General features: G+C 40.6%; 1 protein-coding gene across 1 annotated transcript; it reads right to left on the reverse strand.

Moving 5' to 3' along the window:
• Window positions 1–44137: 44137 nt before the first annotated feature.
• ARRDC4 (arrestin domain containing 4) lies at window positions 44138–57437 on the reverse strand (the record flags this gene model as incomplete). The annotated part of the gene is made up of 8 exons (XM_082648602.1): window positions 44138–46842; window positions 47196–47350; window positions 47961–48123; window positions 48646–48902; window positions 49905–50007; window positions 52467–52614; window positions 52863–52929; window positions 57149–57437. The coding sequence occupies 8 exons, from the start codon at window positions 57435–57437 to the stop codon at window positions 46786–46788; spliced, it is 1239 nt and encodes a 412-aa protein (XP_082504728.1). The 3' UTR covers window positions 44138–46785.
• Between the last annotated feature and the right edge of the window lie 14652 nt (window positions 57438–72089).

The following is a 72089-nucleotide window of genomic DNA, read 5'->3' on the forward strand; positions in this document are numbered from 1 at the left end:
CGTTCAACTTGGATGATTCTTGTATGCATATTGTTGAGTGAAAAGAGTTTCAGAAGAATATATTGTGAACAATGTCATTGATGCACCGTTTAAGTAATGTGTAATTGTGTAAAATGATACTCAGTATTGCTTAGTTGTACAGGATTTTGGTAAAAGTATAAGACATGCCCAGGTATGATGGACATCCCCAAGAGTGAATGGGATGGGGAACTCAGACTGATTCAAGTATGTTTGCACAGTTCTATTTTTTAAGCTAGGAGATGGATACGCTTGCATTTATTGTATTATTTTCTCCATAGTTTTATATGTCAGAAATATTTCACAATATATTTCTCAAAGATCAAAAGAAAGAGGCAGCTCTCTAGTGACCATAAAGGAACACTGGCAAGTTGATGAACACCCTTTCTGACATGTGTGTCATCTAGAAACTCATAGGAAATGTCTTCCCATGACCTGAGAAGAAAGTACCACTCTAACGTCCTGTGCTATATGGAGCATCTCTCACAGATCCAAAAGAAGGCTGATCTCAACATTCAAAAATTAATTTGAACGACGTGCTTTGGAGCACATTTTTTAAAATTGCAAGTTAGTTAAATGCTTCTGCAAAAATTAGAAACGCTTTCTGAGAAAAATGGTTCTCTCCATGAATCATGAGTTACTCAGTTCTGCCTGAATTATTAGGAAATGCAGGCCAAAGCCCCGCTCAAAGGTTTTTGTCAATTGTTACCCAGTAAGTGTGGTTCCTCGCTTTATTTCTCAAGTCTTCTGGATCATCTGATCTTATTTGATTGTGGAACATGAATTTTCTTGTTTTAACCTCAACTAGTTCTGCAATCCAACTCAAAGTAGTAGACTTGGAAAATGAGGCTTTTAGCTGGGGAGAACCAAGGGCTGCCCTTGGGAGGTCAGATGCTCCAATGCAGTTTTCTCAACCTCTTGATGCTATTTGCAGTTGGCTGTGAAAGGATGGCTTTGGAATTGGCCTGGGGGGTCAATGAGAGCTAAACCAATCCTTCCTGAGAAGGGCTGCTCAGCCAGACTTGTGGGGGAGGACAGCCCCCAGACCGTGGGCTTAGAGACCGACCCTGACGTGTGCTATCTGTGAGATCTAGGCTGATTCACTTAACCTCCTTGAGCCTCTGATTCTTCATCTGAAAAAGTGTGTTTTGAAAATTAAATTAAGCAGTATCTGATAAATCAGCGCACATGAAAGATGTTCATTGAGATCACTAGCCTGATGAAAACTCCCAGGCCCACTGAAACGGATCTGACTCTCTTCTGAGAATGCAAAAATGATCCTTTTGAATTCAGTCCTTAAGGCATTAGTATAAATGAACTTGTAGGTTGGCTTAAACATCTCTGGAAAAAAGAGGGCAATCTATGAATGAGAGACTTCAATTACAGCACTCTATCCCTAAGTGTGGTATGTTCTTGGTTCATGAGAAAGTTTTCAGTGGTGCAATTTTATATGCTGAATTTAATGACATTTGGTTTTCCTTGGACTCATCTTTATAGTTGCCTTCTGGTGCAGAATGAATGGGAAACATTCAGCCTGGCACACAGTAGGTCATCAGTAGGTGGAGGTACTGTTATTACTGCTCTTTTCTCTAATCAACACTGCTCCTTGTGGGAGCGTTGCCACATTAAAAACACTAGAGTTCTGCACTGGCAACTGGGGAATCCATGCCATTGGGTTGTAGGAGGAAGGGGAAGACTGCAGGCAATGAGACTCAATCCATCACTTGTTCCCACCAATTTCCTAAGAGCTGAGAAAAATAAGACCAATCACTTTCTCTTGAAAAAGTATATGAGGTGAAGTAATAAATTCTGGATTGCATGATGGGAGATCCAAGGTGGAGATGGATTTCCCATGCAGTAGTCCAGGCAAGCTGGTAGGATTCCTGTCTTTGGCTGTCTTAGGGGGATCTGTGAGGTCTCTAAGGTCTATTGCTGAGTCTTCAGAGCTTACCTGTATGTCCCAAACAGCCTCAGCCCCCTCCATCATGCTTTCTTGTATTGTGTCATGTTAGTATGATTATCAGTTGCTTTCACCTTATCAACAGATTCACAGCCTCCTGATGGATGATGCAATCACCATGCACTGTACATTTTCAGCACAGAATGATGCTGTTCTCTTTTATCTTCTGTATCCAGCAGGGGATGACTCAGTCAGAAAGAAATTTCACTTTACACATCGTTAGACTATGCTTCAGGCTTTCCCCAGCAGAGAACAATGGAATCTTGGCTCCCAAGCGTTGTCATTCACCTGCATCTTTCCCTATAAAGTGGGGCTGGGCCCTGTGAAATGGGTGGTCTGGTGTTGTAACAGTGGTAGGACCAGCTTCTCGGCTGTGAGTCTACATAGTGCCTGGTAGTTAGAGCAAGGGAACCTGATTTAAATAACTAGTGCAGCAAACTTTTAATTCTAATTATTCTTCTCTGGCGGCAAATTCTGAAATCCAGAAACACCCTGTGTATGTACTTTCTTTTTTGACAAAAGTAAAAGCTTGCATTTATGTAAAAAAGAGTAGATGATATCTCCCCTCTCTTTTTATATTTATATTTCAAAATTTATATTCTGCTATACAACAATGTATATTGGGGGAAGTGAGGTCAAGATTCTTTATTATATTTTAGGAAGAACTTCTAAGATGACTGAACTTTCTTCAGTCTTTCTTAATGAGGGGTCAGCAATCTTTTTCAAGGGAGGGTCTATTTTTTTAAGATGTCTGTTGACTAGAGAGAGAGCCATACAGGAGGAAATAGGGGGGATAGGGATGCATTAAGTGTTTTCTGGCTGCTGGGCAGACCCAGTTGCTGTACGATGCTGACTAATGGAGGAGTCTGAAGCCAAAATTTCAAGCCTTCATCTGTGGTCCAGCTGCTTAAGAATGAGGACCAAAATTTTGTATGTGACCAATTTCTTCTCTCAAGACTGTCTGGTTTTCATTTTGTCTCTAATAGTTCTGCTGGAAGAAAATCCCTTAAATATCTTAACTGAAACAATGCTTATTGGAAGGGAAATCCTTCCTGGGTCAGCAAAGTTGGAGTCCTGATTGTGGAGGCTTTGTGGGCTCTCAAGAACTCCCCAGCCCATTCCTCTCTGCTTCCTTCACAGCTACCTCTGTCTGAGCCCTGCCCTGGAGGGTAGCTGGGACAGGGTACTCAGCTCTGGGGGTGAGATCACATGTCAGTCTAGAACACTTGACCCCAGAGACCTCTGTCATTTCTTTCTCTGGGTAAGTTTCTGAGTTTCTGTAGAGCTAGAAGGCTGCCATTTGTAATGACCCTGAGGGCTATATCGGTCTCCTATATAAGAATGTTATGAAGCAATGAAGGAGGTTGGAGTCCGCTGCTGGCTGCTATTGAGGCAACAGGAAAAGTCAGTACATGGCCTCTATCACTGAAAGCTCGAGTTTGGTATCACATGTGATGGGGAGAGAAAAGAAAACCATCAGTGGAACAGAGTATCTTTATCATTTTAACTTTTAATAAGGCCTCTGATGTACTTACAATATCAGATGGACTTTTCATCATCACAAACATTTAGTATGGCAGATTGCAACCTCTAAGGGTGTGAGTGTCTGTGTGTGTGTGTGTTAAACATTGTCCTGATTTCCCACGCTTTTATTTCATGAGTAATTTCCTGTTAAACATTTATGATGGGGAAAACAGTTTTTCAGAAAGTTAAACATAGAATTACCATATGACCCAGCAATTCACTATTTGGAAATACCCAGAAAAATTGAAATCAGGGTTTTGAACTGTTATTTGTACACCCTCGAAAAGGTATTGTACACAGTAATGCTACTATTATTCATAGTAACATTATTCACAATAGCCGAAAGGTGGAAACAACCCAAATGCACATCAACAGATGAATAGATACACAAAATGTGTTTATCTACAATGGAATATTGAGCCATAAAGTGGAATGAAGTACTGATACATGCTACAAAAGAATGAACCTGAAAAACATTATGATAGGTGAAAGATTTTAGACATAAAGGGTCACATATTATATGATTCCATTTATATGAAGTATCCAGAATAGGAAACTCTATAGAGACAGGAAGTATATTAATAATTGCCAGAGGCTGGGTAAAGGGGGAAATGGGGAATGAGTATTTTTTTTTAAGTCTATGAATATCAGAGATTTACTACTTTTTTACATATATATAAATTCTTTTTTTATATTCTTTTCCATTATGGTGTATCTCAGGATAGTGAATAGAGCTCCCTCTGCTATACAGTAGGACCTTGTTGTTTATCAATCCTATGTGTAATAGTTTGCATTTACTAACCCCAACCTCCCACTCCATCCCTCCCCCATCCCCCTCCCCCTTGGCAACCACAAGTCTGTTCTCTATGTCTGTGACTCTGTTTCCTTTTCATAGATAAGTTCAGTTATGTCATATTTTAGATTCCAAATATAAGTGATATCATATGGTATTTGTCTTTCTCTTTCTGACTTACTTCACTTAGTATGCTAATAAATATATGGAATGCTTTGCAAATTTGCATGTCATCCTTGCACAGGGGTCATGCTAATCTTCTCTGTATAGTTCCAATTTTAGTATAAGTGCTGCCGAAGTAAGCATGGGAATGACTACTTAATGGGCATAGGGTTTCCCTTTGGGGTGATACAAATGTTTTGAAACTAGATAGAGGTCATTTTTGCACAACATTGGGAGTATCCTAAATGCCACTGAATTGTATACTTTAAAAGAGTTAATTTTATGTTATCTGAATTTGACCTCAGTTTAAAAAATCTATGGTGTGATTTCAAGAATCCAAGAGCAAAGCTTTAAAAACAGGTGAGAAGAATACATTTCTTTTTTTTTTTTCTTTTTCTTTTGCAGTATGTGGGCCTCTCACTGTTGTGGCCTCTCCCATCGTGGAGCACAGGCTCCGGATGCGCAGGTTTAGCGGCCATGGCTCATGCGCCCAGCCGCTCCGCGGCATGTGGGATCTTCCCGGACCAGGGCACGAACCTGTGTCCACTGTATCGGCAGGCGGACTCTCAACCACTGCGCCACCAGGGAAGCCCAACATTTCTTAAATGCTATACACGCACATAGAGACACATACAGATGTAGATACAGAAGTCCCAATGCGGGGACTATTATATATTGGCCAGGTATGATGGTTAATTTTTTGTATCAACTTGATTGGGCCAGGGGATGCTCAGTATTTGGTTAAACATTAATCTGGGTATTTCTGTGAAAGTGTTTTCCATGAAATGAACGTTTAAATCAGTAGATTACTTAAAGCAGATTTCCTCCCTGATGTGGGTGGGCCTCAACCAATCAGTCGAAGGTCTGAATAGAACAAAAGGGCTGATTGTCCTGAGTAAGAGACAATTTCTTCTGCCTGACTGCATTCAAGCTGGGACCTTGACCTTCGCTTGCCCCCAGACTAGAAATACTTAATCTACTCTCCTGAGTCACCATCTTGCTGACTGACTCTATAGATCTTGGGACTTGTCAGTCTCCATAATTGTATGAACCAATTCCATATAATACATCTCTTTATATTTGTACCTCTGTCTATCTATCTATCATCTACCTTCTTATCTATCTCTCCTATTGGTTCTCTGGAACCAATACAGAGAACCCTAATATACCAATTTACCAAGTTTCTGACACAATTATTCCTCTTTTCATTTTCTTTCTGATCTTTCTTTCTGTTAACCTTTTTATCCTTTCTATATAATGCTTTCTTTCTGTTAACCTTTTTATCCTTTCTATATAATGCCCTATTGTCTACATGACTTTACTTCAAGTAGTCTCACACTTAATGGCAAACAAAATTGCTTATCCAACCTGAGACTAAAATTTTATCAGAAAATAAAGCTAACAATTCCACTGTTCTTTTGACCGAAAGTTAATTTTAGCAAGTGTGAAAACGTCACCAAATTATGTTTCTGTGTCTTTTTCTTCATAAGAGAAAAGGTGTTGTTTAGTTGTGTCTTTTCCGATATGCTAGCTTTATAACGAAATGTCCAGGTTCCCCTCCAATCACACAGCCCATTGGTATGTTATGAAAGAGTTTATGACTCTCATTAACTTTGATGGTTATAATTAAATGAAGCTGTGGAATAATCCAGGGCCAGCCCTTTGGAGTGCTCCTAATTCAGTTTCCATAGACACTCACGAGATGATGAGTGTAGCTAAGCCAGAGTCCATGATACTGTGATTTAAATATCTATTGTCTGAAAATAAAAATCTTTCCCTAAAGAAAAAATAAAAGGCCAGACATAGATAAAATTCAATATGGAGAGATCATTGTGTATTAGCACAGTGACACAGTGGACAAAGCTTCAGAGAAGAGGTGGCGCTTCATCTGGGTGTTGACCTAATTTAGTGGGGAAGGAAAGGTAAGAGGCAACTATTGAGCCCTTACAATGAGCTCTCATTAACTCTTACAAAAGCCTTGTAAAGAACATAGCATTACCCCGTTGTAGAGATGAGTAAACCCATGGTTTTGTCCCTGTAAACTTTGTGGCAGAAAGCAGATGTCTCAGCTATGAGAACTGAAGCTGTGCATATATGAGTGTCCTAGACATGTTTGGATGATGAGAGGTGTAGAACGAACAGGCGTTGTCTGCTGGACAGTGGACAAGAATTACAGGAGTGTCTCATTGCATCCATCCCTCCAAGAGTCTTGCACTGGCGTCCCATCATCTTATGCCTGATTCAAGGAAGACAGTGCTGCAAAAAGAAGTGAGAAAAAACAGAAAGGGCCAAGTCACTGAGCCCTCCAGAAGACATTCAGTGAGTAAGGAAGTATTCTTAGAAGGGGCAACAATGTGGCACCCAGGGGTGAAGGTAAGAGATGGAGGAGTGGGTGCAGTGTGTTAGCTTCATAGAAACAGCATCAGGCATTCCCTAGGGATGTTGAAGCAGGAGTGGAAAGTGTAAGTTGTTAGACAAAGAAGTCTCTCTGGAGCAGAGGGGAGGTATTTTCCAGAGATGCTGAGAATTCTGAGCAAAGGGGTCAGGAAAAGTGCAAGTTTAGGGCCTGCCTTAGTGAGTGGGGGCTGAGTCTGATACCTGGTGCTACCACCATCATGACCCTGAGTTTACCTCTGCCTGTAGTGGCCTGGAAAATACACAATGGTAGGTATACCATTCTTTGTGTGAGGTTCTCAACTTCGTGAAATGGAAGCACAATTGGATTCTAATAAATATACTCAAAAAGAATGGACAAGTTGATCAATGCTGCAGAATACAATTCAGAAGGCAATCAGCGAATATTTACAGCTTTAGTATATGATAAAGGTAGACTTTCAAACCAGTGTGTAATGAATGGTGTTGAAATAATTTGTTATCCAAATCAAAGTAATCAAATTAACTTGGGAAAAAGTAAAGTTAGTTCACTTTCTTACACCATGAAAACAAAATTCTAGACAAACCAAATTCCTAAACAATTAAAACATCACAAAAGCATTAGAAGAAAAGTAGAATATATTTCTAACCTTGAGAGTAGGAAAGGATTTTATAAGAAACAAAATGCAAAAGCAATACAGAAAACAGACAGCTACATCAAATGATGTCAGGGACACATATCCAACTCTCAATGGTTACAATGAAGCCCTTTTTCTTGGTTTGAGGTGAACAAAGACATGTCAACTCTCCCTGTCTCCATGGGTGTGGGGTCCAACAGCTTTCACCCAAAACCCTTACTCACCATGTAATGTCCTTCTCAAAATCTTTTTATGCCCTAAACATGGTCCATGGATGAAAACCATTGATGTCCTCCATACTGATCTTGTATCTTACGTTGGAATAGAGCTTCTATTATCTTGGAGCCTCAGCCAAAGCTAAGGTTAAATAGCTTCATTTTAACATCTCTCTCTGTGTGTGTGTGTGTGTGTGTGTGTGTGTGTGTGTGTGTGTGTGTGTGGTGGGGGGGTTGTGCACATGTGTGCACGCACAGGCATGTGTCTGATGACACTTCAAACTGATAGCACTAGTAATCCCAGAGAGGGGAATTGAGTAGAGTGGTGAGTTGTCAAGTGGGACTTCAACTTTATCTGTAATTGTTTCAATTTTTATAGTGACAATATATTCATGGATTACTTGGGTAATTAAAAATAAATGAAATTAACTGTAGTCTGTGCTTGTTGAGTTTCTGCAACTTAATTTCTATCTGCCAATGAAATAAATCTGAAACCTTTCATTTGGGTTAATCGCCCAACTAAATGTGTTGCTCTGTTGGAAGAAAACCAAATTGTGAGGCACTATTCAGGGCTCTGTGCTGTGGATTGCTCATATGGTCTCAGCATTGGTCTTTTGCTGTTCCCTCTTTCTAGATATGTACTCAGTATGTACTCTGATACTTTGACTTCCTGGCCCCTGGCTGACCTAAAGGGATAAACAACAAATCCAGTAACTTTCTCTCTTGCAAACATGAGAGAGTACATAGCTACCTGGTTCATTTCCAGCTGGAAGCAAAGCACAGTAGGTAGGGTATTTACTCCTACCATGAAATGAAAATGGATCTCTATTTGGCTTCCCAAAATAAGCTGAAAAAATCACTTTTCCGGTGTTCAGAGCATCCTGGGGATATTTTGGTAAAGTGGCAGGCATAAAATGAACAAGGAGATTAGTCTTAGCACGTAATGTAACTTTGGCTGGAAGCACACATAGCAAGGCATGGCAGTAAAGGCACAACCCCCAACCTTCTCCAGGTGTGTTTCCTCCAGGCAATTTCTCACACTGCATTAATAATACCTTAATGATACCCATTTGGTGTTTTATAAATATTTTAAAGTATTTCTACATTTCCATTGGCCCATTTTACATCTATCATGTGCCCACAATTGTTGGTTGTGGGGTTTGGAACAGAAAGAGCCATTTTTTTCTCCCACAGGAAGCTCAGAGTGTAGTTCAGGGATGCAGACACTTAAGCCAACATTAAGTGTCAAGTTTCCTTTCCATTAAGCAAGGAAAATGCCATGAGAGAAAGAAACACAGGAGCTGTGGGAGAACAGAGCAGAGCATTGGGAGAGGTGTAAGAGAGCAGGGCCACTTTAGGAAGAGGAAATGGCATGTGCAAATGCACCGAGGCATAGAATTGTACCTTGGGTTTTGAGGAACATAAGTTATTGAGGGCAGGACATGAGCATAGTGAAAGCTATGACCAAATGGAGGGTCTCTGGTACTTATCTATGGAAACTGAACCTGATCTGGAGGCAAGAACATTCAATGGATTCTAAGCAAAGAGGGGACTTGAACATATTTGCACTGCAGGATAAAGAATCAATTGGAATGAGGCAACAGTGGAGGTTGGGAGACTACTTAAGAAGCTATCTGAGCAATCTGCAGGAGTGAGGCTGCGCTAAGACAAAGGTCCTAGGAAAAGGGAGAGGCAAATGCAATTGAGAGAAGTTAAGGAAGTAGTTTCTAGAGAATTTGATGAATTGCTGGGTGTTGGAGAGATGTGTGGACGGGAGTCTAGGTTGCTGGCTTTGGTGTCTGGATGAGTAGGGGCACCATTCACAAGGCAGTGAAAACAGTAAGGGGATTAGGGTCAGGAAAGGATTGATAAGAATGCTCTTAGAATATTTATTTTCCCATACTTTCTAATGAAATTCTAGTGGGCTAGATATGATAGAATGATGAAGTGTATCTTCTGGCAAGGAATCTTAGACACTCAAGATAAACGGACTGATCTAATGCTCCACCTGCTTGGGACCAAGTAGGGACCAGTACTGAGTTTTATTTGCTCTGGCCCAGAGCTCCTTTAACTGAACTATGAAAGTGATGTCCCTTTGACTCTGAATCTACTTGCTTTTCCATACAAGGCAGAACATATAACAGAAGCACTTTAGGTGGAATAGAAACTCTCTTCTAAATTCATTCCTTCACTTATTCTCATACATTTATGGGCACCTCTTCTGTGCCAGGCATTCTCCTAGGTGTTCAGCTGTGAAAGTCTTCCTCTCACTGAGGTTACATGTAAGGGGTGGAGCTGGTTATTACAGACACAAGGAATTATACAGAGGGAGGTAGATGCTACAGAGAGAAGTGCAGCAGGGAGGGGGTGGGGGTGTTGGGGATAGAAGACTGCTCCTTCCTAGAGGGTTGTCAGGGAAGGCATTTTGGGTTACGAGATGTTGAGCAGAAATCAAAGGCAAGTCAGGGGGATCCCTGGGGAGAGTAGTCCAGGATAAGAAAATTGCAAGTGCAAAGGTGCTGCTCTGGGGAGGTGTTTGACATAGTCAAGGAGCACTGGGAAAGACCCATGTGGTTGAAGCAGAGGGAGCAGGGAGAGAATGCTGGAGGTGAGATCAGAGAAGAAGTGGGTGATCAGGTCGCAGAGCCTTAAAGACCAAAGCAAGGTCTTGGCTCCTGCCCTGAGTCAGGTGGGAGCCACTGTGGGGAAGCCACTCCCAGAGAAAAGACATGATGTGACTTGCCTCTTCCAAGGACCATACTCTGGCTGCAGGGAAAGGGCAGAAGCAAGGGGACCAGTTCAGAGGCTATCACAATAATGAAGATGAAGAAGGCTGGTGCCGGGCTTCCCTGGTGGCGCAGTGGTTGAGCGTCCACCTGCCGATGTAGGGGACGCGGGTTCGTGACCCGGTCCGGGGAGATCCCACATGCCGCGGAGCGGCTGGGCCCGTGAGCCATGGCCGTTGAGCCTGCGCAGTGAGAGGCCCGCGTACCGCAAAAAAAAAAAAAAAAAAAAAAAAGAAGGCTGGTGCCTCAGACTGGAGTCTCTGCTGGGGAGTGGGGAGAAGTTGTCAGGTTCTGGATAGATTCTGAGTGTAGAGACAGCAGGTTTGCTGGTTGATTGGCAATCAGATGTGAGACAAAGACAAAAGCCAAAAATGGCTCCAAGGCTTCTTCGTGAAGAACTGCAAGCGTGAAATTATCATCTATTTTAGGGGGGAGGGGTGGCTGAGGAGAATGAAACAAGCAGGCTTGGTAGCTGGAGGGAGATATTTGATTTTGAACATGTTAATTTGAGACGTTCATTAGACAACAAAGTGGAAATATTGAACAGGTGATTATCCATGAATCTGGTGTTGAGCATTGAGGTCTGTGATGGACATAAAACCTTGAGAGTCATTAGCATTTAAATATTACTTAAAACCATGAAGCTTGATGAGATTATGCTGCTGATTTATAGGCCAAGTAATGTAGGGACTGAGACCTGGCCACTGGAGACCATTAGCCCATGGAGGTGACCGTGACATCGACAAGTGTGTTTTGATGGAGTGGTGGGGACAGAGCATAGAGTGAGCGGAGGGAAATTGAAGACTGCAAGCACAGACAAATATTTCAAGAAGTCATGTTGTAAAGGTGAGTGGACAATGGGAGAGGTATCTGGGGTGGGGGGAGGTAGAGTTAATGTTTCCTTCTTTTTAATGGACAATATTACTGCATGTTTAATGCTGATAGGATCTAGCATAGACTGGAGAAAAGGACAAATTTATGCTGCAGGAGTGATAACACTAGATTGTGCATACATCAAGCTAACTAGCAGGTACTACATTTATTGAAAAGAGGAGGTGAGGTTGTCTAAGAACTATTAAATGGGCAGAATCTAGTCTCCAGGATGAGGAAGGAGCTGACTAGAATGACTTACATTATAAAATAAATGTGTTGGGACAACTAGGTGTCCCACTGAGGATGAAAAAAATATTGGATTCACACTTTGTACTTTAAAACAGATTCCAGATGTATTAAAATTTTAAAAGCCAAAGAATGCAATTATAAAAGTATTAAAAGAAACTACAGAAGAAATTTTAAATGTAACCTTGTGGTATGGAAGGCCTTTTGTGAGTATGCCTCAAAAATAAGAACCCCAAAATGAAAATGTTGATAAATTTAATCTTATACAAATATAAATATTTCATGTAGCTAAAAATAGCCAAAATATTAAAAAATACAGGGGAAAATATTTGTAATTCATAGGACCAATAAAGAGCTAATTTCCAAAATGTATGGACTATTTACAAATCAGTAAAATAAAGACAAATGGGGGAAATGAGGAAAGGTCATTTGTTATATATTGGTATAACTTGTATGTAAGGTGGCCTGGCAATAGCTTTCAAAAGTAAAAAAACGCCTATCCTCTTTGTCCTGGAAATTCCATTATAGACATTTTTTCCTGCAAATAAACTTTTATGTGTGTGAAATATTGACCAGGGATATTTGCAGCAGGATTCTTTGTAACAGCAAAATATTGGAGGAAACCTAGAGGTGGTCTATCAGTCGGAGAGTAGTGTTATATATTATGAAACAGTTATATACAGGACTACTATGTAGCCATTAAAAAGAACAAGGCAACTCTTTTGCCCTTTATATCTCTAAGATACATTGTTAGATCAAAAAACCATGATGTATAGAACAGTTACAGTGGGGGAAGAGGAGAGTGGGATGAATTGGGAGATTAGGTTTGACATAAATATACTACCTTGTGTAAAATAGATAGCTAGTGGGAACCTGTGGTATAGCACAGGGAGCTCAGCTCGGTGCCCTGTGATGACCTAGATGGGTGGGATGCCGGGGGTGGGGTGGGAGGGAGGTCCAAGAGGGAGAGGATATATGTATACGTATAGCTGATTCACTTCATTGTACAGCAGAAACTAACACACCATTGTAAAGCAACTATACTCTAATAAAAAAACAAACAAACCATGATGTATAGAACAGTTATATCATGTCCCATAGAAAAAAGACAAATATTAAAAAGCAGTAATTTTGTTAAACCTCATTGGTAACCCAGAAAATGTAAAATAAGGCACTAGTATTTTTTGAAAATTACAGATTAAATATATCCACTGTTGTTAAAGGTGTGGGTAAATTTTTTAAGCCTCATCGTAACCGAGAAAATGTAAAATAAGGCACTAGCATTTTTTAAAAAATTACAGATTAAATATATCCACCATTGGTAAAAGTGTGTGTAAATGGCTCTTTTATAAATTATTAGTAGCAGTATAAAATGGTAGGAACATCTTAGAAAGAAAATTTGAAGCATCCAAGTGTGTTCAAAATGCCTATGCTGGTTAACCAAGTAATTCTATTTCTAGAAAATTAAACTATATGCACATTCACACATGTTCTGCAAAGTATATACAAGATATTAATTGTTTTATTACTTGAATAACAAAGAATAGAAACAAATTAAATGTCCATTAATAGAGAATGATTAAGTAAATTATATTTCATGTACACCATGGACAAGTCCAAAGTGCATGCTCTTAACATACACTGCCTCTCATTCTATACTGCTTCACATATTCCCAATAACTTCTTCTGAAATAGTACTCAATCAAGTAATTAATGAATTCATCCATTCATTTATCCTTTCTTGCCTTACTTTACAATCACTCACTTGGGGCATCTAGGAACCATGCATTCTGCTATGCTCTAAGGGATATTTAGATTTTGAAAAAATGTGGTCCTTGCCCTCAAAATAGCTTCAGGTGCATGTTTTAAGAGCTTAATGTCATATCATTTATCACGTGGAGGATGCTCCTGTTTCACAATGCTAGTTATAAACAAGTTTCCGCTGGAAATATCTTTCCTAGACAATTGGTGTGAAGTGGCTGAATCTAAATCCTATTTTTGACCCAGATTAGCAGTGTAACCTTGCACCAGTTGCTAAAACTTGCTAAGCCTCAGGGTCTTCACTGTATAATAAAGCGATGATACCAACTTTGCAAAATTTGGGGGAGGATTAAGGGAGAGATGAAGATGGCATGTAAAAGAGGCTAAATAAATGTTTGTTTGAGGGAATTCCCAGGTGGTCCAATGGTTGGGACTTGTGCTTTCACTGCTGAGGGCCCAAGTTAAATCCCTGAATCCCTGTTCGGGGAACTAAGATCCCACAAGCCGCATGGTGTGGCCAAAAAAAAAACAAGTTTGCTTGAAGTGCTATCATTGAGGAACTCGTATTCTAGACAGTGAGAAGACAAGTGAATAGGTAACTTCAGAAATGTTTAAGAAAAACATCATGAAAGAGATAAGCACAGGTAGGATTGTTTATAAACATTGAACATGTTTAGCCTGTGGTTCGGCTTGGGTACCAACTAATGGTGCACATCCATCAGTGACCAGCAATGCTGCTACAGGGGCCTGGAAGCCCAGTGATGTCCAGACATCACCTCTTTCACAGTTGGATCAGGGGGAGATGAGATGGGGAGCATCCAAGGGGAGAGGCCAGGGTAGCCAGAGCTATGGGAAGGATTCTGGGGGTTGCTTAAGTGAGGTTAGTACAGTGGCTATTTTCAGCAGGTACAAAAGTATTTTAATATTTTAAGCATTAGATTAAAATATTACTAGTTAGTGCCAGCTCTGTGGGAACACAGAGGAGAGACATTTATGCTGAGTACAGTCAGAGGACACTTCCTGGAGGAGGAAATTCACCAGAAAATAAAATGCGTGGAAGTAGTGAATGGATTGAAACTGCATCTCCAAATTTTCCTGCCCCAAGTCTAATAAAAGGAACAACAAAAAAAGTAATAAAAAAAATTACAAAGTTTTTACCAACAGTAACCAAATAAAGAAAGGACTTGAGCTAGAACTTCAACATCCAAAGCCTGATGGCCAAGGCAAGAAAGGGAAGACCCAGAGAGAGCAGAGAGTCCTGAAAATTCCCACTGTGTACCCAGATCCTTAAAGAAGAGGGTCTCTTTAAATTTTCTTTATCTGAGAGAGACATAGAAATAGCTGCTGGAAAAAAAGAGGTGAAATGGGAAATGTGGGACATGACAGTTACACAAGGAATTCGGGTTACTCTCAATGGAAGTGGGACCACCTCCCTATTCCCACCCCACCCAGACGACATGAGCTCCAGCAAAGAATATTCCACAAATATTTAGAGGGAGAGCAGAGCATGGGCATTTTTTAAAAAAGAAGAAAGAAAGGAAAAGGAAAGAGCAGCATCTGTTGAGCATTCCCCGCACCTCTTTTTAACTAGTTTTCAGGGTGGAGAAAAGTGGGTAGAACAGGAGATACGCATTCATCTGTAAATTATAGCTCAGTGGGAAAACAGCAACCCACACATTGTTATCCGAGCAAACAAAAGTCTGATCAGAACTGGACAAACCTGAGTCATTTGGAAAACACATTATGGCAACCGAGTCAACCTACTTCTGGTTTTTCAGGTGAAAAAATACTTTGTGTGGGGTTGGGGGTGGGCAAGGAGAACATGATATGGAAATAAGAGGATGCCAAACTAGTAGAAAATACAGAAGGCAATTCTTAGCAACTGCTTTGTACAGAACAACTTAGTAAAAATAAAAATTTGGGTTAGGTCAAAAGGAACTGATAAAACAGTTAAATAAAAAAGGTAACTTACAGATCTAAGGACATAAGACCACAAAGTCATTCCTGAACTCAAATATAAATTAGATTTAAAAAGTGAAAAAATAAGCTACAGACTGGGAGGAAATAGTTGCAAGTCACTTATCTGTTAAAGAACTTTTACACAGAATATGTAAAGGATATTCAAAAGTCAATGGTAAGAAAACAAACAATTCAAGTTTAAAATGGGCTAAAGATTTACCCAAGTAAGATGAAAACCTATGCTCACATAAAAATCTACACGTGAATGTTTATAGCAGATTTATTTATAGTGGCCAGAAATTGGAAAGCCACAGATGTCCCTCAACAGGAGAATAGATAAACTATGACACATCCATAAAATGCAATAATGCTCAGCAATAAAAATGAACTAGCAAAATTGATGTGAATCTCACATGTATTATGCTAAATGAAAGTAACCAAAGTCTATGCACTGTATAATTCTATTTATATAACATTCTGGAAAAGGCAAAACTATATAGATGAAAAGTGGATTAGTAGTTGCCAAGGCCTGTGGGTGAGGGGTAAGCTAACTACTAAGGAGCATGGGCACATTTCTGGGATGACGGGATGTTCTTTATCTTGATTGTGGTCATGGTTACATTACTGTTTGTTAACTTGCAGAACTCTACACTAGAAAGAGTGAATTTATGGTATATACATTGTACTTTTATAAGAAAATAGAAAGAAACTTAAAAAGTAAATAAATTAGAGACACTAAAGAACAGAGTATGAAGATGAAATCAGTGATCTAAAGAAAAGACCTAACATAATCGCAGAGAATGCAGATCAGAGAGGCACAAAGATTTAAGTTTTAGGAGAGACTTCCAGTTTCCAGTTCCATACGCAAGGAGCTTGGAAGTCTCCACGCAGCCCTAACTACAAGTAAAAAAGCTAAGCAAACAGAAAAATCAATAACTCTTCTAAACTTTGTATGAGAAGTGAGGTCGCAGGGCAAATTGCTGCCCCCTAAATTGGGGACACCAACAGGTGAGAATCACAACTTATCAGAGCAAAAAATCATGAGCTGAAGCTTCTGGGGAACCAGGGCTGGGGTAGGAAAACCTGAACCGGTATTGATGAATTGTCAGAGGCGCAGTGTAGATGACTCTGACAGTTAAAATCTCCAGGGGATTCCCAGTCACAGGGCAGCCTCCACCCTCTGTAAGCTTTACCTCCAGGAGCTCAGCTTGGTTCTTACAGTGAATACTGATGAAAAATCCCCTTGTGTTTCTGGTGGCAGGGGGTGGGGTGGTGTGGGGCAAAGGAACCATTTAAAATCTGTCAGAGCACTCTGTTCTTAATAATGCCTGCCCTTGAGAGAAACTTTATAACCAGACCCTTACATGCTGGGTTTTTTTTCAGAGCCTAACTGACATCAGGAAAGAGAAATATCCAACTCCAGCCTTCTCTAGTCATCCTGTGTCAACTAAGGGAGGGGGAAGTTCACAGTGCAGAGACATAGGCTCGCTAGAAGACTGAGACCTAAGCCTAGGATTACAGAACACCTCCCCCTCAACCCACATTACTAAAGGCCTATTTACAGAAGTTTCTTTTACCCAGTACACCATGTCTGGCTATCAAGAAAAAATTACAAGGCATACTAATAGGCAAACAAACAAACACAGTTTGAAGAGACAGAGCAAATGTCAGAACCACACGTGGCAGGGGTATTGGAATTATCAGACAGAGAATTTAAAACAGCTATGATCAATATGTTAAGAGCTTAAATGGATAAAGTAGACCACATGTAGGAACAATGTAGGGCAATGTAAGCAGAAAGATGAAAATTCTTAGAAAGAACAAAAGAGATATGCTAGAAAAAAAAAAACTCATTGTAACAGAAACAAAGAATTCCTTTGATGAGCTTATTAACAGACTGGCTGAATAAAGAATCACTAAACTTGAGGATATATCAATAGAAACCCCCAAAACTGAAAAGCAAAGAGAACAAAGACAGAAAAACAAAAAGAACAGATTATGCAAGGGCTACAGCAACTGCAAAAGGTATAAATTATGTAATGAGAATACCAAAAGGAGATGAAAAAAAACAAGGACCAGGAGAAATATTTGAAACAATCAAGACTGAGAATTTCCCCCAAATTAATATGAGACCCCAAGTGCAGATCCAGAAACCTCAGAGAACACCAAAAATAATAAATGTCAAAAATAAAACCACCCCACTACACCTAGGCATATTATAATCAAACTAAAGAAAATCTAAGATAAAGAAAAAAATCCAGAAAAAATCCAGAGAGAAAACACACCTTACCTATAAAGGAACAAAGACAAAAATTACATCTGACTTCTCAGAAACTGTGCAAGCGAGAAGAGTGTGAAGTGAAATATGTAATATGTTGAAAGAAAAAACCCCTTCAACCCACAATTCTGTGCCTTGCAAAATTATTCTTCAAGAATGAAAGAGAAATAAAAACTTTGTCAGAGAGAAATTGAGGGAATTTGTTGCCAGTAGACATGCTTTGAAAGAAATGTTAAAATAAGTTCTTTAGAGAGAAGGAAAATAATGCAGGCCAGAGATTCAGATCTATTTATGTAAAGTAAGAAAAAGCACTGAAGAAGAAATAAGTGAATATAAAATTTTAAATTATCCTTATGTATGCATATACCAGTGAAATGAATGATAACTATGATACAAGGAAGGAGTTAGGATTATTTTATTATAAGGTACTCACTCATACTACCCATGAAATGGTATGGTGCTATTTGAAAGCAAACTTGGATTAGTTGTAAATGTATATTGCAAACTCTAGAACAGCTACTTAAAAAGTTTAAAAAAAGTATAACTGTTATGCTAAGAAAGGAGAGAAAATAGAATCATATAAAATGATGGTATCCAACTAAGAGGTTAAAAAAAAAAGGAAAGAAATCAGAATGCATAAAATAAAATGACTTTGCAGCAAGCACTAAATTCATTTAAATATAAAACTCATTATTAATAATTACAAGAATCATGGATACAGATGATATTGCCAACATCACTGACTTGAAAATCATTTGAAAATTCTAAAATAAGAAAAATTTCTAAGTGGCAGGGAGGATCTTGGCAGAAGTGCTAAATAGCCCCAGTCTAAAACTGAAGCATAAGACTTTTTAAAAATGACTTTTACTCTTATTTTTTCCACTTACTCTCCACTTTTGACTTCAGAGAGATCTTTTAAAAAATTACACTACTTCTGATAAAGAAGCAGTTATTTCAAAGTGAAGTGTCCCTTCAGTTAGTCCTTTCATTTTCAAATTCAATTCAAATCAAATATAATGAAACATAATAATTTTGATATAGAATCTATAGAATGGTCCAATGCTTATTACAGCATTTCTGAGCAGCTAGCTATTTTCCAGCTCTGCATATGCATAAAAAAATAATAATAACAATAATAATAAGAGCAATAATATTTAATATTTAGTGTATGTCAAGCAAAGTTCTAGGTGTCTTACGTGGCTTAGCACAACACTCTAGTGAAGGTTTTATCATCATCATCTCCATTTACAGATGAGGAGACTGAAGCACAGTTTTGTCCTGCCCATGGTCACACGTGCGTGGACCAGGAGGCATCTGAAAGCACCAAGCTGAGAAGCCTCCCTAGTATTAATGGTGGCTAATTCTAGAAGAAATTATTTTCTACCTTTATCTTTGTATACAGTTTTTCCAATATTATTTGAATTTTTTCAGTGCTGTGTATTAGGTTAAGCAAAAAAAAAATAACTTTTCTTTAAAACTTTTGTAAAGAGTTTCATATAAGAAAAGATGTAAACTGGGTGGTAGAAATGTTTTGCTTCTTTAAATCGCCTATATTTGAACTTTTTTTGTTTTTTTAAATATTGAAGAAAAATCGGTGTTTAAATTCAAAGAGAGATTGACTCCCTTTTAGGCAGAGAAGCCAAACAGCTATTTTTCTATGGGTTCAACTTACCTTTTAATTTTTATGTTGTTGGTATTTGATCCCTTGCCCATTAATTTCTCCCAAAGTCATTGCTTGGAAATACATGGATTCCTGCTTTTTCTTAAAGTGCTCTGGGATTGATCAACAATGGGAGTGCTATGTTTAAAGAGTGGAGTACCGATAATTACAGTGAAATAGAATTGGAAGGAAAATATGCCTGTGGGGGAAAAGATATTATTTTAAAATAACTGTATTTGGAAGAACTAATGTTTATAAACTTCACTATGGGATTTTTATAAAGGGCTCTGTCACCAGCTCTCTGTTCTTCTCCACTAATCCTACTGAGAAAATTTACATGGTACTCAGACTAAAAATAATGGCCCAAAACACAAATTCTTGATTTTTTTTTAAGTACTAGTCTATGATTTTTCTGGTTTGGGGGCTCTTATTTAGCATTATCTTATATCTTCAGATTGTGAATGCAATGCATTACTTTCAAACCTGTTATATTTTGGGTATGGTCCCTCGGTATCCCACAGGGGATTGTTTCCAAGACCACCCACAGGTATCAAACTTGGAGGATTCTCAAGTCCCTTATATAAATGTCACAGTATTTGCACATAACCTATACACATCCTCCCATATACTTTCAATCATCTCTAGGTTAGTAATAATACTTAATACAACATAAATGCTATGTAAATAGTTACCAGACGTGACAAATTCAGGTTTTCCTTCATGGAACTTTCTGGATTTTTTCTTTCTTGAATATTTTCCAGTGGTTGGTTGAATTCTCAGAGTGGAACCCTTGGTTATGGAGGGCTGACTCTGCTGACTCTATACAAAGGCGTATATAAGCTCTTCAATTAGCTAAATATTAAATGGGAGGCAGAAGAATGCAGCAACCAAGAGCTTAGGCCCTGGAGCCAGACTGCATCGTCAGTGCAAGATACAGCCACCCCACTAATAAAGCTTTATAATCTAGCTTTTAGTATCCCTGTCTGTAAAGTGGGGAACAATAGTTGTGGCTATACCAAACAGTTATTGAAAGAATTAAATAATTTTATATGTGTAAAACCCACAGTAGTACCTTGCACCCAGTATGCCTTCAGTAAATTTGCACTATTAGAGTTGTTTCCACTTGACAGACGAGGAACCTGGGAATCAGTGTAGTCAAGGGTCTGGCCTTAGGCCACGTCTATGGGTCTCATCAGAATGGCCTGGTTGAAAACTATTACTTTATATGTCCTGTGTATGCCTCTTGATTTTAAAACATCAGTAACTTTCATCAGAAAGCTCTGTAATATGTGCTTACTTATCTTATCATATATATTTATACAAACAATAAACTTATATAAATGAAATATATTTTCATCATATGAAAGTTGCTGGATGGTTTCTCAAGAAATTTGGGGGCATACATTTACTCAAAATACAGGCTATCTAGTGAGCAGGAAATGACATTTGTGCGGGGGATGGAACTAATTTCAGAGCAGCTGAAACTGAAGAAAAGAGTTTATCAAATTTGAAGGTTGAGTTTTGAGACAACCTAACTTAAAATATAGCCTTTGGAACAGAGACAAAATTTCTTTTAGATTTTTTTAAGGAACCCCTCTGAAGGACTGGTTTGTCCCCTAGGTAGGCTGACACTAAGGGATAGTAAGAGGAACCCTGTGACCGCTGAGCTGGACCACGTTGCCTTGAACAGAGGAAACACACAGTGGTTTCACATACAAGTCCAGATGGAAAGTCACAAGGGCAGACCCCACAGAGAGCAAGCACTGGGTGGTGGCCCAGCAGGTGGCAGCTGGGATTTTGCTGCTTAATGATGGAACTGGGCACACTGGGGAGGCTGGCTGGAAACAATAATATTAATAGTAACAGCTCATATATTGAGGGGTCAACTTTGGGGTCCCTCTCCCTGTTGCATACCATCTGCATCCCATCCTGACAACCTACCTATGAAGTAAATATAATTATCTAGTTATCCCAATGAGAAAATATGCTTTAAATGATGGACCACTCTTCCCAAGGTGACACCTGTGAAGGCAGAGAGAGCAGACAGACCAAGACTTGCCCAAGGATGTCATCGTGCTCTTAACTGTACAATTTTGTATCTCTACTCCACCAATGTCTAACTGTGTGGCCTTAGCAAGTGCCTTAACTTTTCTATCACTCAGTTTCCTTGTCCCTAAAATAGGCAACATAATAGTATCATCATGGCTGGGCTTTAATAAGCATTAAGTGAGTTAATAAATATAACCCCGTTGATGATGCACTGCACAAGCCCCCAAAATGTCATCTATTGTTATTGTGATTATAATTTTTCATGGTGCCTCTTATGTTTTGCTTCTTTTACACTCTGCACAGCAACAAGAAGATAGTGGTTGCTCAATAAAGAGAAAATTTGATTGAGTTTGCAAATTAAATACTGGTTTTGAAAATTACGCAAGGCCCTAAATTCGGGATTCCACATGACCAGAAAAACTTCCTTGTGAGTCTCTGATTCCAACACCCAAATGATGAATGGCAAAGCTCAGAGTAAGGATGTGACTGGCAAGCAGGAAATGGCAACTTGTCTGTGATGACAGGAGACTTCCCAGAGGATTTCAAATGGCAGCCTGCTTGGTGACTAATTTGGTTCCTCCCCACATGGTCATGGGCATGATCTCTGGGACTGCTCTCCTTCTGCAGTGCTAGTTGTTTTGCATAGCAAGACATTTGGTTTTCTATTGATGTTCACTAAGGAATTATGACAAACTGGACCATTCTCACTAAGCAGGAGGTGCAGGTCCTGTGTATATCGTACTTCTTGATTGAGCTACACTGGTGACTCAAGCAACTTTTTGGTTCAGGTAGACAATTGCTCTGATGGTTGTTTTGTTGTTGTTTTCTGTGAGTAAAAGAGGAATGTTTCATTTTGTGTTGGTGTCCCTATTTCTTTACCAAATTGACCAAATGCTGGAGTTTTTCTCGTGTCTTATTGACCTGGTTGATATGACCATAAACACTTATTCCTTGTTACATATTCATTTTCCACTGAAATCAGTTTTTGGGAAGAAAACTTGTCTTCTTTTGACTAAATGGTAAGAATAGAGGCTGAAAGATAAGATCAATATTCCAGAGTGAAAAAATTATAAGGGGTTTATGAAATAATAGAAAATATATATATTGGCATCTGCCTCCCAGTTCCTGTTATGCAGCTCCTAAATCCCTTGGGATTTCCTGAGTGATAGGAGTGTCTTTTGTTCTAAGGAGGTGACCCTTGGTGGACTCCTGGATAGCTTCAGGATGATCACCAGAAAGACTGAGCCATGATTAGAAGCTTGGAACTTTCAGCCCCTCCTGCTCCCTCTGGGAAGGGGAAAGGAGCTGGAAATTTAGTTAATGATCTATCCTCCCTACATGTTGAAGCCTTCATAAAAATACCAAAAGTATGGGGTTTAGAGAGTTTCAGAGTTGATGAATGTGCCAGGAGAGTGATGGATTCCAACTCCCTGGGACAGAGCTTCTGTGCTTGGGGCCCTTCTGGACCTTGCCCTATGTATCTCTGCATCTTGTTACTGAGCCAAACTTGAGTATGCGTGCCTGACGAGTAGCAAAGCCAATCTACTGACATGGGGTTGTGGTGAAAGTACAATGTTTATTGCAAGGCATCAAGTAAGGAGTATGGGCAGCTAATGTTCAAAAGTCCCAAATTCCCCAGTGGCTTTCAGGATAGGGATTTTAAAGGCAAGGTAGGGAGAGGGTCAGGGGTATGTGATCAGCTTAGTGGACATACTTCTAATTGGCTGATGGTGAGGTAACAGGATGGTATTTTGGGAATCTCAATTATCAATTTTCTGGTTTGAACGAGTCTGGGGTCTATGTGCTAGTGGTCAGCATGCAGTCAACTTCTTCTACCTGGCAAGGGGTTTAGTTTCTGCAAAACAACTTAGAGATATGAGCAGGATATTATCTATAGCCCTTGAGGAGGAATTAAAAGTCCCTGACTTTGTTTTATGGCTAAACTATTATTATTTATTATTTTGTCTTGTTTGACTGTTTTTCTTTGTTTCTGAGTTTTCTCACTTTTTTGATTAAATTTGTTCTTTGGAACTCAGGGAAAGCTAAAACTTTTCTATAAATAAAAGGCAGGGGGGTCACATGCAATGGGGGTCAGTCAGTCTGTCCCCAGGAAGGCCCCACAGGGTCCTTCTCAGTTTCAATCTAGCTGTTCACTTGTATCTTTTATTACACCTTTTATAATAAACCAGTAAATGTAAATAAGTGCTTCTCTGAGTTCTGTGAGCATTTTAGCAAATTACTGAAACTGAGAAGGGGGTCTTGGGAACCCTGATATGTAGCCAGTTGGTCATAAGTACAGGTGACAACTTGGGACTTGCAATTGGCATTTGAAGTGGAGGCAGTCTTGTGGGACTGAGTCCTTAACCCAGGGGATTTGATACTATCTCCAGGTTGATAGTGTCAGAACTGAATTGAATTATAGGACACCCATCTGGTATTGCAGAGAGTTGCTTGAAGAATGGAAAAACCCACATACATTGGGTGACCAGAAGTGTCAGAAGTGACATGTTCTAAGTGTGGTAGTAGCATGAGAGTAAAGGAGAAACACACAGGAAATTTTTCCATTATAGGGTTTTGGAGTAGTTTCAGGAGCCTAAAATAAAGAAAATCAATGGAAAAGAAGGGCTCAGAGTAACAGTACCACATTGGCTCAATGACAGGCCTCATTACTTATCACTCTAAACGTCAGGGCCAATACTCAGGCATCTAAAAAGGAGAGGAGGGTGGGCAGATGGAGAAAGAAAGTAGAGAACCTTAGAGTTTAATGTTTCCAAAAGGATGGCTCAGATAATGGATAATCACCCCATCAAAAAGAGTCCTTTGATTGATTCCTCACTTTATGGAAATATTGTTATGTTTGTGAAACCCAATTAATTATCTTCCTGTATCAGCCTTTCCTCTAGGAACGGACTTTTCTCCCTGCTTATCCTGAATGTGGATGATGCCTAATTAGCAATAGGCCTTGTGAGCAGACCATTTTCACCGACACACTAGTTGAACCAGCCTTTGTGGGTGAGTAATGGAGGTAGCTGGATTCTGTACAATTATAGGTTACTGAATGCAGTGCGTTATGCCACTCAGGTAGTTTCTTTCCCATGGTAGTGGTCACACCCACTCACTTGATCCCTTGTTCTAGAAACATCCAAACTTATGAGTCAATTCTTGCACCCTAGAGCCCCAGTGAAAATTGTTGGTATCCAGGTGGACCTGAGGAGATCTGCTACCTTCATCACCTAGAATGTCCTCTTAGTACCCTGTCTGGGCTAGTTTCCTTTTTTGCCTCGGTTGAAATACCTGCTTCAGTTCAGTCTCAGTGGCACTCTAAATTGCACATCTGGCCTGGCCTTCTCCTGCTCTGACCTGTCTGCAACTACTTCCCTAGGCCAGTATTTCTCATCCTCAGGTGCTGTGCTCCGGTAAGGCCAAGCTGCCTGCAGTTCTCCACAGTTTTCGCAGTTTTATTTACAATCCTGCCTCTTCCTGGAATGCTCCTCTCACTTGTCATCACCAGGCCAGTTCTTACTCATCTTTCAGGTGTGGACTCAGGCATGATGCTCTTCAGAAAGCCTTCCTTAAACACCTCGGCACCGTGGGCATTGCTGTACGTTAGCACTTATCTCAAGATTATGTGTCCACTTCTCGGATGATGCTGTGAAATCCCCTTGGACAGAACCCTGGTCTTATTTGTTTCTGAAGATTTAGCATCTGACACAGGATGCTTCGTAGACACTCAATGAATGTCTGTTACTGACTTGGTTCCTGACTCCCATGGCTCTGGCCATACATTCAGATCAGATTCTTGTCAACAAGTCTCTTTCTTCAGCTTATGCAGCCCTTGATCTTACGACGGGGTCAAGTGGAACAGGGCCTGGAGTCTAGTTTTAAGGTGATTAACAACTTCCTTTCAGAACATAGTACCTGTCCTGAGCACAACAAAGGGAGACCAGCCTTCTGGTCTTTTGAGAGTGTAAGCAAAATATTTGAACTGCGTTTCCTCTAGCTGTCTGGCCATTGATGGATGGTTTTCTGTTGTTCCATTCATGTGCTCTGTGGTCTCTTGTGCCTTCTGGCCATGCAGGAGAATTGATGTGAGCTGGCTGCACAAACCCAGCATGGGCCACCCAGAGCCTTTCAGAAGCTCCACTGGACAGTGGCAGAAGTTTTTCAGAGACTATGCAAATTGTGTGTGTTATGGGACCGAGGCAATAAACAATCCTTCCAACCTGTTCCAGGCACATGGACCTGACCTCCTTCCCAGCACATCGTGGGGAACTTTCCCATTCATCCAGCCCTGTGGCCCATGCTCAGAGCATTTGGGGAATTCCCAGAAAGCCCTGAAGCAGAATGACTTACACGACTGCAAATTCTTCAACTTTAGCTTTGAAAAACCCTAGTCCTTGTGCAGAGCTAAACTGGATGAAGAGTGAGGGGACCCACTGAGGAACACTGCAGTGGTTGCAAAAGACATGCTGCTGGGAGAGTCATCACACTGGTTCTCACGGAGTTTATAATCTGGCTCTGAAGATGATTTCAAAAGAGGGGCTGCAAAATTGTGTGTGAGCAATGTCGATGGGCCTGCAATAACTCTTTCACCTCTGAAGGTCATGGCATTCACTGTATTTATGCAGTGTTCAGTGTTTTGAAAAAAAAAAACAGCTTTAATTCTTTTTCATTTTAAGCAATAAAGAGCAACAAACCTTTTTTTTAAGTTTTATTGAAGTATAGTTGATTTACGATGTTGTTAATTTCTGCTGTATAGCAAAGTGACTCAGTTATACATATATATATTCTTTTTTATATTCTTTTCCATTGTTTATCCATCTTATATACAATAGTTTGCATCTGTTAATCCCAAACTCCCAATCCTTCCCTCCCCTCCCCGCCTCCCCCTTGGCAACCACAAGTCTGTTCTCTATGTCTGTGAGTCTTTTTCTGTTTCATAGATAAGTTCATCTGGATTGTATTTTAGATTCTATGTGTAAGTGATATCATATGGTATTTGATATCTGACTTATTCTGCTTAGTATGATCATCTCTAGGTCCATCCATGTTGCTGCAAATGACATTATTTCATTCTTTTTTATGGAACAGGGTAGAGGTGGATGCGAAGAAAGATTACTATTCCACCAAACTAACTGTTGGCCCTATAATGATAGTAGCCCTTCTGTAGATATTTTTACTTTTCGCTCTTGTGAGATTCCAAGTCCTCAGAACTAAGGCTGAGTGCATGCTGCTGTCAGGTGAGAGCTAAGTGTCCAGACTGTCCAGACTGTTGAGCCTGAGAAGAAGTGGGTCAGCTGCAGAGTCCAGCACTGGAGGAAGGAGGCCTCAGTCTCAACACCCAGCTCCACCTGTGTAGACCCTGAACCAGCCAGTCTTACTCCAGACCCCCTTTTCCACCCTCTGGCCCTTTATCCTGCTAGGAGTCTGAGAATCCCATTGCCGGCATGGTCCTCGTCTTGGTCTCAGAGAAAGAAAGGCAAACGGCAGAGTCCCCGGTGAAGGCAGCTCTTGGTGGGTGGCTATCAGGACAGGACCAAGAGGGGCCTGGCAGTCAGTGAGGCTGGCAGAGCAGGGGATCTTAGATAACACATGCATCTGCTCTGTTCCATATCTTCCCCCACCCATGGTCACAAGGTGAAGTGAAAGAAGCAAAGAGTGTATGGTAGGAAAATTGGAAGCAGTCTGAATGAGCAACAGTAGGGTGCTAGCTAAGTTAATTATTGCACACTCTTAGTCTGGACTATTATACTGCCATAAAAACTATGTTGGTGAAGAAGCTTCTAGCTTTCAGCATAGTGACTGAAAAGGCAGGCTCCCAATGGGATCTCAATTACATCTAAACTCATGGTTTAAATGAACAAAATACAAAGGTATTGATTTATCTGAATGTAGGATTGTTGACTTTTTCTGTCTTTTTCTGTCCTTTCTGAATAAACAATGGAAGTTATTTAATTTTTTGAAAATTAACAGATCCTCCAAACCAAGAACCAAAGAATGCTCTGACCTTGTGGATGACTTCTGGAGATTAGATTTCCCAAAGATTTGTGTCTTTCCTCCTTTCCCCCACTGCCCTCCAATCACTCCCCAGCTAGACCATGAATCAGAAGAAGATCCACAAGCCACAAACCAAACTGATTGGAAATGAACCCACACCAAAACCATCTGGCATTCTTCAGTTTCCTCCTCCCAACTCCTTCAGTAGAGGGTTCAGCCCTTTAAGAGCTCACCCATCCCACCAATATTTCTTGAGCAAGCACTACATTCCAGACACAGCTCTGGGCATGGACAATATCCTTGCCCTCATTTTCATCTTTTCCTCTCTTTACCAAATATTAATAGTATCTGTCTCCTCTTTGAGGTTCACTCTCCCATAGTCTACATGGTTGGGGAGGGAGGAGGGAGAAGATAAAACTAATGTCAGCTGAACCTCCACTATTATCTCATATAGCCCTCTCAATAACCATGTGAGGATTTTACAGAAGGGGAAACAAACTCAGAGAGGTTGAGTAATTTGTACAAAGTCACACAGCAACTGAGGAGCCCAGCATGACCAAATTCCTGCTTTTCTTATGACATTATCCTGCCACTTTAGAGAAGCATAAAGAAAGTCAAGTTCTTTTATTCCAGACCCAGCTTTGTATTCCATTAACTTTGGTAAGACATCCAGACATAGGAACTCTCCAGAGTTTTAAGAGTCATCAGATTTAAAGAGGGTTGTTGCCATTCTTGATTCAAACAATTTTTAATTCCCAAAGACAGCAAAACAGACTTAATAAATTCTTATACTTTATTTTTTTAAATTTCTCTTTCATTAAGACCTCACCAGCCAGTCACATTCTATAAGATGTCAGGGATTATTTTCCCATTCAGAAATTCAATAAGCTGATCTGAGTTACAGGAACATGGGGTCCTACTTATGTCCAGAGGTACAGATGGCTGATTGATGGCCTTCCTGCTACTCTCCGAGCTCCTCTCCTCGTTTCCTTTTGCCCACTGTGCTCTGCCAAGCTCTTTCCCAGCTCAGAACTTTGCACCTGCTCTTCTGGCCAGGAACACTCTCCCAGCCGCCAGTGGCTGACTTCTTATCATTCCCATGTTGGCTCTCAGGCCATTTCTTCCCAAAGGCTATCCCTGGACTTCCTCTAGAGGAGACCACCCCACTCTGTCTCTTGTGTATTTTCTTCATCTTATCAACCACTGTTTGTGTTACCTCATTTATTTATTTGTTCATTTGTTTATTGTCTGTCTTTCCCCAAGGAGGATATGAGCTCCTTGGTTGTTTTAGTCTCTGCAGCAACCAGAACAGTACCTGGCATGGACAAGGCACTCAATCAATATATTTTTAAAATAAATTTATTTATTTATTTATTTTTGGCGACGTTGGGTCTTCGTTGCTGCACGCTGGCTTTCTCTAGTTGAGGAGAACAGGAGCTACTCTTCATTGCGGTGCATGGGCTTCTCATTGGGTGGCTTCTCGTTGTGAAGCATGGGCTCTAGGTGGGCGGGCTTCAGTAGTTGTGGCACACGGGCTCGGTAGTTGTGGCACATGGGCTTAGGTGCTCCATGGCATGTGAGATATTCCTGGACCAGGGATGGAACATGTGTCCCCTGTATTGGCAGGCCGAGTCTTAACCACTGTGCCACCAGGGAAGTCCAATCAATATTTTTGAATGAGTAACTGGACTCCAAAGGCCGATGGGAATAACTCTGTACTGACACACGTGGCCTCCAGGCAGAGACAGTGGGATGGGGGCAGTGAGATGGGAGATAAGGAAACCAAAACTCCATATCAAAAAGCTGGGAAACTAGGTCATCTTTTAAATATCTAGAAATCCCCTTCATTCCTTCCACACCTTTTCTTCCATCCCATCTGAGATCTGAATATGGGAGGCTTCTCTCAGTCACCTTGACCTTAGTATCACTTTTTTCCTCTGAACAGAGTGGCATCAACAGATATATATTTTTTATATATACTGGAATCCATTTCTCATGTAAACACTGTTCTAGTGCCTGCCACTGAATGCTGTTTCTTTGTTTTCCTTATTAAAGAATTAACCTCTTCCCAAAGATCAGATCTTTGGGAAGTTTTCTCAGGTTTCCTGAGGACACCAATCTCTTCTGCCGTGAAAGTCAAGCTGATCACCTTCGATAATGGGATAAGAAGTGATCTAAGTCAGAGGGTGACCCAATTACAATGTTTGTGCTGTGTCCCGTGGAGAAAAGCAAAGCTGAAATACAGTAACTGCTGATAGAAAGATCTGGAGATAGAAACTGACTTGATTTCTGAAAAGGAAGTCTGAGTACAAGCTGGCATTCCTCCAAAACCTGTGTATTGTGTGAATTCCTGGAAGATAGTGTGGTTCCTGGAACCAGGCAGAAGTGGCACACCCAAACAATCATGCTCCAGAGATCTGCAAAGGCAATGGGAAAACAAACTCTGTGGCTTGGTGAGTAGAGGACAGAGTTGAGTCTTGGCAGACTAAGTTTTTTCTGCTTGTTCTGCTGCTACTCTTGTTCTTGTTGACCTGTTCAACTCTATGGAGACATCAAAAGTTTCATAAATACCTTGTATTCTAAAACTTGCCTCTAAGCAACAGAAACAGCACCAAGTATTTTTGACCGGCCACCATCTGATAGTTGCTGCTCTAGACTGAGGAAATGCAGCAGTGGGAGCCAGACCTAGTTCTGTCTTCATGGAGACACCATCTCCATACAAGGACAGAGCGCCTCCAATCTTGAGGTCTGTAAATTGAGGACAGTGGTGCTTCTGATTACACTGAAATATAAGAAAAGAGAGCCTAGCCTCTAAAAGTTCTAGTGCTTATGTTGATCTCAGTAAAGGATCTCTACAGAGGAATTCCACGCCCTACCCCTCCCCCTGCCTCCAGGAAGTCATCAAGTCATGAAGCTCTTTGGTCTGAAATATTGGATTAGAATCTCAGGAAACAAGATCTCTCAATGGGCTGTTAAGACATGGGAGCATTCTCTAGCTTCAAACCTTCCTGAAACTGCCTCTCTTTTATGATTTCTTATGCTTCGTCTACTGGAAACTTATGCTGAACTTTTAAAGAGTTTACATCTTAGATTATAAGTGTGAGAGACATTTTTAAATGCAAGGACTGAAGAGCCATAGAAATGATACTTTGGCAGTTCCCACCGCTAGCAACAATATTTTCAGACTCCAGAGAGGGATTTATATGGACACTAAAGAGATGGTGTGAACGGTGAGAGGAGAAAATGGTGCAGCAGAGCCAGCATGGATGAGACAAGAGGAAACCTGAACTCTGACGTGAGCCTGGATAGTCTGCTTCTCCCAGCCTTTGCTTTGTCTAAAGTGAGAGGTGTTATCTGGGGGTCCTCTGAGATTACCAAGTCTGTGAGCCCATGAAGGACAAACATGTCTCACACACACTATTTGATGTCGTTTGAGTGACAAGTAGCAGATATTTATGAGACAATCCATTTGAGTTTTTTAAAAAAATAGTTGTAAGAGTGGAAGAATATCATACTAATAATAACTGACATATGTCAAAAGTTTACAATGAGTTGGGCTTTACGCTTTTCCATATTGAGTCTTTCTTTAAATTTCATGACAGCCCAATGGCAAAAGTAGCACTATGATCTATTTTTCCACATCCATAGAAACGGAGGCTCAGAAAAGTGATACTGCCAGCCAAAAGTGCTAAAGCTGGAAATTGGCAGAACCAAGGCTCAAACCCAGGTGTTGGGCTGCAGCTGTTGTGTCCTAGGGAGGGAAACTCATAGGAGCAGCTTGCCTGCCTCCAAGAATTGTCTCTGTGAGCCCCGTGAAGGGGGAACTGAGGCGATGGCTCTCTCTCCAGGTTTCAAGTGAAGAAGCAACTTCCTGGACCCGTCCCACAGGATGGCATTTCTTGCAGGCAAGCTGAGGCGTAACCTTGCAGCTGACTCTCAGTTATACATAACCACCACCTCCCCAGGATTTGGTGATCTGACAGAGGTGCTTAGACATCACCCCATAGCCCAGTGACTCATCTAATTGTCTGCCTGTCAATGCCATAGACTTTGAACATTCTGGTGGTCTGACTTAGTTGTCTGTTCATGTCTCGAGGGACATGTCTCTGAGATGTAGTGCAAGGTGTTTTGAGAGATTAGGTAGTGCTGAACTGGACTGCATTTGGGAAGGCGTTCTCTGGATCCCAGCCCTGATGGCAAATGATTAGGTGGAAGACAAACACGGAGAAGAGATTCTCTAGGAGAATCAAGCTTTAAAACAAAGGAATGGCTTAAAACAAAAGGAATCTCTCTTAGAGATCTGCAAGGACTGCAATCATTAAAAGTTCAAACTTATGCTAAATCATTCATTCAGTCATCAAATGTTTTCTGAGTTTTGTGCTGGGCTCTAGGGAGGCAAAGATGGGTAAGAGAAGTTGCCTACTTTCATGATCTAGTTGGGAGATACTACTTATCAGAACACTCTCCTTAGGTTTCCTGGGAAATCCAAGTGATGTTACATGATGTATCTCTTTCTTTGGAATCAGAATAACAAACTTGAGTTCAGGTAAGAGCCTCGTCTCCCACTCTAGTCACATAACCACTCTGAACCTCAGTTTTCTCTTCTGTGAATTGGGAATAATCGTTTCTACCTCATTGTATCATCCTGAGGATTGAGAGTCTTTGTGTGAAAGTAAGCTGCAGGTGATTGAATGTAAAAGACAGGGAATAAATTGGGTGTATTTTTTGAGCTCTATGAACAGATTTCCCTCTGCCTTCCGTGTTCCAAGATCTCACTTAGCAGCCTTGTTTTTTTAAAAAGTTGATGAATTGAAGTTATCTCCTGCTTCTGTTCCTAAAATAATACAAACTCCATTTTTATTAATTTCTCAGAGTTGTCAAGCTTGGGAATTCTTATGTCAGTTACAGATCTTGGATGATAAGCATTTAGTGCTTATCATCTAAGCATTTAGTGCTTATCATCCAAACATTTAGTGCTAAGCTTTAGGTTAGACCTAAAACGGCATTTCAGACCCGAGACAATGGGGGTTTTTGATAGCTTCATCCTTGCAAGGAGCAAGCAAGAAGCAAGGGAGCTTCAGGATTAGGGACAAAAGCCTTTTTAAACACCTTCCGACCAATTTCCTCACGCTTGTCAAAACAGGAACAGGCTTGTGTAAAAGGGCCACAGAGGGGCTTAGGTTTGCTGAAAGGCACTGAACGGCCTCCCATGGATTGTCAAGGGCTGACTCAGTTCCCAGCGGTGTCAGCAGTAGGCATTAAGCAAGTCCTTCTGTTTATGAGCAACTCAGTCAGGTGGGTTTGGTCTAACTGGCTTACTTTGTACCAGTTACATATATTTGGCCAAGCTGAGCTGCTTATCTGCAGAGCTGTTGATCTGTTAACGTTTCTGTACCCTGAGTCCTCATCTGAGTTCTCCTTTTCCCTTCCCCCCACCCCACGATCTTCCGTGCTCATCTCTCGCCTGCCTCGCTTTGAATAGACAACCCATCTAGTCCCCTGACTTACAGATTTTGAACACCTTTTGGTGTTCCTGCTTCCTAGAATTCTTCGAAAATGCAAAGCCTAGGTGAGATATCTAGAGTTCTTTTTTTCTGCTTTCTATAATGGCGGAAGTAGTCAAAAGCAGAGATTTCCCAAATTACTGGACTTATGGAAAGAAAGGTGTGGACGAGATTTCCCCTTTGGCAGGTCTAAATCAGGTGATGCATGCGTGTCCAGAAATCTGCATTTTAACATGTATTTTAGGGGATTCTTATGATAAAGCAAGTTTGAGAAACAGCTTGGATTTTCGTTGGAGTGATAAGAGTTGATAATAGTTAAGTTTACTTCTTCAAGTACATTTTTTTTTTATCCTAACAGTCTCCATATTGCTGAATGGTTGGCCGTATGGATGATCTCACCAGCATGGAGTGGCCCTAACGTAGTGAAAAGAAAATGCTGTGCATAGGAAATTAAGAAAGGAGGCTGGATGCTGACATATCCCAGACTTCAACCAGGTCTTATGAAACATGTTTTGGTGCTCTTGAAGCTATGAGCATGAGCTTTCATTGGTGGCAATTTAGTCACCTTGGGAGAGATTTATGTTCAAGGTTTTTTTCCCCTTGTTTGTATAAAAAACTGCCTGGAACCCATCAAAATAATTAAGCTTCATGAGCGTAGGGACCGCTACATGCTTCTTATGGTGTCTGGCACACAGTAGGCTCTCAATAAAACAAGAAAGTGGATAAATGAATGAATGAGTGATTGAACATTGCATTCATTCCATGAATGTGACTGTGGCAGAGCTCCTTCCTCCTGTCTGTATATTTCTGTCTTCGCTTCTGTGTGATGCTGGGAAGAATTTAGCTGAAATCAAAAGAGTGGAGAGTAAACTTTGACTCCGAGTTCACTCTATGTGGGACAGACATTCACTATCTGTGGGCTTTCTGAGCTTTATAGTTAAAGTGGAGAGCTTTCTCCAGGACATTGGGTGGGGGCCATTTGAGACAATGGGCTCAAAGGGCTTTGTTACCACCCAACTCCTGAACCGTTGTGAAGGACTATTGTATGTTTCCTCTACTTAAATGCCTCCAATTCTCTGCCCCATGTGACACCATCATTACCCCTCAGTTTCATCTTCCAGAGGGAGATCTTTGAGAGTCAGTGCCCAAGATCTGTGAGACACTGGTGCATATTTGCTTCTTTTTCTCAATATATGGACACTCAGTATATCTCAAGTCTAGAAAACTAAAGGAAAACTATAGTATTAGCAGTAGAGGATGGCCAGAGAGGAGGATGTGTTCCTTGACCTTGGGCAAATTCTTCATCCTTTCTGGGTCTTAGTACCCTCCCCTATAGAATGGGTAACCTGTTTCCATCATCTGTTTGGTCCCTTCTGTGTCAACTTGGAAGCCCCCTGCCAGGAGATGAAGGGTAGCTCTGTTCTATGTATGGAGGATACATGGGAAGAGGCCCACATGTATAATAATAGAAAGAAAATGAAAGTTATGGCCCTTTAACCTCTTTCTATGGTGCAAATATGGAAAGGTAAGCAGTCCTAAGAAAGAAAGATGTTGTGAAAGAAAACAATGGTGACCTGATCTGTTTCTTCTCTCTGCTACAGTGACCTTACCTGGGTTGCTTCTCCATGTTGTATATGTATTTTTATTCTTTTCCTCTTTCATTTCTACACTCATTCAACAAACATTGATTGAGAAGGTGGGGTTCTATTGGCTCTCTCATCTGTGCAATCATGGACCCAGGCTTTGTGTTTTCCTGTTGCTAAACTTTCATTTTCTCGGGCGAAAGAGCAATTGTTCTTGTTTTTCTGCTCTGCATCTCACAATGACAGACTGTTAAAACTCTGTCAGGCGTTACTCTCACCAGCCTTTGCTCGCTCTCCAGAGGGCTGAGGAACAGCTCCCTGGATACCACCAGCCCACACACTTGGGGTGGCCTAGCCCTTTGCTGTCTCACCTGCCTCCCCCTGTCCAGTTGTAGCTCCCCCATGCCCAGGAGGCAAGTGGCCTGTGGAATCTACCAGCTGGCTTGCTGCCCCTCAAGCCATTGAGTATAGTCGTGTGTCAAGAGCAAAGGCTATGAAGTCAAGGAAACCTGGGTTTTGAATGAAATTCCAACGTGAACTAGTTTTGAGAACTTTGCCAAATTTCCTTCCTAAGCTCTCTAAACCCCGGCTCCTCACACATGAAAAAGACAACGATCATAACTATTTTGCAGAATTACCTTAAAGCTAAAATGAGATAAAATATGGAAAACATTTGTTCAAAAATGGATTGATATTTGCTCATGAAATCTCCAGCTCCATGTCCTGAACCCTATCCTCGCACGTCCAATTTCTACCACATTTCAAAGTTAGATTCTCCTGCCACTTTTACCATGAAATGCCAGAAGTACTTTCTCTCTCAGCTGGATTCTTTTATGGCTCAAATTACATTTTACCATGCATGTTAGGTATTTGTGGTGTTGTCACGTTCCCAACTAGAAAGTAAACATCTTATTTATCCTTATTTTGCCCCAAAGCTAGCACAGTTGATTTCCCATGAGATATAGCACTCAAAAAACCCTGCAAAATGACTTAGCAAGTGAACATAAAATGAATTATTTTATCAATTCATAAAATGAATATGGTAGTAAGAGAAATTTCTACGTGTAAGAAGCTCAAAGGGGTATTTTAGTTGATGTATCTATCTGAAATAAAAGATTTGACAATGATCTTCCAGCAAAATACTTGAGCATATATAACTGATAACAAGTTTAGGATGTAAAATATATAAGGAATTCTATGACTCAATAAGAAAAAAGAACTAATTATAAAAATGGACAAAGAATAAGAACAGGAGATGTCAGAGAAGATAAAAACCCAAATGGGCAATAAACATATGAAATGTTGTTGGACCTTATGAGTAATTATAAAACTGAAAATTAAAATAATGAGGGACTGTTTCATAAAGTGGAAACTTCGGAAGTAATAAGTATTGGTGAGGCTGTAGGAAATGTGGAGTCTCAAAAAAATGCATGTTTTACCCCAATGTTCATAGCAGCAGTATTTATAATAGCCAAGACATGGAAGCAAACTAAATGTCCATCAACAGATGAATGGATAAAGAAGATGTGAAATATATAAATATATGTATATAATGGAATATTAGTCAGCCACAAAAAAGAATGAAATAATGCCATTTGCAGCAACACATGGATGGACCTAGAGATTATCATACTAAGTGAAGTAAGTCAGACAGAGAGAAAGACAAATATATGATATCACTTATGTGTGGAATCTAAAAAAATGATACAAATGAACTTATTTACAAAACAGAAATAAACTCATAGACATAGAAAACAAACTTATGGTTACCAAAGGGGAAAGGGGGGAAGGGATAAATTAGGAGTTTGGGATTAAAATATACACACTACTATATATAAAATAGATAACCAACAAGGACCTACTGTATAGCACAGGGAACTCTACTCAATATCTTGCAATACCTATAATGGAAAAGAATCTTAAAAAGAATATATATATATATATATAATTTTATATATTCAGTATAATGAATCACTTTGCTGTACACCTGAAACTAACACAACACTGTAAATCAACTATATTTCAATAAAATTTTTTTAAAATGTATGTTTCAATTTGATCATGGCATATTCCTGCAGTGAAATATAAACGTGTGAAAACGATGCGCCTGCTCCACATGTTTCATCAAGCATAGATACTGAAAACAGAACAGATAATGATAAAGACTGACAAAGGCTGCTTGCAGAGGTCTAAAATAGTTTGACTGCATTTATGTGTAACATCCACACACACATACACATAGCCATTCCCTATGCTGTTTTTGGAGGGGGAGGTGTAGTAAGATTATGAAAATGTAGACAAGATATTCATACAACACTGGTGACCTGGTTTCCTCTTGGATGGAGAGAGGGAGAGGGCTGGACTCACAGGAAGCAAGTTGGGGCTTTCCTATTTCTTACATTGTTTAAGGAGTTCATGGGATTCGATGGGAGTTCATGTAAACTGGGGTTCCAAGTTTTTGGAAACTACCTGAAAATCCTCCAGTAGTCCCCTTTACCTGTTTGGGGGCTGAAAAGTTTCTGCCTGATCATGCTTTTAAAGGAGAGATCCAGGAACGACTTGAGGGAATCACAAGGATAGAGAGTGTTAAGGGTATTTCTCAGTGTGGCCTTGGGCATCTCAGCTCTAGTTCATTATCTACCCACACCACCCGTCCCCCAGATCTGGTGTCTCACATTGCCTTTTGTGCTGTAAAAGCCAAATGAGAGGCTTTTAAATTATTTCTGTTGCTTAGAAAAGAGAAATATTATCCCTGGTAACAAAATCATCAAATTTTATTATGTGCAAGCCAGTGCTATATATTTCAGAGTTTTGCTTTAAAGGATACAATTTAGAGAAATGGGACAGCTTTTCATGGGCTTGGAAATTTCTATCGTCAAGACATATTACTAGGGAAGTACAATACGTTGTAAAATTACAAGGAACTGCGATTCAGCCCTATTTTGACTTTATTCATAAAAAACAAATTAATAGCAAATGAATAAAACTTTTAAACCATTTTCTGTGTAATAATACTAAACAAAACAACAAATAAAACAGCCGCATTCCAACAGCTGTTTAAGAAACCCCAATGATATTTCATCCATTGTGAAATTTGGCATTTGGGCAGAATAAAGACCAAAGTAAATATTTATTGATTCATGGGAGAACACTGAAAATTCCTCCTTTATAAGTAGAATAAGCAAATAAACCATGATTTATAAAAACCTTGGCTAACTAAATCAGCTAATGGGTCTATTCAAAAAATTCTTATCATGTAAACTGTGAACTGACATTTATAATTGAAAATTACCAGTTTCTCTATGAATTTAATATACATATAGTTAACCACCTGCTTGACTGTTATATAGAGCCACTTAAATGTGCAAATGGATGTAAAAATGTTTGAAGGCTTTTGAACCAAACACATTAATTGCCAGTGTGTGTTAATGGAAACAGGCAGAATGGATGCTTGCCTCCTTCTGTAATAAATGTAAAAATTCCCTGGGCTTCTGAGTCTGTGCTGAGCACACATGGAGGCCTTTTATAGGAGAAGCTCATTGGAGAGATTAAGGCCCTCAACCCCAACCAAAGAGGTGAAAAGGAGACAGGGAAAAAGTTACATCAGCGAGATTTATTACAAGTGCCGCATTTCTATCACAGTTCTGTCCAAGCTGGGAATTGGAGGCTTCCTGATGAGCCCACATCACTGTGGGAAGGGCAGTGGGGATTGAGATGAAGTGTAAAGCAAGCCTGTGGGCACGTCAGTACCTGGTTCCCTCCTGTTGACAGCACTTGGCAAGTGACCCTGTGCTTTCCCTTAGTGGCCTGGGGACCCCAGAACCTGCCCTCACCGGGCAGTAACCCACGTGTTCAGAAACCCTTCCCCCTCCAAAAGATACGTCTGTCCTCTGTCCCCTGCTTACCTGTGGGCTCCAGGTGTTTCAGATAGAGAACCTATGGATAGTCTGGTGTGTCCCTCTGCCCGGTCTCTCATTGAAAGGGGCCACTGGTTGTCTGTGGCTCTGGGGCAGGTGGCACCTCCGGGGGCTGGGTGTTAAGTCCCTCCTGCAGCCATGCTCTGGCTCACCCTGCTTTTCTGTGACTGTTTGCCTATCGTGGTGCAGATGGAGGGACCCAGCTTGACACCGAGCCAGAGCTCACTGGTGGAAGCAGATGCCTGGGAGATGGTTGGGGAACTTCTGGGGGTGGAGAAAGACCCATCCTTGGTTAAGAGGGCACCAGGGAAGAGAGATTTGGCCCAATGTCAGAGCTTTAGTCTTCAGAGGAAGTCGAGACTGTGAGGCGTATGGGTCTCCTGACTGTGCCAGCAGCCTGGTCCCAACATTGCACATCCAGGTGTTACAGAGAGGGACATACGCCAATCAAAAACTAAAACTGCAGCTTTGATGGAAACTTGGCCATAGGTTGGGGCCCAAGAAGCTGTTTTGGGGGTGGCTTCTTACAAAACAAATTACAAAATGGCAGAAATCGTTCTTCTCCACTTGGTAAAAATCAACCTCAGAAGCCTTCAGAGCATCACAGGTGACACCCGGGTTGTGGGAAGGTACTTACTCATGGGGACTTTGGGAAATTCCTAGGAGTAAGAGAGGGACTTGGCAAGAATCTAAGGTTTTTGAAGAGCCAGTTGGGGTAAGAGTCAGTGACACGGGAATATTATTTTTCATGAGACTTAGTTCTCCTCTACAGGCTAATGGGACCTGGGAACACCCAGGTAAGGTGAAACATGAATAAGGTATTACATTTGGACATATTTTTCAGAGTCGGCTGGTCAAACCCCAAAAGGACACCCTGCTCACTGCTGTCCCTCACCTCTGCTCCAGCCCATTTAATCAGTGCCCCCAAACCCAGCACTCAGCTTCACACTCCAGGCTACTTTCTGGATGGTCTTTGGACAGTCTCACAACATCAGTTCAAATCTCAAAAGATAAAGACTTTTCACCACAAAGATATTAAGAAGACTGTGTCACAGGCTCTGAGAGCAAGTTCCAGAGAGGAGTTCCAAATGTCCTGTGAGCATAATTATGCCATGGCACTTAGTGATCATTCCTCCTGTGCAACAGCTTCCCCAGCTCACCCCAGACCCAGGTCGCTGTCGGGAGAGCTGCAAGAGGAAGAAAGGGACCCAAAGCTCTTGGGAAATCAGGTCCTCCTTTCTGAAGAGAGAGAGAGACAGAGAGACAGAGAGAGACACACACAGAGAGAGAGACAGAGAGAGAGAGAGAGAGAACGAGAAGACAGCATGAGGGGCACCTCTGTGGCCTCTGACCATGTGGGTCTGTGCACAGGGCTCAAAGCCTGGGAGGAAGTGACTTGCCTTGCAGAGGTGTGACCTATGGTTCAGAGCCAGGCCCTGGTCCCTGGGAGCCCAGAGGCTGGCCCTGGGCTAGCTGGGGCCTCCGCAGCAGAAAGAAGAAGGACATGGGAGAGGTGGAGTCTGGACCAGCTATCTGGCTGGCCTCAAATGGGGTCCCGGTCCAAATCCCAATGGCTTAAAGGTCCTGAGCTTCTTCGTCCTTGTTCATTTGGGGAAGGCACTCTGCAGCACGGGGCTGTTGGGTGACAGTAGGAGGGTTTTGGTGCTGGAGGGGCAGAGACAGTGACAAAGACACAGTGAAGGCCTGCGGTAGTGTGTCCGGGAGTGGGGGGTAGAGCAGGTTTCCCCCTGATAGTGGGGCAGGGCTACGGTGACCAACTGTGCCAGTTTGTCTGCGATTGAAGGGGTCCTGGGATGTGGGGAAAGTCCTGGGCAAACAGGAGAACCTGTTCCCCCTGGGCGAGGACAAGCAATCACTGGGCAGGGCATTGAGGCTCTGGCTAGGTGGAAGGAGAAACTCCCGAGGTATAAACTTCCTTCACAAAAATCAGGTGCAAAACCAAAACCCAAACCCCAAACCAAAACCAACCACCAAAAGAGACAATTTCCTCTCAGTGAACTTATGTGATATGAGGAGCCCTCACTTTTGCTGATGGCAGCCACTCCTGATTATTTGTTTTAAGGAATTTCTTGTACCTTCCTCTCCCTGTGGGGGTCCTGGTGTTGGAATTGAGGTTCTGGGTCTCAACTCTGCAGGCTGCTGCCTGGGGAAGTGTTCCCTCCGAGCACTTGTAAAGTTCTACGTGTGAGTTACACAGTCAGCAAGAGGCGATGGCTGAGCCAGGTGGGTAAGCCAGGTCATAGCAGACTTGGGGCAATGAGATACGTCCCAGCTCCCAGCATCTGCCTTGGAGCCTGCTGAGGGACAGTTTATCTTGGAACCAGCCAGGCTAAGGCTGAAGGGTCAAAGACCTGGTATCTATGACTGGGCGAGGCTGGAAAAACATGCAGGTTGCCTGGCTACCACCAACTCAGTTCTCCCCTGTAAGACTTCTGTATTGGGGTCAGAAGCAAATCTGAGACCTTAAGAAATCCCTCTGTTCAATGCAGATACCATTTAAAACATCTTCCCATTGGCATCAGGGATTATTCCTGTTTTATTTCTGGGAGGACAATTCTGGAGCTGGTTGTTTTAAAATAGTTTCAAGTACAATGCAATTAATTTTCATAAAAACATCACACTTATCAGATGTGATCCTGCCACTCTCTTAGAGGAGCAGCTGTTGGTGTTTGCAGTCCTTTGCGTTTATCTTTTTGACATGTTACGGAGGTTTTTTTATGTCAGATAAGATAAAAGTAGGTGTTTGTTGCTACAGTTTCCCTTAGTACCTAGAATTCTGCATTTATCTAAAAGAGCCAGATGTTGAATTGAGGATGGAATAACAAACACTGAGATTTGCTTTGAAATCCACCTCTGTAGAAGTATGTTCTCTTAAGAGATTTACAAGGAATCTTTTGAGTTCGTCCTCTCCTAAAGAAGATGAACTAGAGATTTTGCTTGGTATTATACTCCTCCTATATATACACATACATGTACTTATGTTTTAATTTACGCAAGAGAAAAAAATTGTAAAAGTGCTTAGGTTCCTAAGTTGTTTTTCCATAATCTTAACTCTCTTGAAACTATTAAAATTAATCTGCAGTGAAGCTCTCAGATGGTGAATATTCAGTATAGCTTCTTACATTTTCTCACATGGGCTCCTGGATCCTTCTGAATTATGCCAGGGACTATTATGGTTCAATAGTAGGGTTTTGCTTTCAACTTCCCGAACTGTAGTGACTCAGGGTGTGTTATGAAACATAGAATTGTTTAGTTGAAAGCTTCCTTAACCCTTATCTGTTTACTGCCCGCCAGTATATCAGCTACCAAAAAGAAGGCTCACCCTTTGTCTTCTAGTAGTGGGATACTTGGTGATGGTAATGTGCCCTCTTTTGAGTTCCCAGATACATAAATATAACTCTTGATACCCATCTTGCCTGCAGAGGGAAGTTTCCAGGCAAGAAACTGTTCTGTGTGCGCGCACATGCGCACACCATATTTTGAAGCTAATTAACTATAGATCATAAACCTTTATACTTTACTTGAATCAACTCAATAAACCAGTCCAGTCAAAACTGAATATCTGGAGTGAAAGCTAATACAGATAAGCTTTCATATACAGAATGCTTATCTCAGGGACTCAGATGGATTTTGGCATCTAAAAGACAAAATAAAAAAACATGGACATCTTTGTTATTATAAGGAGTTCCTATATGTAAAGTTAGCATTTTGTTTTGGAACACTTTATGTCCTTTAGTCATTAAATAGATATGGCACTGGGGTCCCAGTGGGAAATGGCTATAGTACCAGGAAGTAACTTTTTAAAGAAAAAGTCTTCCCCTAGACAGTACAAGACTAGTAGAGAGGTATTAGGGAAATATTATTAAATGAGTAAACCGAGGGTAGCAAATGCCCTTGCATTTTTTTGTATTTATCTTCAAAGACTTCACGGACTTTGGCAAGCTGAAAATGACCCCTAAGTTTGTGGAAACCTGCATTTAAATATTTTCTACATAAAAGGTAGTTCTCAAATGTAAAAACAATATTTACAAAGGTATCATGTGCACGTGTTACATATTTTCTTTGAAAATTGCAAGAAGGCATTTTAAGTAATAGCCGATATATTTCTTTTGAAATGTTGCAGCTGAAACACAAAGGAAAAAACTATCAATACGTACAACTTGCATGGATCTTAAATGGTGTTATGCAGTGTGAAAAAGGCAATTGCAAAAGGTACATACCTAATGATCCCATTTATCTAAGCATTCTCAAAATGAGAAGATTACAGAGATAGAGAACAGTTCAGTCAGGGGTTAGGGAAGGGGAGGGTGTGATTGCCTAGGGGTAGCCCAAGGGAGTTTCTTTGTGGTGATGGAAGAGTTCTTTATCTTGATTGTGGTGGTGATGTGAACCTAGACATGTAATAAAATGCCATAGAATTATACAGGAAAACATGCAAGAGAACAATGAGTTTATTCAGAAACAGGTGAAATCCAAGGAAGGCTTGAACTCTAGTTAATTCTTACTGTGTCAGTGTCAATTTCCGGATATTGATAATGTATTATAGTTATGGTTGGGGGAGACTGGGTGATGGGTACACAGGATCTCTCTGTACTGTTAATGCAACTTTTTTGTGATCCTATAATTATTTCAAATTATAAAGTTAGAAACAAATGCCTCTGCTGAAGAAAGGATTCTAGCTACCAATCAAACATACTTATGAAGCAATTTAGTCGAAGACTGGCATCCTTTTAGGAGGCAGGGCTTTTAGATATAAATGCTGAAGACTCTTGATTTAGTATATGCTTAGTAGTATTCAGGTCTGCCAAGTCTTAAGGTGTGTAATTTAAAGCAATTCCTGTTTCCATAACTTCTATTAAAGTTGTAGAATCAGGAAATTTTAGAGTGAGCAGGAATCTTACAAAGAATGTAGGCCAAATTTTCAGGTTACACCTCTGGGTTTTGGTATCCCCATTTGTAATATAAGGGCTATGTCCCAGACTGCCATGTCCTGAAACTTTGCAATACAAACTACAGAAACTTTAATGGTAATTTTATAAATTTTGCCTCGATATTTACTGCATGAGACAAATATCTCGATTTATGTTGATTGCAAATGTGAATGCAGAAGAGACAATTATTTAACATCATCTCACACATTATAAAAACCTGGAGAGTAAATTACCTGGGTTTTTACCACTTAGCTAAGGTTTAAAATCTTCCAGGACAGAGGGTCAAGGCAGTTTCCCTGAGATGACATATTGTTACATATTCCCTGTACAAAATATATGACTTTTGTCCATTTGAGTATATGCGTGGAAAGGGGAGGCTTACGTACAGGTGTTTCGCGGTATGAGTCCACTAACTGCCCACCAGACCTACTAAATCAATCCTGGAAAGGTTCTGGTCAAACAAACATGAAAACTCAGAAAGCTTTAAAGAAGTGGTCATTATTATTTGAGAATAAATGGAGGTAATGTTCTCTCAATGACCAATATAGCTTAAGCTTAATCATTCAACTACTCTTTTTCATAGAATGCTAAAAACCGATTACCTTTGGGGAAACTGAGGCCATCATAAAAACAGGCTCAGAATCCACCAGGGCTGTGCCTGGTCTGATGATATAGCACACATTTACAAAAGGATCTCAACAGCAGTAACATTTTGTCTCACGGTATTGACTTCCCTTAAGTCTGTAACAATTTAAGTCATAGTCTTACAAAAACAAAACAAAAACAAAACTAGCAACTCACAGCATCAGTGTAATCATTTTATTAACAAAAGGAACCCATGGGGTTCAGACAAGAGTACAAAATACAATCTCCCCACCCCACCCCCCCGGTTAAATTGTTACATTTTTATAATAAAAATAAAAAGCTTTCATAGTTAACTTATCAAAAACATAACCCCTGCCTATTGAGTTTATTGTGCAAAACAAAAACATGAAAGTAAAGTTCTGCCCATGGAAGAATTTTGTGTGCCAGAAGATGCACTTTCTCAATTTCAAAATTTTTGCATCAAAAAGAAAATTCTAAGGCCACAGTTTCTTTGCAAACTAAGCAAGAGGAGAATAAACAAGCAAATAGCAGCTAAATTTTTACCTTCATTCCCAAGTATTCTCTGTTCCAATGTAGAATCTTCTACCTTCATCAAATAATTTGATTATAGAAAGGTATGCAGTTTCAACCTACTGCTTAAGGTCAGACATACCAATATCAATTCAATAAGGCAAATCATACCTTTTAGCTATTCTCGTAAGTGCTAAAAAATCAGCTTTGTTTTAATTTGGTAGGTGCACTTCATTTCTTTAAAAAAGGTGACAAAACGATCCTACTGAAGGATTCCAGTAAGCAGCTGCTTTTCTACTTGCAGCCAGATAGATAATTAAACTTTCTCTTCCTCCATACCATTTTGTTTTGTTTCTTTTACTTTGTTTTGGTATCATGGAGATGGAAAATGTCTTGACAAAACATGTGAACTGCAACTCAGAGGTCAAGAAATAGCTGAAGGTGATCTTTTTTTAAAGTAAAAATAAAACTGTTTAGACAGCACACAGCTAACAAACACACAAAAACAAAGCAAAATAAAAGATCACCAAAAAACCAAAGCAGGGAAAAAAGATTTGTGACAATTTCAGTACCACAATTATTAGTAAAACAGTTTGTATTGTGATTTTCATTCAGTGGCTTAAAAGATGAAAGAACGGCTTAAGATGCTTATGTGATTACAGAGAAGAGAGGTATACCCAAGGGTGAAAAGCGTACATTTACCTAATGTTTGTATAAAAATCCCTGATCAAATGTCCAGCTAATTTTTACATACATAATTTAACCTTAAAACTTTTCTAACGGAATATACTGACTGAAAGAAAAGCTAATCGTTCAGCTGAATGAAGTACAGTATTCTGCATGGGAAGCACCAGGGTTTCCAGATCTAACCCTCAGGACATGGAGAAAACCAAAGTACTGGGCTGGTCCAAAATCTCTATCATGGGAACCCCTACCTCCCTTCTACTTAGTGTACAGAAATGCTCTCAGCTCACAAAACCAACAGATTAAAGTAAAAACAAGTGAACATGTGACTGTGGCTAGGAGGGGACAGAGGGACAGTAAAAACACTGCTCAGTCTTTTAGCAGCAACACAATCTTGTTGGTCTGAATATCCTGAGGTTAAAGGATAATAAAATATTGCACCAAAACAATAAAAAAAATCACAGTTTAAACAGAATTACTAAAGAACTGGAATAACAATGAACAACACAGTGACTGCCATCAGTAGACTTAAGTCTCTTAACAGAAATTAAGTTTATATGACTTTTCAAAAAAAGGGAAAATGGTATTTCTGCCTTGATTTTGCATTTATTTTGAAATACCCTTTGGTATACACATATTAACGTTCAACTGATGTTAACCTTATAGATTTTGCCCTTGGTCCAGTTTCAGGTTTAGGGATAGGAGAGATGAGATTGCTACTGCAAATGAACAGAAACTCCAAGGAAGACTTCACCGGCCTGGAGTTTTAAAACATATCTGATTCTGATAACCCCACCAGAGGTAGGTAAAAAAGGCCTTTTTTCCCCCTGTGCAGTTATCAAGGCATCCTAAGGATGCAAGCTTTTTTTTCTTCTTTTTCTTTTTTTAACCCTGTCTTTTTCTAATATGCTCCTAGGTAAATAAGATATGAGGAAAATCAAACATGTACTCTGCTGAAGTACTTAAAGGGGATAAAAAGTGCAACTTTCAACAAAATGTGTTTTCATATTGAAGTACACCTTTCCCCTTTCAACTGACAAGCCTTTCAAGGAAGGAACTCTTTCTTGGTTTCGTAATGCTGTATAGCCAACTTACAAACTACCTCTTAAACTACCATTAGAAGAGTGAAAACTGTATTACTTTATTAGAACCTCATAAGACCACGACCTCCGAAAAGGATTCTTTTAAGGACTTCAGTCCTATGGAATATGGTTAGAAATCATGAAGACCCTGACACCAGAGGGTCTCGCTTCATGTTTAATTTAGAGTGGGCCCCTTTCCTGTTCATGCACACCCTTGTGCTGCTACATTCTCCAAAATCAAGTCTCCTCCCAATGCGTCCATACTGCCTTAAAGCTGAGGATACATCTGTTCTACTTTGAGAAACCTTTGTAAAGATATGCTCGCATAGTGTTTTCACTGTTTACAGGCACCTTTCTCTTGGGTCAGCATAGGCACTCTTCACTTACTCTATCACCATCAGGACTTCCATTACATTCTGTGACTTTTCACATCTTTGTCCCATAGTTCTAAAGGGATACAAGACCACATCACAAACTTGTGCAACAATCCTGTTGGCCCACTGGAAAGTACATGCATTCTTTAATTTCTATCACCTTCAGTCTTGATGTCTATTTATGTTCTTAAGCTAATCTTCCCTCCCTCTTCCCCAAAAAGACAGGGGGAAAGAACCAACATTCTAATTTGGTGATGAACACAGTGATTTCTGAAATACGTTCAGAGAATGAAGGAAACAGGCTGGGTCTCTTCTACATCACTAGGATGTGGATCAACCTGCAAAAACGAGCAGACCAAGATTACTACTGCAGCATTCTTTAACGTGATTCTAGTATCTATTTCTAATTATATGGTCATAAGCCAAACTGCTTAAAGCCTGTTATTAAGAAGTCCCAGTAGGCCACTTAAGTTCTCTGTATTCCATGGCCTTAAAGGCAATCCATGGTACTCTACATGTATGCTACAGAGTACCAAGAAAACACCACAAAATGTGGTAAGTGGATCAGTGATAATCTATCACCATCGTAAAAATTTTTTTGTATGTATCCTCTACTAATTGGGAGTCAAAAACAGACACAGAGGATTATTTACAAACAGCACAACACAAGTCTAATTTTCTTTTGCTTTACCTCTGAATAAAGAGGCGGAGGCTGAAATCTGAATTCCTGAATGCAGGCAAACATAGGACAGCACGACTCTCCCTCACAGTTAGGGGGTTGAGGGTAAGGAGGAACGTGTCTAGAGAATTCTTCCTCCGACACCACGTCTGCGTAATTTGGTGGTGCTGAAACAAAAAAGGAGTTGGCTCTAAGAAATCCACGCAAAAACTAATTACATTACTCTCTTCTTCAGAAACAGAAACTCTCTTCTTCAAAAACACTCCTACAGGAACAAGAAACTTAGCTTAATTTGAAGATAAAACATTGGTATTTTTTCCTCTAAGCAGGAAGTTTTTGTGCCCATTACAACAAAAAAATATTCAGTAGATTCTGCTTTTATTAAAGTACTATTAACACTGATTTATATTCTCTTTGAGACGTGTGTGTTTTAGTCTAGGTTAAAAAAAAATCATTGAAATGTGGCTACGGAAAACACCAACATAACACACTATACTCTTACTCTGATTATTTTCCATTCTTCTACTATTATAAATAGGAATCAGGAGATGTAGATTGTATTTCTGGATCTGCCATTAGGAGCTTTCTGTCTTGGATAAGCTAAACTCTCAAAGTCCCCTCTGGGAATAATGTTTGATGATTTTTAGTAATAAAAAGAGTAGTAAGAGTTGTAGTGGCAGCAGTAATTATCATTTGAGCATTTCCTATCTCATACTTCCTGTTCTTAAGTACTCTATGTGTAAAACTGCATTCTGAAAGAACCTCAGAACATTTTACCTTCAGGCTGTTCTGGCAGAGTCAGCGTCAACCAGCTCATATCCATAAAAAACTGGCTGGCAATGCTGGAGTTTCTGCTGCCAAAACCATTGTATGGAACCGTGCCAATCACTACGGGCAGCTCAAGCATCAATTTTTTAGCACCGGGAATGTGAATATACACCTAATATGCCAAAAAACAAAACAACAACAAAGAGAGAGAGAGAGAGAGAAAGGCACAAATATAAGTTAAACCTCATAGTAAATAACCCAATTATTTTTTCATAGAAAAAATGCTTTTGTTGTCTGCTACCACCCCCAACACAACTGTAAATTGTCCTGACGAATAAAATGAAGAACTAAATGAAGAGCCCACGAAATACAGTGAACGCTCTGTGATGGGGACGTGTGGCCTTAATACACTTCATTGTAAGTGAGCACAGCTTACACAGAACCATAGAAAGTTACTATGTCTTCAATATAGCAGCCCTACTGCACCTTCATTCTTCCATGTTATTTAATTAAATACCTCAGGGGGATAGTTTTTGATTAAAAAACAAAGGCCAATCTTCACATATTCCACAATTTGTTGTAATGCTGACATAAAATGACATTTTCCTGGGTATTAAAGGTACATCTTCTCAGTAACATGGCACCAGGTATGGCTCCATGCTACGTCTTTAATTTCACCAAGCGCCATGCTCACAGCTAAGGAGTAGTCCACTCGGATGATGCAGCAGTCCAGGATGGACGGCGTCACAGGCGGGATCTTGAGGGTCTTCCCGTTCCAGGTGTCGGTGCTCCCGGAGGCGATGTGGTTCCCGCGCACGTGGGCCACCATGAGCCGCACGGTCTTCGTTTTCCCACTGGCCAGGTAAGTCTGCGTCTGGAAAATGGCAGCTTTGGGAACAATCAGACGAGAGGAACAATTCTCTATTTCTGCATAGATTGGAATAGCTTCTCCTAAAAAGAAAACAGAAACACCTTCAGAGACCCTTGAGGAAATTCTCTCCACAGTGGAACAAAGCTGTTACTGATGAAAGCTGAAATGTGGCAACGCTGCTTTAACAAGTTGAGAAGCCTCATGGAAAACTTACATTGCAAATCTGAGTCAGAGAAGTGAAAATTTATGGCAGTTTGTGGTAGATACTGTTTTCTAACTATCACATGATTCACTTTTCTAATGTAGCAATATTAGGCTACCAATTCTAAAGATCTGTAAATGACCAGTATCTATAAAAGTTAAGAGAAGACATACAAATAAATGATTCAGTACTACGTTAAGTACAGAAGATCACTAACATACTCATTAGTGCCTAACAAATTAAAATCTTCCCAACAGAAGAACAAAGTCTTCCCATTTTAGGAACTGATAAACACAAATAAAGCAATGGATGGAGTAGCCAAGTTTTACACCCACATTATACACCCACCATCATACTATTCTATTCCATATTCATTTCCAAGAAGCCAGAACCCTGGAGTGGGGGCCAAATCCACTGGATGGAATTGGGCCCTTCACAGATTGTTGTTCTGATATCAATCTGACTGTTAAGAGTGTCAATGCTCTACATTCTAGCCCCTCCCATATATTTGAATTTCCAGCATGGAGTCAGAATGCCTAACAGTATTTTCATATGACAACAGCTCTCTTCTGAGCAACACTGCTTGGAACATTTTTTTGCAACATTAAAATAAAATGCTGGCATTTTCCCACTCTACTGGTTTTAGTCTTTGCTATGAAAGTACCAGGACTAAAGTCAGAAATACCAGGATTATTGGGATCCGCTCATCTATTTACAAATATTTAAATATCAATTATTTATACTAGAACCAGACAACTGTATTATTCATGTTTTAAAATACTATATACTTGGTAAATTACAAAACACTATTAAAAATCACTTACAATTAGCTAATAAAATGAATGAATCTTGCATTTGGATTTTTAAACAGTTTGCTTACCATTACAGTATCCCTTTCTTTCAATTTTGGCACTCAGTGAGACTGGACCAGAAGTGAAAAACCAACAGCCAACCATTTTCTCTTGCGTTTTCAATACAGGGGTCTTGAAAAGTTCAAATAATAAAAATAATTAAACTGGTCTAGAAAACTCATAGAACTTAAAGTTATGTCATTTTTTATTGAACAGTTGTACAGCAATGTCTTCCAAAAAACAACAAATCAACCTTTCTTATCTTCCTGTGACAAACTAGGTACAATAGTTAAAGACAAAGCATTAAAAATCATTCCCTTTTCAGGAAAACTAAGGTGAATTTTCAGATTCAAATTAGGGTGACATCATTCTATTTTATCCTATGTTTTCATTGTGTTTCTGGGAAGTGATATACCATCCTTTAAAAAAGCAATCAAAAACTGCAGTAGAGGGCTTCCCTAGTGGCGCAGTAGTTGGGAGTCCGCCTGCCGATGCAGGGGACATGGGTTCGTGCCCTGGTCCAGGAGGATCCCACATGCCATGGAGTGGCTGGGCCCGTTAGCCATGGCCGCTGAGCCTGCGCGTCCGGAGCCTGTGCTCCGCAATGGGAGAGGCCACAACAGTGAGAGGCCCACTTACCGCAAAACCAAAAAAACCAAAAAAAAACAAAAAACAAAAAAAACTGCAGTAGAGGGCTTCCCTGGTGGGGCAGTGGTTGAGAGTCCACCCGCCGATGCAGGGGACACAGGTTCATGCCCCGGTCCGGGAAGATCCCACATGCCGTGGAGCAGCTGGGCGCGTGAGCCATGGCTGCTGAGCCTGCGCGTCTGGAGCCTGTGCTCCACAACGGGAGAGGCCACAACAGTGAGAGGCCCGTGTACCGCAAAAAAACACAAAACAAAAACAAAACCCAAAAAACTGTAGTAGTACCAATTAATATGACAGAACTACTTTTTTTTTTTAAAGACTTTATGTGTAGATCAGGAAAAGGAGAAATGGTATAAAAACCAATAATCAGAATGTTCTTTTTGTCTTGGCATTTAAAATGTGGAATAAGGAAACAGCCTTTTTTCCTTACTTCAAAATGATTAGGCAGAAATTTCAAGTGTCCTTAACTTAGAATGATTTTTGGGTTTTGTGTAACGGTAGTGCAATAACACACCTAGTGTAATGGATCTAAAGGGTTATTGAACTCACCACCCCACTTTCTATTCTACAGTAGCAAGATAAGCGATACAAGACGCTTATATAATACTGTTTATAAAACAGTATTATAAAATACTGTTTAAAATGCTCAGTTTACAAGACGCACAAACCAAAAGTTCACTGTAAAACCCAAAGCTGCAATATTTTTTTCAATTATAAAAGGATAGTAAAGGACAAATAGTATCTCTTTTTGCCAAAAAATAAAAAATCTTTAAATTATTTGCCACAATGGCCCCATAAATAGTTTAGAATTAGTTAACCACCCAATTCCAAGTAGTTTTTAGAAACACAAAGCAGTTATCAGCATCATTAATTTTCAAAATAGGTGCTGAGCAGGTGATAAGTCATAGTTATAAGCTGGGTCAGCTGGGTCTGGCTATTGTACGATTTTGGCCACAAGGGACCATGCAACTAGGCCATATCTGTTACATTTTTATAATCTAAAGGTGAACATCAGAGTAAATTCTATTTCACTTTCGTGTGGAAGTAGAGTTAAACAACTTTTAACTCCTGTTTCTTTTCCTGATCTTTAAAAACACTGGGTAGAAAGAGAAACCTCCAATATTAAAAATATATCTCTGTAACATCAGTATCATGATGGAAAGTTTAAATTATGAAGTAAAAAATCATTCATTCATATTTAAATGAAGAACCATTAGGTCCTAGTAGCTATCATGAAAGTACAAGGTATAATTTTATATTATTTTGATAATATGGGTTTAGATAAAAGAATCTAGCTCATTAACTCCCATCTTGCCTATTCTGTTGTTACTTATAGCCTAATCTTTCTTACCAGCCTACAGTATTTCTGGTGATTATTAGAAGTTCAATGCTTTAATGTGGCCAAATCTGTCATAAGGAAATGATAAGTGAAAGGGTCTCCAGAGCAGCTGCATGCACTTACTTAATGTTAGAAAATGACATGCAAAATGCAAGGAGACACAGCATAATGGCCTGAGCTTCAATAACAGGCTGGGAGTGATTAATACTCTTCCATAATTACTGTTCCTCAACCTGCTATTAGCGAAGAGTTTAGAATACCACAGCCCTGTGAATGTGGCTGCTCTGGGAAAAGTAACTACTCTGTGTGTGTGCATTATTATTATTAAGCCTTATTAATGCATTTTAAGCCCATGTAACTTTCTGGCAAAAGAAGCCCTGAACAACAGGGACACAATCAATAGTACTAACACACACAATTTGTAATTTGCCCAACTTAGAATCACATATTTATAGTGAATGCCTATGGGTTATAAGATTGTATCGGAAAGTGACAGGACAGGCTGCCACCAGACTTGCTAAATGTAGAGACCACAGTTGAAAGGAAGGAGGATGGAAGGGAAGGAGGAAAAGGGGAAGGAGGAAGAGAAGGAGGAAGAACTTACTAGTAATGCTGGTGTGTTGACATCGATGTGACTGACGACCTGGAGTTCCCGCTTAATGCTCTGATCAGGTGCCTGGGGTCGTTCCAAAACTGCTCTCACACAGTACCGAATACTTCCATATTTCCCGGAGAATGAGGTTACCAAAGGTCTGAAAGCAACCAAAGAGATGACTTTTTAACTTTGTTTTTCAGTTTAACGAAACTGGGAAAAGCCCTTAAAGTGTTGGGTGTTTTGTTTTGTTTTGTTTTTTTTAAAAAAGGTGAGCGGGGTTAGGTCTACTCAGTGGTTATTCAGGATAAACATGCACACCTGAATGTCAGAAGGTACTTGGTGCCCATACAACTGGATAGACAGGTTGCAGGGAAAGGAATTCCCCAGTTACACAGTTTCACTTACTCAGATGGAAGTTGGAAGCTAAATGGAAATTCATGTTTTCCAGGCTGTAGTAAGAGGATGCCTTCACCTAAAAAAGAGAATACATTTTATTTTTACTAAGGTTCATATTACATCAAGAATTTTCACAATGTAAATCATAGTTTTTTTAAAAGGTTTTCCTAGCTATATATAACACTGAATATACATCAAAAAGTACATTAAACTGAGATTTAGAGAATTAAATTTTGAATCAACTTTTACCAAGTTTAATCAATTTCAAACCACATATATATGTATATACATATGTATCTTCTATCTGCAAATAGACCAATTACACAAGTAATTACCATAAAATGCCAGAGCTCCCATATACATATATATGTGTATACAACCATATACACATACATACCTACATATACATAAACATTTATTTCCCCCACTTGTATACTAGCATGAGTATACTAATGTTAGTATACTATTATATTAACATGAGGTACCAATATTAAACTGGACCTAAAATTAATCTAGAAAAAAATAGATCTATTTATTTTGGGTATACCACAAAAATCAGACTAAATATTTTTTGGGCAGAGATGGAAAAGGAGAGGAAAAATTTACTTGGAATATTATGAATACTGAATACTAAATAGCCAAACCAACAGAACAAATTATTAGGCAGGAGTCATTACTGATTAATAGGGGATGTTGTTTAACTTGGGATATGGAGTGGGCCTGGCCAAGCATGGCCACGACTCCTTCCTCCTGCTCTGGGGTCAGCCAGCACCATTTCATTTCACGCAGAGGCTTATCCTTGACTGTGAGAAGGCCAGTAGGCAGCGTGTGGATGGACCTAGCAAAGCCAGAGGCAGTGCTGGAGCCCTGATGAGTGCAGAGACTGTATCGTTCAGATCTGAAGCCAACTCCAGGGCTATCAGTGTTGGTTGGGTGGCTCCCCAGAGATACTTACAAATGTTCCCTTCATTTTATGTGCATAGATTCAAGTTTAGAACTAAATTCCCTCATCAAGGGTGGGATGATTAATATGAAGAAAGTGCAGAACAGACTGAGAACTTTCTCTGAGATATGCCTGGTCAGTAGATATGAAATGGAGATTTCTACTGTAACCATTCATTAAAAAAAATTTAAAGGCCAGAAATCACGAGTGAAATGGGATAATTTTTCATTTAAATACTAGAGTTCTAAGACCATCATCAACTCAGTTAACATTTCAACCTTATACTTTTAGGAAACAGGAATGCATTACTGGCCCATTAAGTTTCCTGAATCTATCTTCAATTTTCAATGTGTAATATATTAGAAAAAAAAACCTTACAAGTATTTGCCACTTAAGATCATTCAAATAGAAATACTCAAAAGGGGGGTGACTTGGAAGCTAAGTGAATAAGTCAAAGGGACATGAGACCATGTTAAATGACAGTGACAGAGTCCCAGAGCTCAGGTGTGTCCAGAGCTGCCCTATAAGTCCCAGCAGTGCTACAGCACTGGAATCAGGGAAGCCTCTCCATTTTATAGCTATCAGGTACTAGGCTCAAGGAATCCCAACACTCCTTAGAGCTGGGCTAAAGTTCTAATTTGTAATCATTAGATTACTGAATATGACAAAGTACTTGAAATGTTTAAAAATGTGGATTTCATTTATGTCCAAAATTTACAGTGCTTAAATGTCAAGCACAAAGCTGATACGAAATGGATACAAACCTAAATAACTTCAATCCCCAAATAGACCTTGGGAGGAAAGGAGGCTATAGACACTTGTACACAAGTAATGACCCTAGCATGCTGGAGTCCATGGCAGTGGCGGGGGCATCTTGAGGACCACTTCTGCTGTTGAAGTAAGAGTTGGCATGGAAACAAGTGAGAAGGGGTTTAGATGAAGGGAAGGGAATGAGGCAGAGCATGACAGGCAAGTGTGAAGAACAGAGTTGCACAGGACATTGGAAGAGGTTGAGAGAGAGATGAAGTTCCCTCTTCAGAGAAAAAACAAATCAACATAGGAACTAGAACATTTAAAATGAGACTTTCAACTACCTCAAAACATAAACAGGAAAAATTTTTGAGAAAGTTGATAAACCTGGGTTACAGTATTTGGAAACAAATCTTTGCTTGCTTGCTTTCTCTTATTTATTAATTTTTAATTAAGTAGGTCCACAAGCTGAATCATGTGCCCATTTCTGCTTCTGCTCATAGTTTATTACCTTTGTCTTATGCAATGAGAACTACAATGTCACAAGATGTTTCATTCGCTAATGGTCCTTCAGCCCAAACTCGTAATTCAGAGCACTGGTGAGCGTAGGAGCTAGAAGACCATCACAGAGGCAGACTGGGGCTCAGGAAGGATGAGGAACACGCACAAGGTCATACTCCTGGTGTGCGACCAAGAAGTGAAACCAACTCTCTGATGTGTCTTGTCTTTCTACCATAATTATTGAATAAAAATATGAAGAAAATCAATCACCATGAAAGCAAGTAGTTAGATTAACAATGCTGAAAAATTATCCAGTAGATTTTTTGAAAATAGATCCCACAGCCATACTTCCTGAATATCTGGATTTCTAAAAATCTCTTCAGGTGGCTGAAATTCAGCTAGGTTTTGGAATTAGATGAACCTAAGAGTCCACAACTATGTAAAGTTGCTAGCCTCTTCCAAGCTACAGATATTAGGAATGATTCTTTTTCTCAATGAAATCAACTAAAACAGACTATGATTTTACTTTTTGCAAAGGTTTGTTTTGGTACATTCTAAAACAAGCTAAGATTTTCAGGTTGTCTAGGGTTAGCCATTCTATTCCGTTAGAATGACAAGATGAAACCTGACTTGTGAATCAAACACTATTCGATAGCCCAGATTTTACCAAAGCGGTTTTTTTACTTCGAATCCCAGGTCCAACTGCTATTTATCTTACATCTATTTACTGAGTAGTTATGGGCACAGAAATACAGAGTCCAAAGTCCTGGACAAAAAAACAATTTACTTCCCTTTTCCATTGCCCTTGACTCCAGTCAGCCATCTTGAAAATCTGTGTTGTCTGTTACCTTGGGGTAGGCATGTATAGGTTGATTCTGGAAACCATATTGATGAAAGGGCATAAGGCAGCTAAGAACTGTCACCTAACATACTATACTTGTTAATCCAAAAGAGGGCTTTGGTTCATACATGTTCTCCTCACCACAGTTTTTGGGATTACTCGATTCTCACATACCTTGAGGATTTAACTGTGAATAGTCTACTTCTCCACAGCAGGACATGGAAAAACTGCACTTACTACTGATTTTTGTATAATACATAGCAAGGGTTAAACACTGATACGCCGTATTTTATTCTTCAAGGGCCGAGAGTCTATACCATTATTTATTTTACAGATAAATGCTGAAGCTGATGAGGCAGAAAAGTAAAATACTTTAAAGTAGCTCCTACCAACTGAAAGAAGACTAAGACTCACCGTTCCTAGTATTTTTTTGCACCTAATATTGATAGAATACCCATGTAGTGAGTTTCCACATGGGCACTTTTAATAGTGTAAAAGCCTACACTATTAACTGGACTTCACAAGAAGGGTCATCAATCTTCCAGAAACTCTTACAGTGCCCAGATCCCACTGTCACTAAAGGTCTATGGGGGTGGGCCAGGGGAGGGAGGAAGAGAAGGCAAAGGAAACAAAAAGAAGCGAAAAATAAATACAAAGAAAGTAAGACAGACGTAGAACTCTTAAGTTACCCCACTCCCCAAAGGAGAGAAACCAAGTATGATGATCAAGTCAAAAAGCACTTCCTTTGAACTCGTAACGCTCAGGAACTACTTCCCTCTTCCTAAGACTGAGGTTTTGCTAACTCATCACGAACCAAGAACTAGCATCTAGAGACGGGGCGGGGGAGATGGGGCCCCCATAAACTGGGCACCCGAGAATGGAACCTCGTAAACTCTGGTTCCGCCCTCCACTCCTCAGACCACAAGAGAAGGAACCTAAATCCCCAGATCCTCGATTCCTGACTGCCCATCACAGGTTCCCATGGCAACGGCTCACTCCCAGAGCTGTCCTAGATGGTCCTGGGACCGTGGTGGCAGTCAGACCCCAGCGAGTCAGGGGCGGGGCGTCAGCAGAAGTGAGCACCATCTCCCCGGTGCTGTGAGATGGGGGGCGCAGGCATTGTTGCCCGCCCGTCAAGGCGACCAAACTGAGGCCGGCTACCCCGTGGGCGGACCCCCCGCCCACCCAGCCGGTGGGCATCCGCCGGCTTGCCCTCTCCCAGTCCCGCCAGCCCCTCTCCGGGCCGTGGCCCGCGCTCACCGGCCGGGGGCTCGCGCAGGCTCAGGCGCACGTTCAAGTACTCCACCTCCGAGGCGGCTGCCGGGGCAGTGGCGCCGGCGCTCGGGCCCCAGGCGGCGGTGGCGCGACCCTGGGCCTCCAGGCGCAGCGCCCGGAGGGTCACCGGCTCTGCAGCCTCCAGCAACACATGCCCTGCCACCGTATCGCCGCTCGAGTAGCAGCCCTTGCGCTCGTCCTCGAACACCAGACCTAGACTCTTCACGCGGCCCTCGGAGCCCACCACCGCCGCGGACCCCGCCTCACCGCCCATCCTACCGGCCGACGCGGCCGCACCAAGGACGTCGGCAGCGGCCCGGAGCCGGCGTCGCAAGCAGAGCGGCGCCGCTGTCACGGGCGCCAGCTCACGCCGAGGGCCCGCGCGGCCGCTTTGCGGTGCCCGGTGGAGCCCCGGTGCGCCGTAGGGCCTGTCGCTTTAACAAACCCAGGTGGGAATGGAAAAGGGCCGGGACAACCCACCCCCGGCGCGCGCCCATAGGCTGGCTGTGAGCCGTGCGGCGTGCTGATTGGTTATAAATGGCTACTGAGTCATTTCATTGGCGCCGCCGCGCACGGGCTGGCGCAGGACGGTAGTGCGTGATCAGGGAGTGGTGACCAATCAGAGTTCGCGGGTGTACACGTGTACAGTCCGTTTATTGGCTGGGGCAAGGCACAGTCCTGGGGCACTGACCAATAGTGAGGCGGTGCGCCCATGTGGACAGATAGTGGGGAACAATATTGGTTAGGGAGGGAGCGGAACCTGGAATCTCAGGCTCGCGGCGTGCCAGCCGTTCCTATGGTTACAAACGGAGGCGGGGTTTCTAGCAGCTTGGGAACTGTTTGCGGGAGTCAGGGGGCTTCACACTAGAATGTGAGGTTGTGGCTGCGACCAGCTTGTGTTTATGATTACATCTGCAATACTCGAGAGGAAGTAGATACCCTGGAAAAAGGAATTTAGCAGTATTTCCTTGTGAGATTTGGGGGCCGACCGCCTCGGAACTTTAATGGACAACTTGGCATCTACTAACATCCAGGTTCCTGAGCCCCGCCTCTCTCGGGTTTCAGAGTTCGCAGCCTAAGAAAGAGCTGCAGAAGGGAAGAATGAAGGCTGTGGTTCTCAACCTGGAACAACCCTAAGGAGTTCTGCTGCCCGGCTCGTCTTGCAACCTCTTTAAACTGAGAATGGCTGGAATGGTCATTCTTCCTGCTCTAAATAAGGTCATCAGTCTCGTTTCTAAACAACATCTGCCACCCAAGTTTCTTCCCCACCCAAAAGGAGTTCCTGACCTCGGTGTCACAGTCCACGAAAATTTCCAGTTGCCTTGTTCTCCATGCCCACAGCTCCTGTCGCCTGTCCTCGGTTTCATTTTCTTCTTTAATCCTTCATTCCTTTTCTATTCTAATTTTTTGTTTTTATCATCTAACATCGCTGCCACTATCTAGCCATCGTATTCTAACCCTTATAAATTCTTCCCTTATAAAAATACCAAGGTTGTGAGCTATCACGGATTGATCAATGTCATATCGAGATTTAAAAATCTTTCCTGAGGTAGTTGTTTCTTTTATTTTTTAAAATAATTCCAAACAAAAGGTTGCTTTTCTGCTCTGAGTTTAGAGTATTAACGTGGAAATTTAATAAGGCTTTTCAAGTCCAACTTTTTCTTACCACTCCCTAAAGAAAGTGGAAAAGGCCAGAAATCTCGCTCTGCATAAATTTCCGAAATAGCTGCTATTCTGTTTTTCACTTTATCTAGACTAGCCCCTAATATGCTCTTACTCTGCCACTGTTCTTTATGTCACAACCTGACCATGTATACTTATTTGCATATAGTCCTCTCCCCCACTTGAAACACAGAACTTTTTCTCATTATTGTTGTCCCTCTAGTACTGAACTCAGAGTTTAGCACACAATTAGCTGAAGTACTTGGTAAGAGTTTGTTGGCTGATTGAATCTATGAGTCCCAACCTGTGCAGTATTATTGGTTCTGAAATGAATCCTCTAGAGGCAGATGTTCTTCTCCATCCAAATGAAGTGGCTGGGAAAGGGGGTAGGACAATGGCCCTAACAGTGCCCAGAAGGCAGAATTGCCCAGATGGCGTTCTGTGCTGAGAACGACCAGACTATCTGCTCATTTATCAGTTAATGTTATTCTGACCATAGGTAGCAGAATGCATGACCAACAGGGGCTTAAACGATAAGAATATTTCTTGTTTACTTAATAAGAAGCCCAGTAGTAGGCACTCTTAGGGATGATTCCCAGACTCCCTTTATTTTTCTCTTCTGCCACACTCAGCACTTTTCCTGGTGCCATTGGTTACCACAGCTCTAAGTATCTCATTCTCATGTAACAGAATTCAAAAATTAAAGCAAGGGAAAAAACCCACCAAAAAGGGGGAATTTTTTCTTCTCCTACTCTCTCCTCTCAGAAGGAAAATATATTTCCTAGATGCCCCCTACAAACTTCTTATGTGATGTGGCCAAAACTGTCACACGTGCACCAGTAGGTCATTAACTGGCAAAAAGAAGTAAAATTTTTACAATTCATTCAGACAAGTGATTTTTTTCCTCTGGAGGCTGAACAAAATCAGAGCTCTGTTAACAAGGAAGAGGACAAATGGCTGTTGAGTGGTTAACCTGGGGCCGTTGGACTGGCTTACATGGGCCTGGACATGTTTGCTATAGAGCAGAGCTGCCTCAGCCAAACCTTAAAAAAGGAGGATATTTAAACAAACAAAAAATATTGTACAACTAGGCAGAATGTAGTTTATAGTGACCCACCTGGTTCACAGATAAAATTCCATTTTTATTGTGCATATATTATTGTGACTATTTAAGTTCCGCTAACATTAATATAGCAGCATATAGCATTTTAAAAAGTCCAATCTGACAGTCTCTGTCTTTTAACTTTGTGTGTTTAGACCATTTACATATAATGCAATCATTGATATGGTTGGTTTTAGGTGTATTATTTTATTATTTGCTTGGTTTGTGGATGTGGTGTTTGTTTCTCTATTCCACCTTTCCTGCCTTCTTTTCGATTGTTTGCATATCTTTTAGTAATCTGTTTAAATGTATCCACTGATTTTGAGCTATATCGCTTTGTAGTTTTGTTTTCTTTTAAGCACTTGCCCTAGGGGTCAATATCCCTCTTTATGCCATAATTGGCATGTATATTACATCCACATGTATTGACAACCCCACCAGACAATGTACATTCTTGCCTCAGGTAGTTATATGTATTTTATTTTATTATTATTATTTTTTATTTATTTATTTTTGGCTGTGTTGGGTCTTTGTTGCTGCGCGTGTGCTTTCTTTAGTTGCAGCGAGCGGGGGCTACTCTTTGTTGGGGTGTGCGGACTTCTCATTGCTGTGCCTTCTCTTGCTGCGGAGCATGGGCTCTAGGCTCACAGCCTTCAGTAGTTGTGGCTTGTGGGCTCTAGAGCGCAGGCTCAGTAGTTGTGTATGGGCTTAGTTGCTCCGCAGCATGTGGGATCTTCCCAGACCAGGGCTTGAACCCGTGTCCCCTGCATTGACAGGCAGATTCTTAACTGCTTCACCACCAGGGAAGCCCAGTTATATGTATTTTAAAGAATCTAAGAGAAGGTAGTCTATTATAATTATCCAGATATTTATCATTTCTGTTGCTCTTTCTTTATTCTGAAGTTCCAAGTTCCCTCAGGGAATATTTCAGGTTGAAGGATGCCCTTTAGTATTTTAGAGAAGGCCTGCTGCAGTGAATTCCCTTAGTTTTTCTTTGAGAAAGTTTTATTTTGACATCATTATTGAAGGATATATATGCTGAATATGGACCTTTGGGCTGGCAGTTCTTTACTTTCCCTTTTTTTTTCCTTTTTTACATTGTCATATACTTTATTTTTACTAAAATAATAAGAGCATTTTAAAAATTCAAATATAGCTGGTTTACAATGTTATATTAGTTTTAGGTGTACAGCATCGTGTTCTTTCTTTTAGTACTTTATGGATGTTATTCCATTGCCTTCTGATAACCTTGGTTTCTAATGAAAAACCAAACAGTCCTTCAAACTGTTATTTCCATATTCATAAACATAAAGGGAATCTTCTTCTGTCTGCTTTCCAGGTTTTTTCTTTATCTTTAGTTGTCAGCAGTTTGACTATAATGTGGATGGGTTTGGTTTCCTTTCAGTTTATTTTGTTTGGGGTTCTTACCAATATGTATGTATATGTCTTTCACCAAATTTATGTTTTCTTTGATAATGTCTTCACTTTTTTTCTGCACCCATCTCTTTTCTCGCCTCCTTTTGGGACTTAAATATCATGAATATTAGATCTTTTTGATATTGTCCCACAGGACCTCGAGACTGATTTTTTTCAATCTTTTTTCTTTCTGTTATAGAAATTGGATACATTCTATTGATCTGTTTGCCAGTTCACTGACCTTTTCTTCTATCACCTTCATTGTGTTATTGAGATCATCCAGTGACTTTTTAATTTAATATATTGTATTTTTTAGTTCTAAAATACTCACTTTAAAAATAGTTTTTATTCCCTTGCTAAGAACATCTTTTTGTACATTTCAAGAACGTCTACCTTTATCTCATTGAGCATGACGATAATAGTTGTTTAAAGATCTTGGAAAAAATTTCTATATCAGGGTAATCTTCAGCTTGAAATCTGATTGTCTTCTCCCTTGAGAAGTTACATTTTCCTTTTTTTTTGTATGTTGAATAATTTTAGATTATACCATAGACATTTTGACTCTTATAAGACTCTGAGTCCTGTTAAAATCCTCTGCAGAATGCCAGCTATTTTATTTTGACAGGCAGTGAACCTGGGAATGTTCACTGTTCAGACTGTTCTGAACCCTCCTTCTGTGGGCAGAGGTTCCAATGGCAGTTCAGTTCTTACAGGCTTTGCTCTCCTGCTATGGGTCTTTACCCCAGGTGAGCAGCTCAGAGTGAGCCTGGGACTATATCAGTTCATACACAGAATTAGGGGATACTTTTCCATATTTCTTTCCTCTTCATTATTTCCCTCATTCCCTGTAGCTCCCCAGGGCCCCTTCCTCCAACCCACTGGGTAGAAATTTGTTGTTCTTCTAGGGATTATAGCTACAAGTGCTGCTGCTACTGGGGTTACTCTCAAGGCAAAACAGTGAGGAAAAAGAGAGAAGAAAATGGGGATCTTCACACTCCCGGCCACAGGGTCATCTTTTCCCATTTCCTCCAGCCAGATAGACAAGTATTCTCCTTGGGTTTTAGGTTCCTGTGCCACCAGGGACTCCTCTGTGGAGCTCTAGGACCAGAGCCACCCTTAGGGAAGGGCCAGGAGGAAAAAAAAGAGAAAGAAAATCCCAAATCGATGTGAATCCATACTGATACAGTAAATGATTACATAAATTAAAAAATGGAGGAGAAGAGCCAACTCTTCCTTACAGAAGAATTCCCAATTATTGATGTAGATTCTCTTCTCTCTCCCGTTGAGTGTGCACTAGACTTAGTCACTTGTTTGCAACCCAGCAAACATATTTTAGCCAGGTTAACATCACCAGTCATTAGTTATGTTGACAGCAGTTACCCCTGATAGGATAGCTTGAAAAGGACACTTCACCTCTTTGATATTCTTCCCTAAAACCCATAACTCCAGTCTAAGCATGAGCAAAGCATCCAGCAAGCCCAAATTGAAGGACATTCTACAAAACACCTGATGGGTGTACCTCAAAACTCTCAAGGCCATGAAAGCAAGGAAAGACAGAGAAACTCACAGACCAGAGAAGACCAAGGAGACATGATGACTGGATGTAATATGGTGTCCTGGATTGGATCCTAGGACAGTAAAAGGATGTTAGTTGAAAAACTAGTGAATCTAAATAAAGTCTGAAGTTTAGTAATATATTGGTTTCTTAGTTTTCAAAAATGGAACATATTAATATGAGATGTTAACAGTTGGGGAGACGGGGTAAGGGGGGCTCAGGAACTCGATTCTATCTTTGCAGGTTTTCTATAAACCTAAAGTTATTCCACAGTGAAAGTTTACTCGAAACAGCAACAACAACAACAACAGGGATTTTCCCCGTACTTTCCTGCTTATAGGAACACCTTTTCTTGGTTCTCTGACTAAATGATAAGGGTTCTTTCTGATTTTTTGCTGCCTGTGTCTCCTTTTGTAGTTCCACCCTGGGACCACCCTTAGTTTCAGGTCAGGAGATAAAATAAAACCCTCTGTAAAGCTCACTTGGTTTGCTTTTTTTCTTTTTTAAAATATTTATTAATTTATTTGGCTGCTCTGGGTCTTAGTTGCTGCATGCTGGATCTTCATTGCCGTGTGAGGGATTTTTAGTTGTGGCATGTGGGTTCTTTAGTTGCAGCATGCGGGATCTAGTTCCCTGACCAGGGATCAAACCCGGGCCCCCTGCACTGGAATCTCAGAGTCTTAACCACTGGACAACCAGCAAAGTCCTAATATGGTTTGCTTTTTAAGTTTTGATTTCCCTCCCTAAGCTACTTGCAGTTATTGGTGCTCATATAATTGCTGTTATGATTATTGTTGTTGTTATTTTAATCATCATCTGAGTTTTAATTGTAGTCACTGGGAGAAAGGTTATAGTATGTTGACTCCATGTTGCTCAGAATTTATCTTTCCTGATCCTTCAGGTCTTATAAAGGTAGTTGAATCACTGCATAAGTACCAACTCTCATTCATTCTTGTATAGTGCACACATTCATCTTGTTTTTGCCTAGACATTTTTATCTTGTAAATTCAGTTTATGCTCACTCATACCTGGATCTTAATTTGGGGGTTGCACTGGTACGGTTGCTGACATTTGAAATGTGTTTGCTTTCTGAATTCCTGTTTGACAGTTGGAAATAAAGTGTACAAAGCAAAGATCTCTAGGAAGTGGGAGAAAGACCTAACTTTTATTGCACACCCACTGAACGCCAGTCTAGATGCTCAGTGTACGCGGTCCCATTCAGCCTCACAATAACCTGGTGAAGGGGCATCTTGGGATAAGGTCCAAATTTACAGATCAGGAGTCTGAGGTTCAGAAAGATGGAGTAGCTTGCTTTATTCCACAGCCAGCAGGTGGCAGGGCCAAGGTCAGACCCAAGGCCTTCCATCTTCATTAAACTGCCTTCAGTGTAAGTTAAGGAGAAAAGAGTAAGGAAGGAATAGAAGAAGGATGGAAAAGAAAGGAGGAAGGAAAGAATTTTGATAAGTAATGAGATCAGCTGTTGACCACTGGTAGGGTATGGGTTCCCTACCATCACTGTATATGCACAGTTTACGCTGCTGTGCTCCTCTCTGAGTTAGTGATGCTCTTTAGGACACAGTTAACACCGTTCTGGAGCACGCTTTCCATCCACAGGCCTAAATTGACCCTCTGCTTTCTTCCAAAAATGATTTGTGGCAGCAGCAGAGGAAATAACTGAAATGAGCTTTTTTTACTTAAAGAAAAGTTGGAAGGGAGAAAGCATATGAGGGAAAAAGGCAACTAAGAACAGGGAAACAAAAGAAAACAAAACACAACTCAATAAAGAAATACTGCCAACAAGTTTTATTTGATTCTCCATTTTGATGGAGAGACAGGAGTCAATATAAGGGCACAAGGACTCTTTTGCTAAAGGTATCTTATTCTGAACAGCAGAAAGGTCCTGCCTTCTTGCATGGTTTATGCACACCTAATGTAGTTGTATTGTGATGACAACAGAAGAGGCAGAGCCAGGAAAGTGTTTCCTGCTGATGAACTAATAGTAGATTACATTCCATTACTAAAACTGAACAGGTAGATGTGAAATCAAGACATGTGAGATAAGTAACCATTAAGGGTCTTAGATAAATATAATTAGGTCTGTATTGAATGCAGACTCGATGGGAAAAGCTTATCTGTGACCAAACATCATTCGTTCTACATGATTGCCCACTACTCTCCCTTTTCTCCACAGGGTCTGCTCCGATGGAGATGGCCACGTGATAACTGACTCTATTATTGATTTCACAAAACACCTCCTTGCAAATATTTGATGGCTCAGGAAGAATTCTAATTAAATTAAATAATAAAATTATCATAAAAGCAATGTAAATTCTAACAACTTTTAAAAATCACTTTATGAACTGAGTCCATAGAATCAAGACTGTTTTCCAATGGACTTACGCCAAGAGCATGTGAATGGGGGTAAGTCCCATGCCCCTGTTCTGGATGCATTCAGACCCTTCCACTGCCAGAAACTTTCTCCCTGGTCTGAAGCCATACCCACTGTTGTCAGCTTAGTATGTACATTTGCAAGCATATGTGCATTAGTTTTATGTGTTTGTCTCACACACACATACATAAAATTATCTTATGGGTGCTACACCTTGTTTTTCTTCAAAGTATCCTGGAGCTGGTTTTATCAGTACATAAAGGTCTGCCTTTATGTAACATAGGATTCCATTTCGTGACTGCGCCATTGTTTGTATAATCATAGCCCCACTAATAGGCATTTAGGTAGCTTTAGATTTGGGGTTATTAATAATAATAGTGCTGAACATCTTGTGTAAGTCTCTTTGTATATATGTGCAATTATTTCCCCTAGGATAGAAACCTTACAGTGTAATTGCTGGGTCAAAGGATGTGTCATTTTTAATGTAAATAGATACTGCCAAAATGTCCTCCAAAAAAATTATATCCTCTTAAGGAGTGCATGGCATCATTTTTTATCTTGCCAACACTGGACATAACCAGTCTGATATATTTGCCGATCAGATGGGTGAAACATGGTATTTCACTGGGGATTAAATTTACCTTTTTATGAGTATGAGTGAATATGAGTGAGATTGAGATATTATCGTATGGCATGTTGTGTCTGCAAAATGGCAATTCACCTTGTCCTTTGTCTCACTGAGTTGTAGTTTTTTTTTTTTTTTTTGTATTTTGAGTATTGAGACTTGGTGTTATATATTGCAAACATTTTCTCTCATCTTATGCATTTTTAGTCTTTTAATTACAAATGCTTTTAATTTAAATTCAATTTAATATAAATTCATGTACTATAGTCAGATTTATAAATCATTTACATTATGTGATCAATTTTTTTAATCATAAAAAGGTCTTCCCTTTCCCATAACTATAAGCCTTTCTCTATATTTTCTTCTAAAATTTTCTAATTATTTTTTACCTTAAGCTCTTTAATAATCTGAGTATCTTGTCAGGAAAAATACTTATTTTTTCCCCAAAAGATAGTTAATTCCTCCAACATAATTTATTGTAATTGATTTATTCCCATTCTCCACTGAATAGAATATTCCTTTTTATCACACAATGAATTGACAAAGTCGAATTGAAAAAGTACATCAGTCTGTTTAAAAAAAAATTCTCTCTCTGAGAGAATTGAGCACTGCTCTGTTGTCTATTCCTGCACCAAATCAACACTTTTGTTTATTTCAGGTTTTTCTACAGTATGCTTTGATAGCTAGTAAAGAAAGTATCACTTCATTTCTATTCTTTAAACATTTTATTTTGGCTATTTTCATACATTTTATCTTCCTGAAGAAATTTTAGGACCAACTTGTCAGGTTTTCATTTAAAAAACCTGGATATTTGATAGGGATAGCATTGAGAGAATATTGAATTTATCAGTTAAATTGTCAAGAATGAGCAGTTTTAAACACTGAATTTTCCCATTCAGGAACTTATGTATTCTTCAATAAAATTGTATCTTTTTCTTCATATGGGTCTTGCATATTTCTGGTGAGGTTTGTTATATATATTTTCTCTGCTATTTTGATGTGATGGGATTTTTTTCCTCCTGGACATTTTCAGATTGCTTATTGATAGTGCATAGGAAAACTGGTATTTTCATGTCTGGCATGTTTTCAGTGCACCTCAGCACTCAGTGGACTCTCTCCACCTGTTAGAATACAGGGCTCAGACATGAAGCTCTGCAGGTTTTTTTCAAGGGTCAAGTAGATCACGGTCTAGTGGGGTAAATAAGACATAGAGGTATTAAAACGGTAGATCCTTTCACATCGTCAAATGTTAGCTTCCCTGAGTCCTTTTGATCACTTGGGAACACTATCAGGCTAGGCAGGGAAGGTTTCCAGTGTCCCACGTCACATGTCAGGATGGAGGGACCCCTGGCCTTTAGCATCAGCTTCAGGGCTGTTCGCTGCTGAGTGGAGCTTGTTGTGTGATGTTCAAAGGCACATGGAGAGCTGATCTCTACCTCATGTGAAGCCACAAGGGCAGTGAAAAGATCAGGATTCAAACCTTACTTCTAGCATTTGCTGTGTAAAGTTGAGGAAGGGACTAAGCTCTCTGGGCTTCAGATGTTAACGCCTTTCTCACTGTGGGTCATGTGAAATAAAATACTGCATGAAAAGTGCCAGCTATACAATAAGTGCCCCGAAAATGGTGGCCCTTGTTGTCCTTGGTAAGATGATGGTAGTGGACATGAATTTTGAGTCTGACAGTCCTGGTTTTGAGCCCTGGCTCTACCACTTCCTGAAGGCATGACCTTGGATGAGCTATTTGGACTCTTTAAGAAAGTCGGGCTGGTCATAATTGAAGGATTCAGTGAGAAAATGTATGTGTTAGTACTTCGTGAACTGTAATATTTCATGTGACAGTAGCTGGTAGTCATGTCACTTCTGACAGTCTTCCTTCTCTAGGCAAGAAAAAAAATGCTCTTGTTGAGATGTAGAGAAGAAATATATTTTACTAGCTCACATTAAAATCACATTTGTAATTAGAATATTTAAAGGGAACTTCAAATACTATGTGTAACCAGGGAAGAATTTCAGGATTTTGGATGACTGGAGTTGTGTGTGTTTTAAAGATGTTCTCAGCTAGGCCATTTCCCATAAACGTGTGTAATAAGATCCAAGGTAATCATCCAAGCCATTTGCTCAAAAACCTCATGTCTGACTTCTCTCTTGAAGCTGAGCCTCACAGGACACTGCTTTTCAAGGACATAATGACACTGAGTACAGCCTTGGTTTCATGTCCAAGCCACACCATCATGGATTACTTGATGCGGGGGAGGGGGGTGACAATGAAGACATCTCAGTTGCTTGGGTTCAGTATTCTTCCCCTATGACCATCAGAGTAGAAATCATTCTTTTCTTTTATTCATTGAATGTAGGCTGACATAAGAGGCATTTCAATTACTGTTATTAAAATGGAATAACTGATTATCACAAATGTTGCATCTGAGTCAGAAGTTCTTTAAAATTGGGCACAGTGGGCTGCAGTGTAAGAACTAACACTTGACTGAAGGAAAGCTTATTGCTGAGACACTGTTTTTTTTCAAAGTATCCTGTCCGGATAGAGTCTGCAGCCAGGCAGTGGCTGAAATTTTAGAGGTGAAGCCAGATGCTAGCCATACACCAAGATGTGGCAACCATGTATTCTAGCCTTGAAACAAATAGAGAATTTTGTAAAGAAGCCATTAGAAGTAATGAACTTTTTCCAAGTTGAGCTTTAAGACTGCCAATTAATTCTTCACATATGTTGCCAATACTCCTGAGCTTTAAATTTATTGCTCACTGATTTTCAGAGAAGTAACATACTTGAAAGGTTAACTGGAAAAATCCACGTCCTTGTCAAAAGCATGTGGAAATGACGTGCATATACAGACAGAGGTAGACTTATAGGCAGGCCTCTTTGGGATACTGACGTTTGTTTACCAAACATCAAGTGACTCACCTGAAATTTCACAACCACAAGTGGTGATTCTGAGAGAAGTCAGAGGCATGTCCCCACCCTGCTTGTGAAAGACTTTTGTACGTGGTGTAGAGGGGGTGGAGTCGAAGATCCATGGCTTATTGACAGGTGTTTGTTAACTTGGGTTTTTATATCACTGAATATCTATATGAAACAGAAACAGACTCACAGACATAGGAAACAAACGTGGTTACCAAAGGGGAGGGGGAAGGGAGGAAGGACAATTTAAGAGTATGGAATTAAGAGATACAAACTACTACGTATAAAATAGATAAGCAACAAAGATTCACTGTATAGCACAGGGGATTATACCCATTTTCTTGTAATAACCTATAATGGAATATAATCTGTAAAAATACTGAATCACTATGCTGTATACCTGAAACTAACACAATATTATAAACCAACTACACTTCAATAAAAATTTATTTTTATTATTTCAGGTTTCATGTTTAGGACGTAAACAGGATTGTACCCAAGGGAAAAGGATACAAATAGAAGATTTTCTTCATGTCACTTTACCCTGGGTTGTGCACGTCTGTTTCCAGTACAGAGGGCTTGCTGAGAGGGGCAGGGGAAGGCAGAGTAGTGATTACTGCTTATCCCAGACCCAGTTTAGGCAAAATCACCCTAGAGCAGTGGTTCTGAACTTGGGATGCACTTTACAATTGCCTGGGAGCTTTAAAAACATAGATGCTTGTGTTCCACCCAAACAAATAGAATCACAGCCTCTAGCCTGCGCACTGGTGTTTATTGTGAGCTCTCCTGGGAATTCCAGCTTAAGCAGAACATCTGATGTGAGGACCGCTGCTCCAAACATTCATTGTCTGAAAGGTGAGTTAGTTCTCACTGGAAATGGAAAACAACCTGGTATTCCTTATTTGTTTAGAAACAATGGTGGTGTCAGGGTTTAAAGTTACGGATTCAAAGAAGAAAAAAAAATGTATGGGAAGTGCCAGGCATGAGTTCTTAACCTGAGGTCTCTGAGATCAAAAAGGTTCTGTAAGCCCCTGAAATTGTGCCAAGTTTTGAGCTTATCTCTACATTTGGTGGATGGGGAGAGAGGGGTAAAGATTCATCCATTTCAGAAGATTCTCAGAAGAAGCCACAAAGGGAAAAACCACCTCCCTGAAATTCATACCCACACAAAGATGCACAGTTTTTAAGAAAAACACCCTACAGGTGGGAGGGTCTTGAGTGCTTCCCCAAACGTTCACTTTTCTTCTGTTTCTCCCGTATTCCCTCATTACTCTGGTCTGGTCACCATTGCCTGGTTCCCAGGGGACTGCAGCAGCTCCCATCTGTAGTCCTGACCCAGAGAAAGTCATCTTTCTTTGGGACACCTCAACATAGCTGAGTGGGTTTGATCTTCTCAAAACTACAAACGATGAAGTAGAACAGACAATCAAGATGAGCCAACATGAAGGAAATCATGACAAGATACATCATAAGACTCAAGGGTCACACGGAGCGTCTTCTAATTATTATCATGCTCCAGCTCCAAATGTCTGTTCCACTTCCCAGATATCTTTACTGGCTTCTTTCGAACCTGCCATCTCCACTTGGCTGGGACCGTCTTAGTTCTGGCTACACGGCAACCTTCTCATGAGCCCAAAGTCTCTGGTATCATTGCCACTTACAGACTCTGGTATCATTTCTGAAATGAGGGACATCTTCATGCCTTCATGCCATCTTCATGCCCCAATCTCAGTCTGTTTTCAAAGCAGGGATGGCAAATATTGATAGGTTTGAACTCACATTCTCAATCCCACCAATCGATAAAAGTGTCCTCGGGCTTCCCTGGTGGCGCAGTGGTTGAGAGTCCGCCTGCCGATGCAGGGGACACGGGTTCGTGCCCCGGCCCGGGAAGATCCCACCTGCCGCAGAGCGGCTGGGCCCGTGAGCCATGGCCGCTGAGCCTGCGCGTCTGGAGCCTGTGCTCCGCAACGGGAGAGGCCACAACAGTGAGAGGCCTGCATACCACACACACAAAAAAAGTGTCCTCACAGAACTTCTTAAACTGAAACGCTCATGTGTATTCTGTGGACATCTTGCTAAAATGCAGATTCTGATTCCCTTTGAGAACCACTGTGAGTAGCAAGGTCCTGGAGGGTTCTGTTGAGAATGACTCAGCGGCTGGGATCCTCTGGCCACACACAATTGCCAGAGGGTCGGGGAGGGGGTGGCAGAGCCCTGAGGTACCCTGAATTTGACAGATGAGATAACAGCTCTTTGTTCAGATTAGCAGCCCTGCTCCTGCCGGGAGTGCTCTGTGGCTGCTGCAGATGTACCATTACTGTGGGCTCCATGCTTTCCTTTTCCTTGTTGATTTTATTCCTTCCTTTAGCTCAGAGAGGGAGATCATATTATCCCTACAGTCAAGGAGCAGCTCACATTACAGCACTGCCTTCAGTCTGCCAGAGAGCTGGTCTTGGTAGCACCATGCGAACTTACTTACTCCCTTCAGCTGATTGGATAGGTCTGGAGAGTTTCTGCTGCCCCGGGCACTGCAGTGTGACCAGAGCCCTGGGTGTTCCAGAGTGTCATTAGGGCCCTTGCAACTGTCTTGTTTCTTGCCCAGGTCCAGGCATCCACTTCCATTCTCTACTGAGTGTGGAGCCCAGCCCTGATACTTACATGTGTTCTCACCTCCTTTCTTCTGAGGGCTGGCTCTACTTCTGTCTGCTGGTCCAACCCCGATGGAGTATGAAAGTGAGATGCTGACAGTGTCTAGTGATGGAACTTGGACTCTGAGCCACAGCATCTTGCCCCACCTCCCCAGTTGCTGCTCTTAGAGGCTGATGCCAATCCTGCCTGGCCCAGCATTAGTTCCGCAGCTGTGACTTGGTGAATCACTGGGCCTTGCTTTTCCAGTCCTGGAAGCTGCTGGCATGTTAAATTATTATTGGTAGTATTATTAGTAGTAATAATGATAGAAGCAGTAACAATTAGCATTTATTGATTGCTTCCTAGGTTGCAAGCTATGGACTAAGTGTATTACACATATTGTTTCATTTAATTCTCAGAAGAATCCTATGAGATAGTTTCTATTTTTGGCAAAATTTTCCTAATGGGAAAACTGGGACCCAGAAGGGTTAAGCTGAGACTGAAACTCAGAGTTTTCAGGTTTAAAATCTGTGCTCCTAATCACTAGGACACAGTGTCTGCACTGCAAAGTGCCCAAGCCTGTCCCTGATTGACAGCTGCTGGAAATTCAACCTGAAAAACCACTAATGAGTTTC

The sequence above is a fragment of the Grampus griseus genome (genome assembly GCF_964374135.1).
Source record: "Grampus griseus genome assembly, chromosome: 2".
Classification (NCBI taxonomy): domain Eukaryota; kingdom Metazoa; phylum Chordata; class Mammalia; order Artiodactyla; family Delphinidae; genus Grampus; species Grampus griseus.